This window comes from Centroberyx gerrardi, chromosome 14 (genome assembly GCF_048128805.1).
Source record: "Centroberyx gerrardi isolate f3 chromosome 14, fCenGer3.hap1.cur.20231027, whole genome shotgun sequence".
Taxonomy (NCBI): domain Eukaryota; kingdom Metazoa; phylum Chordata; class Actinopteri; order Beryciformes; family Berycidae; genus Centroberyx; species Centroberyx gerrardi.
In genome coordinates this window covers 7,702,093-7,773,401 of record NC_136010.1, presented here as the reverse complement: position 1 = coordinate 7,773,401, position 71,309 = coordinate 7,702,093, and the positions used below count along the sequence as shown (strand labels likewise).

At 40.0% G+C, this 71,309-nt stretch overlaps 4 protein-coding genes and 2 long non-coding RNA genes across 7 annotated transcripts in view; 5 read left to right on the top strand and 1 right to left on the bottom strand.

Moving 5' to 3' along the window:
- Positions 1 to 1,627, top strand: part of LOC144542336 (uncharacterized) — a 2,051-nt gene extending 424 nt beyond the window's left edge. Inside the window, exons 2-3 of the long non-coding RNA XR_013507191.1 lie at positions 680 to 795; positions 994 to 1,627. This is a non-coding gene — a long non-coding RNA (uncharacterized LOC144542336). The remainder of the gene's footprint in view (positions 1 to 679; positions 796 to 993) is intronic.
- Positions 1,628 to 5,398: 3,771 nt separating this feature from the next.
- LOC139930452 (complement C1q tumor necrosis factor-related protein 3-like) lies at positions 5,399 to 7,462 on the top strand. The gene is made up of 5 exons (XM_071923654.2): positions 5,399 to 5,638; positions 5,875 to 5,937; positions 6,039 to 6,122; positions 6,634 to 6,765; positions 6,882 to 7,462. The coding sequence occupies exons 1-5, from the start codon at positions 5,470 to 5,472 to the stop codon at positions 7,163 to 7,165; spliced, it is 732 nt and encodes a 243-aa protein (XP_071779755.2). The 5' UTR covers positions 5,399 to 5,469; the 3' UTR covers positions 7,166 to 7,462.
- A 2,388-nt stretch (positions 7,463 to 9,850) lies between these two features.
- Positions 9,851 to 13,350, top strand: LOC144542335 (uncharacterized). The gene is made up of 2 exons (XR_013507190.1): positions 9,851 to 10,316; positions 13,115 to 13,350. It is a non-coding gene; the product is annotated as an uncharacterized LOC144542335 (long non-coding RNA).
- A 17,838-nt stretch (positions 13,351 to 31,188) lies between these two features.
- LOC139930451 (complement C1q-like protein 2) lies at positions 31,189 to 33,073 on the top strand. Its single transcript, XM_071923652.2, has 5 exons — positions 31,189 to 31,433; positions 31,670 to 31,732; positions 31,834 to 31,917; positions 32,452 to 32,583; positions 32,700 to 33,073. Exons 1-5 carry the CDS (start codon positions 31,265 to 31,267, stop codon positions 32,981 to 32,983), a joined length of 732 nt encoding a protein of 243 aa, XP_071779753.2. The 5' UTR covers positions 31,189 to 31,264; the 3' UTR covers positions 32,984 to 33,073.
- A 1,565-nt stretch (positions 33,074 to 34,638) lies between these two features.
- tprg1l (tumor protein p63 regulated 1-like) lies at positions 34,639 to 41,259 on the top strand. Its single transcript, XM_071923644.2, has 6 exons — positions 34,639 to 34,968; positions 35,274 to 35,365; positions 36,160 to 36,210; positions 36,305 to 36,430; positions 37,291 to 37,444; positions 38,559 to 41,259. The coding sequence occupies exons 1-6, from the start codon at positions 34,741 to 34,743 to the stop codon at positions 38,751 to 38,753; spliced, it is 846 nt and encodes a 281-aa protein (XP_071779745.1). The 5' UTR covers positions 34,639 to 34,740; the 3' UTR covers positions 38,754 to 41,259.
- Positions 41,260 to 43,171: 1,912 nt separating this feature from the next.
- Positions 43,172 to 61,990, bottom strand: wrap73 (WD repeat containing, antisense to TP73). 2 transcript variants are annotated; one of them, XM_071923605.2, is made up of 13 exons: positions 61,870 to 61,990; positions 60,781 to 60,876; positions 60,428 to 60,580; positions 57,794 to 57,910; positions 49,321 to 49,393; positions 48,202 to 48,305; positions 47,230 to 47,316; positions 46,145 to 46,279; positions 45,792 to 45,869; positions 45,580 to 45,682; positions 45,258 to 45,383; positions 44,343 to 44,534; positions 43,172 to 43,813 (listed from the first exon to the last, which is right to left on the bottom strand). In XM_071923605.2, the coding sequence occupies exons 2-13, from the start codon at positions 60,847 to 60,849 to the stop codon at positions 43,701 to 43,703; spliced, it is 1,350 nt and encodes a 449-aa protein (XP_071779706.2). In that variant the 5' UTR covers positions 60,850 to 60,876; positions 61,870 to 61,990; the 3' UTR covers positions 43,172 to 43,700. The 2 variants fall into 2 exon arrangements, with proteins under 2 accessions (XP_071779706.2, XP_071779705.2); XM_071923604.2 differs by having other exon boundaries at positions 61,848 to 61,981.
- Between the last annotated feature and the right edge of the window lie 9,319 nt (positions 61,991 to 71,309).

The following is a 71,309-nucleotide window of genomic DNA, read 5'->3' as shown; positions in this document are numbered from 1 at the left end:
ACAGTTTGATGCGGGCCTGTGAATACGAGGAAGCCTGTTGGCCACAACGACAACAGTTAGCAATAGGGACAAAAACATGTGCAGCTAGAGTCGGTTGTAGGCTACCTCAGCCGGCCAAAACGAGCACCTCGTCTCGTTAACCCGGTGCCGTTGGGACACACGTACTCAAGGTTAGGGGCTAGTGCCACTTGCAGCAAGCTAATCTAGCGTTAGCCGCTAGCGCTAGCCGCTAGCTAAGGTTAGCTTCTCTGGCTCACTTTGCGGACTCATCTCCTTACACGAGACAACCGCAACTGTAACGTGGCAAAACTCGAAAAGTACTTTGTCGATCAGGGACTCTTGTCACCATGAATATTTCACTTCTAACGCCAAATGAATGGAAGGGAGTTACTGGCTGATGAGATGTAACATTTCACGTTCTGTCTTTGCACCTAGTCTGGGAAGTCTAGTCTTGTAATCAGCTGGGGTTGTGGCAACCTAGAAAACCTGAACAACGACACTACAAGAAATACCGGCCCTCTGGAGGTTATAATGTACTATTTTCCTTGACTGTGGTGGAGACATTTAGAATCAACTACATAGTAATTATTGGGGCTCTAGTTTGTGGTAATGTAGTTTTGGATTGCAGAGATTTCAGAGTTGGATCTTCAGCTGTCCCCTTTGTTCCTCCACAACCTAGCCTGACCTCCCCACTTATCAAGAGACCATCCAGGAGACCCGTCTTGACCTAATGGAGGAGGAAGAAGATGAGGAGGACCCTGGGTCTGCTTAGCCAACCCCCTGAGCCAACTTTCAGTAGGTTTACCAACACACATTTTTATTGCACACACAAAACTTTGTAAATATGAAAATTCAATAAATATACAAATGTCATAAAGTATAAACTATAGTATAAAGTAATCTATAAATGAAAATTGCAAATTTGCTACACACTAGTATGTGATGTACACTCTTGTAATGGAACTTATGATTTCTGTGTTTGTTACTCCACAGATTACGTCGATGAGTTGATGGACCTCATCTTTGATCACGTGTTCCAGGACCTGCACCTTATGTGAGCCAGGTTTTGAAGATCCCCGTCCCAGAACACCCGTGCGCCCAGTCTGACAGGCCAGCCAAGGAGGACGTCATTGCAGCCACTTGTCTCGGTTCAGTCAAGAGGCAGTCTGAACCCGACGTAGCTGGCAGCATCAGGGAGCTCACAGCATATGCACAGCACCACACACACTGGTATCACTACTCTGACCCTGCGACCTAGAAAGCCCCAGCACTAGCTGACAAAGGATCTGTTAGCTGAGAGGAAGGTACACATACTGTCAATATATTTCATTTGAATACTTAGTCTCTTCTTTTGTTGTTTTGGTTATCTGGCATAAGGTCAGGTTGTAGTTGGGTGTTTTCCACGAATACATAACAGATAACTAAAAACATCAAATTGTAAATCATTTTGGTGATTGATACTGCGCTACTTTACTACACTGCAGTAACTGCTACAGTGGAACACTCCCCTGTGTACACTCACAGATGTAGATTTTGTAACATAACAGCACCCCATTATGGTCCTGCACAAGCAGTATTATGTTTCTACATGTGCCTTTTTTATGCCTTTTCTATAATAAAATAATTGTATTCTGTGAACAGTCAGTGTTGTGGTTACTTATTGGGTTCACATTTAATTTACATGGGTGTGTAAAGGGAAAAATATATATAATCCCACACACACTGTCTACACTTGCATGGTGCTTTATTACATTTCAGTCATTGAAATAAAAAAAATAAAAAATAAAATAAAGCACCATGCAAGTGTAGACAGTGTGTGTGGGATTATATATATTTTTCTGTAACTTTTGTCCTATGCCTCTGTCACTAAAAGACTTTTAGGTGTGCTTTTCAGTTGGTTCTCTACATGGATGTGTAATAAAGTATAACAACACAGTTATTTTACTCAAATTTATTGTCATGTAAAGTATTATCCAAAGTCACATGTTGGCCATATTATTTGGGAAATCAATTCATGCACAGAATGCATAAAAGAAACTTACTGCTCTATACCTCTAAGCTGTAAGGGCCCATAATCTGCTTTCTAAATGTTCATTGCATTCTGTAGTGAGAACACATTCAAACATACAGGCTGCAGACCAGGATGATCAACATGCATGTAGGTGGATCCTGAAGCTGATTCATTCTTCTGGTAACCTAGGGAATGAGAAAGGGTAACTTATTGAATTTTGCTAGCTTTATAAGAACATTACACTGACAATGACGTTTATCTATATTATATGTTTATTATTTAGCACAGACAATTTAGAGTAGATGTGAGTACTGTACAAACTAATGTAACATACGACATAAACAATAAAGGTGTCAACTCTAAAAGGTAAGATGTTATGTACAGGGGGAATGACCAGCAGGCCTCCATGAGATGCAGTTTTTGAATATTTCAGCTACAGCTCTAAAACTGTTGAGCTGTAGCTGAATAACACTGGCATAAATTACGACAGTCATATGTCCAAATGGGACATAACCATATGTTTGCCGGTGTCGTGACAGTATTTGTATCCCCTGAAGAAGAGTTCTTCTTTTGCGTCTTCACATCAATTTGATGTAATTGAACGTAATAACTACATAATGTCTGGTGTGGATTTGTTAACGGGTTAACGAGACGAGGTGCTCGTTTTGGCCGGCTGAGGTAGCCTACAACCGACTCTAGCTGCACATGTTTTTGTCCCTATTGCTAACTGTTGTCGTTGTGGCCAACAGGCTTCCTCGTATTCACAGGCCCGCATCAAACTGTCTCATCAGAACTGGAGCTAAGTCGCTACCCGATGCTAATCGGACTAAAATACCATAAACTACCTATCCATTTCTCATTCTCAAGTTACGTTAGCGGACACATCTCTCCACATAAGGCAACTGATTTAGCAACAAAGCATCATAGAGTGTAAAATAAACAAGAACACAATGTCGCAAACAAGCAAATGGAACATAACTTTACACATTAGCAAACCTCGACATGTTCTCAACAGCTGACTGTACTTGGAATAAACTGTAAATATAATCACAAAGTGGCGACACTTACCGATTGCACGTTTGCTGTTGAGTCAGGTCCAGTTAGGATAGATCCATCTTTCAGGTGCAGTTGATTGTTTTCTGGACATTTTTCCGTGCTAGGCTAAGCTACAGACAACAGGGTTTTGCTCTTCCGCATTCAGTTGCCGGGCACCACCCCGTCTATTACGAGTTTGGAAGAAAACATGAATGCTCTTAGTCCTATTTAGAACATGGGGTAGTGGTGCACTCTTGTGGCCGAAATGAGTATTACAACACCAAACACTTAGAAAAATGAGCCTGACAAAAAAAATATTTTTTTTTCACCCGTTTTCCCAAGAAGGAAAGAAAAAAAAAAAGTTAACTTAGAAAAAAATGATCCTGGCCAAACTTTTTTTTTTTCACCTGCCAAAACTTTTTTTTTCCACAGATGAAAAAAAAAAAATTAACTTAGAAAAAAACCATCCTGGCCAAACTTTTTTTTTCTTCACCTGCCAAAACTTTTTTTTCCACCTGTTTTCACAGATGAAAAAAAAAAATAAAATTAACTTAGAAAAAAATGATCCTGGCCAAACTTTTTTTTTTTTCACCTGCCAAAACTTTTTTTTTCCACAGATGAAAAAAAAAAAAAATTAACTTAGAAAAAAACGATCCTGGCAAAACTTTTTTTTCTTCACCTGCCAAAACTTTTTTTTCCACCTGTTTTCACAGATGAAAAAAAAAAAAAAATGAACTTAGAAAAAAACGATCCTGGCAAAACCTTTTTTTTTTTTCACCTGGCAAAACTTTTTTTTCCCACCTATTTCACAGATGGAAAAAAAAAATTAAGGAACTTAGAAAGATTATCCTGGCAAAACCTTTTTTTTCACCTGTTCTTAAGTCATAAACACAGGAGAGAAAACAATTTAGATCAGACTTAGAAAATGGATCACCAGATTTTTTTTTTTTTCTCGCTTGCCTCTCAGGGCTTCCGTAAGGAGGCCATGCACAGAGCTGAAAAAAAGGTAAGCTTGCACCTTGAGGAGCCGTAATGCCGGTCGAACACAATTGTCAGGGAGAAGACTTTCAACATTTTAATGTCTTCAAAATTGTCAACGTGTGTTTACACCGAAGCACAAGTGAGTGACATCTAGGGTGGGTGAATTCTGTCCGCCGATGGCAGGCGGAGCCACCAGGCCATAAACAAGCGTCCAGTAATGAAGTTTGCTGGTGAGGTGAACGACAGCTGAGACAGTCTTCAGAGGCCGACAGTATCCATGACAACACACTGTCCCCTGGACCTTTGTTTCGAAGTAAACGCACAGATGTACCCCATAGTTATTTTAAGTAGGCCTACCCCAAAATTATAAAGGAGTAATGTAGTTTGCCTGTGTGTTGGTAATAAGGTCATTTTGAAATAAAATCACATCAGATTTATTAAGTGCTGCAGAAATCATCACTCCATCTTCCCTGAAAGGTCCAGATTTTTGCTCAGTTTTATGGTCATGCTGTACCCTGAAATAATAGAATAGGTACCCACTAGTTAAAAAATCACTACAGTATAAGTTATCTCTAAATTCCTCCCAAACTTCCAGATTATTGCTCAGTAGGTCATACATACCCTGTAATAATAGAATAGGTACCCGGTAGTTAAAAAATAACTACAGTATGAGTTCTTTGTAAGTTCCCGAATTGTTACGCCCTTATTCCATAACTTCACATCTTGTTCCCCTGTAGCCTACATACATATATGTATTGGTACGTACTGTACTGGTACACCGTTAGTACAAAAGATTACACCGTAACTCCGGAGTAATTACGCTGTACATTACGGGCTGTAATATAAAGCGTTACCAACGTTAGTTATGTTACCATAACTCCAGATTCTATGAGTATAGGCGTAGCCGTCTAAGACTTAGGCCCCCTGCTCCACCGACATTGGCCAAAGAAAATACTGGCTTTTGGGAGCAGAGCTCAGGTCCGGACGCTGTATATTCTATAGTTGAGGACCTGAGTGTAGCCACTGTAGCGTAAGTGGCGGGAAAGAAAATATTCAGACTGCGCATGCGCGAGAGGGATAAACCCAACAGCGACAGCTCTTAGAGGGCTACGCCTATACTCATAGAATCTGGAGTTATGGTAACATAACTAACGTTCTTATGACATTCATGCCAATAAAGCATGTTGAACAGTCGGTTCCCACAATGATCTAGCAGTCTGACATTTGCAGTGTCATACCCAAAGTAAGAATGGGGAAATACAATGAGTGAGACAAAGGTAGCATACAATGGCTTAATTATAAGAAGCTGCACATTTTCCAGGAACTTCCTGGTGTATTTTGGCTCTGAATCTGAACATGACAGGTGTGGGGACTGTATATAAAGACTAGAATAGAAATACACACTTTACTTGAAGAAGAGCAAAGAGGTAACCAGTCTATCCATGGGGACCACTGTGTTTGGGTTGCTGTTGCTGGGCTGCTGTCTGTGTGGAGGGCAGACAGGAAACTCAACTACATCTGTGATCTCCTCTGACTCCCAGCAATACGTCCATGTCGTCTCACTGGCTCAGCTGAGTGTAAAAGTGAATTACTTGCAGAGAGAAAATGAAGGTAGGATTAAGATTGATGTTGAAGCAGACGGCTTTAAAAATCTGTCCAGTTGGGGGAATGTGTATTCAAAATACCAGATGGCATTCAAATACTTCTTTGTGAAATTTCTTTGAACACTGAAAAAATGCCTTTTGCCAAAATGCAGATTATAAAAACATGTCTTCCTCCTGGGTTTGTTAGCATCCTTCTTATTAATGTTCTCCTCTGTTGATCAATATTGTGTGTGTGTGTTGTAGCACAGGCAGTGAAGCTGGAGCAGCAGAAGAGCCAGGTGGACATGCTGAATACACAGTTACAAGGTATTATGGAGAAATGATCGACTCGAGTAACACTCACAGATTTTGCATGATGAATTTATCCACATTCATATTCTGAATGTTTAAATCACCTTCATGTTCAGCTCAAGCAGCAGCCCTTGCCTCCTTGAAAGCCGAGTCTACAATCACTGAAAGCAAAGTGAAGGCTTTGCAGAAAGACGTGAAAGGTACAGTATGTCAAGTTTGAATGTGAGAAATCAGCATAAAGGTTTTGTTCTGATTGAGCATGAACATAGATTTCAAATTCGCAGTGCTTTAACCATTTTTTTTTATGCATCCTTTCAAGCATGTATATACACATACAAATTAGCATGAGATGGCACCTTTTTTTATGGCACTTTACAATCAAATGCGAGGACCAAAACTTACGCATAATGACATTTTTTTATTCTCTCTCAGTACAATGCAATCTCTATACAAATTTTATAAACAGTTTCATTAGCAGTTTTCATTAGTTAAAAGTTATTTGGATCTTCTATATTCACTTTTAAACATTTTCCATTTAATATTTTGATTTTGTTTGCATATTTAGAAAAAGATAGCATTTTGCAGTGTATTTTATAGACATTGACAAAGAAAGTCATGATAGTAAATAATGTGACTGACAACAGTAGCAACATGAAATATGCAACACTGATATTTGAAACTAGAAGAAAATATATATTTGTGACATTTCAGTCAAACAGGTGGTTTTCTCAGCCTCACTACTGGCATCTGGCAGTGCACACATTGGACCCTTCAATGCACACACCAATTTGGTCTTCAAACATGTCACCACAAACATCGGAAATGCCTACAACCCCCACACAGGTATGTTATATATTATATTGCACTACTGAGTTCAAACTTGACCAACCCAAACAGAACCCAGTCGTCCTTTAATACTCCAGAGTTTTGCTGTTTGACCAATGAGCCGTTTGTTCCAGGTGTCTTCAGTGCACCAGTGAGGGGGGTGTACCACTTCCAGTTCTATGTCGGTGCACATGGACATGCTTCAGTTGCCTCCAGCGCAGTCTTGGTCAAGAATGAACAGCAGATATTTATTGCCTATGAACACCAAAAGTCTGGTTATGGGACTTCCTCTAATGGTGTCTCACTGCTTCTGGAGGTCGGAGATGTCGTGTTTCTGCGTCTCTGGCACAACACAAGGATCTATGACAGTGAAAATCACCATAGCACCTTCAGTGGTCACTTGCTGTTCACCATGTGAAGAGGACAAGACAGCAGTTGTATTAAAGGAAAAATCCCCCCTGAATCACTTAAAACTGTTATAAACAGCTATGGTCAATGTACCTTACATTTCTAGGCTCATTTTGTTGTCTGTTGATTGATGTGTAACTGGCCAACATAGATGACATCACGTCAAGTCAAGATATATCCAGCGCAGGTACAACGGAGTTTGATAGCAGATTTTTTTTTGCTATTTAAAATATCAAAAGTAAACGTCAGAGCTTGGTGTCAGTCCCTCAGAATCAAAGGGCTCTTCTTTCTAAATGAGACCCTCAAGAGGCAGAGACACCAATTTCTCCACCAACAGTAGCCTCAATGGACCAGAATGCAATGCAACCACAAGACATGCTGCGTTTTGAGTAAGGGGGCGTGGCTGTGATAATAGAATTGCCCCAGTGTTCACAAACTAGTTGGCTATCTGTATTCATATATCCACATACCCACCTTTGATTGAAAGCAACTGAAGTAGAAGTAAATGAGGCAGGTTGAGGGAAAGTGTTGCTACAGCAAAAAAGTAAATTACAACACTTCATCACAAAACAACTCCTGGAATGCACTGAACATCACAGACTGATGATATCTAACAGTGTAAGAGTATCCAAGGGTGGATGTTTCGTTTAATGTTCAATAGTTTTGTGGTGATTATGGTGATGGGTGTATTTGTGGGGTTCTGGGTGTTTAAAATATTTTTTTCTGATACACTGAAAGCCTGTGGGAGTGAAGAATCAGAAGAAAAGGTTATGGAATTTCTCTTAACAGAAAAGATGCAGCATAACAGTTTGAAGGATTAACTTTTGTCAAGCAAGGATACAGGACCCAAATATAGCTACATATATACAGAATTCCCTCTTTTCACATGAACATGCTCTGCGCCTTTAATTCCTCAATCAAGCGCAGCCCACCCTGCTATAAATGGAGCACAGTTTGGGGCGAGTCTCTCTGTTGTGTGTGAGCAGGAGAGCATGCTCAGCTCAACGCTTCTATGTTTTCCTTTGTTGTTCGTCAACTTTCTTTAAATAGTGGCTTTGTTAATTATTTGAGTAAGGCCATATGAAGGCACATTCAGTTTGTGTAATGTATATTCCCTGAACCATGTTAACCTAATGGCCTGTAATGCTGTTTCTTTGTTAAGTGTCTCCAGATTGCTGATTTATTCATCTTTATTCTTCACATTAATGGGTGTTATGTCTTATGTTAATTCATCTATTGACTTGATAATCAGCAATAATACGTTCTAGTATAGTCATGGTTTATCATTGTATTCAATTAAAGTTTTTTTTTTCTTCTATATGATCTGTAACCCTCTGCAACTACATCACTAAAGCATTCAAAGGCATCTGCTCTGTGTCTGTCTCTGCTTCTTACACAAGCCCCACAGAGGACGAGCCTCTACCAGTTAATTCAGTTCATATATTTTATCTCAATATATATGTATGCACACAATTATTAATCTTTTACATCAATATGTGTGTACAATAGTTGCTGCTTGAGGGCTTTTGATACCTCTTTCTGAATGTGATTCTCAATACTGACTCTTAATAGTGATTGGGGTGCAGAATGAGGAACAGCCCCACCAACAAAGCTGTAAAAGTCAATTCAAAAAAAGTTTGTGAAATGGTTTTCAGTAGAGTATTAAAATAAACCCCAGCACCATGATAGTATAAAAGCCAGACTGAAGTAAGCAGTGAACAGTGCTGTGATTTTCTGAGGCCTTTTCTTGTGTCCTCAGTTGTCTTTGCTGCCTGTGTACTTGAGCAGTGTACTGTGTACTTCATACAAGAAGCAGGGAGGTTTTAACTTGCTTATGGGAGGGGAACATCACTGACAGCTTCCTATGCAGAACAACCATGGAAAAATGTGATTAAGTAAACAGAGAATGTAGTCAGACCAAACAGCATGTTCCAAACATGTTTTGACTCTGTAACTATGCCACCTAGTAACATTGCTTATTGTTCTAGGAGGTGATGTTCTGTTGAAGAGTAAAATCAGCTGTAACTATGAGGCTGAAGTACAACCAGCTTCAATGTGAGGCTAGTGAAATTTTATCTGTATGAACAATAAAAACAAATGCCACCACTTTTTCTAGGTTCCCAGGTCTCTGTTACAGGGTGCCAAACGTATTTAGACAGAATAACATTATAGAAGTATCACCAGACTCTTGATAACTTATTTCCTTCCAGCTGGACTAGCCGATAGCTGCTGTTTCAGCAAATACTACAAAATCATTGCATCTGCTTTTGTCTAAATGAATCCACTATGAAATGTAAAAATATGGAATACATGTTTGTCTAAATAACTGCAAGTAAACAAGCGTCTCAGGTAAAAAAAATAAATAAATAAATTAGGCTCAAGCATTTTCAGCTTTTATGTTTGCCAGAGTGTCCACAACGACCTCGGCCTGTCACGGCTCTTGCCGTGACTCTAGTTTTCCTTGTGTTTCTCGTTGTTCCCTGCCCCCTGTGTGTCTCCGCCTCCCTGGTTTGTCTTTCTGTGTTTGTCTGTGTCTGTCGTGTGTGGCGTGGGCGTGGCTCCCCCTCCTTCCCAGCTCCTGGGCTCCTGAGTTGCCGACACACCTGAACCTCATCACTCATCACCTCCTGTATATCAACCCCGGCGTACCTACCAGTGGTCGCGAGATTGTTCCACCAACTCCGTGGTAGACACACTCTCGGTCGCTCTGCACTTTTATGTCTGGACTTACCTTGTGTACCAAGTTCTGTTCATGTTGATCGTGTCTCTCCTGTGCCCAGGATTTCCTCCATGAGTCTCTCCACCTGCCCACGCCACATCTGCCAGCCACCCAGCTTTCCTGTCTGTCCGCCAGCTCGTTACACACCAACCCGAGCTCCAGCCAGCCGTCTCGCTCGCCGGCTAACCCGCCAGCTCGTCAGCTCGCCGGCCAGCCCAGCTCCGATCATCTTCTCTACTCCGGCTGCCTGCCTTCATCTCACCACTTCTAATTCCAACCTCCAATAAACCTCTTTTCCTTTTACACTTTGTCCGTGTCTGCATTTGGGTCCAAGAAGACAACCATTCCTAACACGGCCAACATCCAGGCTTGGGCTGTCCAATCAGAATTGGGGTCACGGCAGCCTACTGCACTTATCGTCGGACCAGAACCAGAGGCTAATGTAGGTGTGATAGATTGGTCATTGTTGCCACCTAGTAACATCGCTTATTCTTCTAGGAAGTGATGTTCTGTTGTACAGTAAAATCAGCTGTGCACGTCTGCAGTGTGTTTATACAATATTGTGGGAGTAAAGCTACCTAACCGTGTCCCACTCTCCTGCCTGTGTGTCTGTGTGAGTAAGAAACTGAAGGAATCGTGCACTTGTCTTGTGAAAAAGTTTCCGGACACATCGCCGGTGCATGCAGGAACCGTAAAGCTGCTGCTCAGACACAGTATGTGAGAACTGAAGAAAATGCAGAAAGTGATGATGTTTCAGAACTTTTTGGAATGTACACAGTGTGCTTTACCTCAAGCAGGGAAAAAGGCTACACTGTCGATGTTGCTTCTGATGGAAATCGTATAACCATGCTGCTGGACACTTAATCAACTGTGTCAGTGGTGTCTGAAAAGTACCATCGAGATTCTTTCTCATCTTCCATCATAGAGAGCTGCCAGATTAAAGTTGAAATCATATTCCAGCCAGAGGATTCCCTTGCTGGGACATGTGAGGATACCAGTACAGTATGAAACACAACAAGCTACACTGCCATTAGTCATTGTGAAAGCGAACATGGAAAGGAATAGAAATGTGTGGACTTCTATGTTGTCTTCTCAGTTTTCTGTTGTTACCTGAATGGTGTTATTTAGGTTAAATGTATTGTACTGTTGGGGCCAGTGCTGTAAATGAGGCGACTGTGTGGGTAAAGTTGGGACACAAACCTTAAGGCAGGAGTGTGATAGATTGGTCATTTTTGCCGCCTAGTGGTAACATCGCTTATTATTCTACAAAGTGATGTTCTGATGTAGAGTAAAATCAGTTGTGCACGTCTGCAGTGTGTTTATACATATAGTTCTGAGAGTAAAGCTAACTATGTCCCACTCTCCTGTCTGTTTATTTGAGTAGAATTCCCAGTATATTATAGTGGGCTTGTCCCAATACAGAGCCTGAGAGCCAAAAAGCTACCAATAGTCTATGTTGATGTTCATATGTTCATGATTCAACTATGCTCTCTTCTCTGCTAGATACACAGCTATTATTCAATCATATCCAATAATTGTCAAAGTTGGGACACAAGCTGGTTGGGCCGTGACATAGTTTAGTTTCTCCATAAAGAACTGAAACTGGCCAGTCAGCCAAGAAGAGGAGCTTGATTATATATATTTTTTTCCCAATCTTAAAAAAAACAAAACAAAAATAAATAAATAAACTGAACTGAACTCGTTTGTACTTAAGATTGGAAAAGTTTCCATCCAACAGTGTTCCATCCAACTGCTGCTCTGAGTAACCTTTATTCTGAGTACATTTGAAATGAGCAACTTTTTACTTTTACTTAAGTCGATTTTACACCATTAATCTTAGCTCTACTTGAGTAAAATTTCAGCAAAGTAACAGTACTTCAACTTGATCAAGATATTTTGGTACTTTTTCCACCCCTGACTAGTGACTCCTACTACAAGTGGCTCCCCTGGGTGTATTTACTTCTTAAGTCCATTAGGTGGAGCCAGAGAGTTGCCTTTACTTGGTGCTGAGCTGTTCAATAACATCTCCAGTCTCTCCCATTCTCTGTTCTGTGATTGCATGGGAGCAGTCATTGTAGAGTAGTGAAATTTCTTCTTCTTTGATGTTTAAAAGCAATGGTTATTATAACAAGATAGATAGAGTCCGCACTGTAGAAATGGCTCCAATGGTGCATATTACCACCACATGTCAGACATGGGTGCATGCAGAGGCACACCTCGCAGGTAGGCTACTATTAGAGGGGGAGGGGGAGCATATGCTCGAAACGTCACATGGTGGTAATAAACACCATTGGAGCCATTTCTAGTGTGCGGACACTATCTTGTTATAATTGACTGTCCATCACCTAGTATTGTTTGGATGTGCGTGCTATTGTGTATCTCCAGTTTAAAGCAATGCTAAGCCTACAGTAACTGTTTACCACCTTGCTGTGCTAAATTGTAATGGGATTTTTTAATTCTGAAGAAACAGCACATGATGTGGATGGAGTTGAAGCATTTTAGTAAACCTAAATAAAAGTATGCTGGTATTCACAGAAAGGGCTTCCATTTTACAGTATTCATCAAACTCTCAAAAGTACATTGGGGCAGTATGATGAGTTGAACTGGTTAAGAGAGCCTAAAACATATATGATAACAGTGATCACCATTTATCCGTTTAAAAACGGCATTGTTCAATACAAGATAGGCTATGTCAAAACACTACAGCACGTGTTTGAATTTGATCTATACATTCATACATAGGCAATATTCCACATTCTAGGCCTATTTAAATATAGGCTGACATCTATAGGTAGACATCAGACAGGTAAATTGGAGAGGTTTTACACACATGCAAAATACTCTACACAGGAGCTGGACAAAAACAGCAATCAAAAGACGAAAGTTGGAGTTTCTGCTCACTGTTGCAGCACTCCCAAAAAGTGAACTTTAGTAAAACTGTTACAGTAACATTTCAACCAAACATGGTCTTTGTCAGTCAGCCTCCACCCCCATTAAAGGAATAGTTTACCCAAAAATAAAAAATTGTTCATAGGTTTGCTGGGCATATCATGTGCACTCTAGTTAGTGCTATTATAAAATGGATGGAAATTAAGTTCCTTGTTCTATTTTCCCTAGATCTAGGTTACTTGGCCCGGGAATCCAGCCGGGATCCAGTGATTATTTTCTCTCTCTATGCATATTCATTAGTTCATGTTGTGTTTGCCTGTCTTGTTTTCTGCTCTGTGTGTCTGTGTCCAGTTCCCATACATCCAGCCCCCCCCCGCACTTCAGCTCCAATCATTTGGTTCAACCAGTTTCCCGCTCCTTACCTGTTCTGCCTTGTCTCCGCCTCCTCTGCACCATCTACCAACCAATCTTCTGCCAGCCCGTCAAAGCACACCTGTCTCCACTTCTCATTAGCTAGATAGTATAGATACCTGTATGTTGTTATTTGGACTTTGGTTTTTGGCTCAGTAAAGACCGTTTCGTTTTTACCCCTGCCTCTGCCTGGTGTCTTCCGCTTTTGGGTCCTAACTACAAACCTGACACCAGAGGGTCCATGGCGTTATGGCCAGATCTTTCAATTTTGAATTCATTCAGCCTTCTTGGGACCTTTCCCTTTTCTTTTTATCATTGGTAATACTAAAAATAATAAAACTTTTTATGGTGACCTAATCAAATCATAAAGTTAATTGTCTTTTTGAAATACTACATCAACATCCAAAATGGCTTCTACTTTATGAAGCAAAGCCTGTGAAGCTAGTTCAGGAAGAAAACTGGAGTGGTTCCTCCCTATAGAGGAAACTATAGAGGATATTCATAAGAAATGTATCTGGAATAACAAATGCTTAAGATTTTACCATGAAAATGTTCATAGACTTAAACCAGCTGTTGGCCTTGCATACCCCAATCACATAGGCTTCATGAATTACCCTTTGCTGGTGTCCCATCATCCATAAGGTCTGCTTCCTTATGGATGGGTCCTATTCTCAATCATTTTTTAGAAATATAAGTAGAGAAGCACTTGTGTATCCCTTATACATTACATAGAGCCTCTCCTTTATGGAATAATAATATTTTGTTAACAAATTCAATTCCCTTTGTCTTGCCTCTTTGGTAAAACACAAATGTGTACCAAATATGTAATATATAATATATATATTATATAATATATAGTATATATATAATATTTGTCCACTTTCAGTGCCTTATTTTTGCAACACCAGCAGCATTGTCAAGCAAGTGCCTGATAATGCACTTTTATCATGGGTCACCCAGAGGAAATTACACCCTCACAAAATTAGCATCATGGCTTAATAATTGAGATGGGCAACATCAGTGTCACTAAGTTCACCAAGATGGTAGTGGTGGTTTTTAAATTCATACCTACATAGAGCCTGGAGCCTTAAATCAGTGCCTTATGGCTTCTCCATCACACTAATAACTGCCACACCTTCGGCTCCGCCAGCTGACTGCTCACAAGGGGTGACTGTCAAGTGGTGACACCAGAATGAAGGAGCAGCTGTAGGAATTGTTAGCATGGTGGAGCTTTCATGTCAGGTAAAGTTTGTACTTTAGCAGAGGACGGTTTGGAGCCATCGATCTCTGGGTCATGAACCCCGCACACTTCCACTGCACCGCTCTGCTTTCAGTTAAGCGATGCCTTAAGACACAATTCCTGACTTAGTAACTCAGCGCCCTATACATTAACAAACATCACAAAGTTTTGGTGCCTAAATGTTGAAAAGTGGAATGATGATGTGATGCTAAAAGTACAAAATAAACTTTTTGCACAGTAGCCTTTGAATGTGTTTTTAATAATCTCATACAAACAGCAGCTGCCAAGTCCGGTTTCTCATTGCACATTTCACTTTAAATTGTAGTATACACCATATTTAAAAGTTCAAGTAACAACTAATACATCAAAAATGTTCAGGAGATGCTAAAAGTAAATAAAAATCAACTTTTTGCACTTCAAAAGCCTTCAAAAACTTCAAGTCCAGCGTCTCCCACAAGCTCTTCTATTGTTGGTTGTTCAGGGGAAATCTAGACCAAAACCATGACAGTGTTGGTGTCATGCCCTGCTCATTGAGATACATGAAGCATTAGCCAAGAATGGAAAAAGGAAGTATTATATTATTGGATAATTTTCATTAATGTCTAGAGTTTGTTGTTGTTGCTGCTCTGCTTTGTCCTGAACACCCAGGACAAACAAGGAAGACGGAAGGAAGCAAAAAGAAATAAGAGATGTTTATCAGGCTACAAGAATACTGATACACTGCCATGTCAAGATACTCAGATCCATTTAGTTAAAGAATCAAATGCCATTGAAAGAATTGTCACTCATACTACTATTCATTTATATATACTATTATCATAAATGTCAAAAACAGAAATCCAGTTAAAATCTCTTAATCTATATGCCTATGAAACAAAGATGCACAACTCTATCATATAGATTAAGAAATAGAGGGATTTATACATTGTGTCCCTCTCACATGGTGAACAGCAGATGACCGCTGAAGGTGCTGTGGTGATTTTCATCGTCAAACATTCTTGTGTTCTGCCAGAGACGCAAAAACACGACATCTCTGACCTCTAGAAGCAGTGAGGCGCCATTAGAGGAACTCCCATAATGAGATGGCTGATATTCATATGCAATAAATATATGCTGTCCATTCTTGACCAAGACAGCACCCGAAGCATGTGAAGCATGTCCACTTGCACCCACGTAGAACTGGAAGTGGTAGGCACCTCTCACTGGGGCAATGAAGAAACCTGAAGAACATTTCTTGTCCTTTTAGAATCAACTGATACAATATCTGTCACACAACTTCACATCAAATTGATTGCTGAAACTCATGAGTTTGTAGAATACCTGTGTTTGGGTTGTAGGCATTTCCAATGTTGGTGATGACGTGTCTGTAGACTAGATTGGTGTGTGTGTTAAAGGGTCCAAGAGTCCCAGAGCCTGAAGCCAACAGAGAGGCTGAGAAAGCCACCTGTTTGACTGAGAGAGCAATGTAATCTGTTTAATCTGGCCAAGGTTGCAGCAATGAGACTGTCACAATTAAATTTGTTTAAAATTTGAAAATGTAGAGGGTTCAGTCAAAGTGTTGACATTTTGTCTACCAAGGACTTGAGTATCCTTCTAAACATACCATAAATTAGTAGATTATTTGTGCTGCCCACCATTTTTAGGTAGAGTATTTTTTTTTTTTTCAAATGATGCACATGTCATTTTGGATTGTGAAGGTATTGTGTTGATAGATTTATTTTCATAGTTTTATTGTCAGTCTTACCTTCCCTGTCTCTCTTCAGAGCCTCCACCTGGTTTTCTGTGATGTTTGATCTGGCTTTCACGGTGGTGAGTTCTGCTGCTTGTGCTGAAACCAAGTTAAGGGAAAAAAAAGAAAACGGAGAAGTGGCATACCTCTAGCTCCAATGTAAAAAAAAACATTTATTGAAACATTTGACATCAGGGTATTTGTCATCTGGGTATGTGATTTTGCTTTCCAGGTTTGCTACAGTCAGTGAAAACTTGGAAATTGTGATAGAACTTGAAATTTGGAAATGTTACTTTAGTGTTTACTGTCAACCTTAGCTGCTGGTAGATGTACTGTCACTGGAGTAATAACCATAATGGAAGTTTTCCCATTGCACAAGTCCCAAGTTATTGTTAGGAAAAACAAGACCTAGGACATTCAAGTCAACTAAAGGTAACATTTGAACAAATAATGACAAATATTGGTCAGAGAAATCCACTATATTCCACAGAATTGTAGAACAGTCATGGATATCCATTAGAATATGTTTAGGAATACTGGCTATAATTCTTCTTATGATATATTATCAGTAATTGTTCACTAACATTATCAGAGCCATTATGATCTCCACACAATACCTTTAAGCTGTCTCTTCATCTCGTCCACCTCAGTCTTCTGCCCCTCCAGTTCTCTCAGTTTAGCTGCCTGTGCTGCAACAGAAACATCACAACTTTCCTAAACTGAGCAGAGGGTAGAAAAGGATTCACAGGAAAACAGATGGATCTTAACCGACTGTATGTTTATTTTATTTTACTGCACCTTCAGTCTCCTTGGAAATTGCTTCAGTGCATGTTGTGTGTAATCGGAAATATTCTTTGATTCAGCAAACAACACAACAACCAGAAATATAAAATCTTAGGTTATTTTTTGGTTTCTACCCTCTTTACAGGTATGAACTGCTGTGACATGAAAACATGAAAACATCATGCAACGTGCAACAAAACTGTGGTTTCTGGGAAATTAATGCTATTACTTTTCTCGTTACCTAACATACTACTGTACCTTCATTCTCATTCTTTACGTGCCTCATCTCCACCCTCTGTTCAGCCAGCAAGGCGTTCATTTCTCTCAGCACAGTGTGGATGTCAGGCGGACAGGTCTGTTGGAGGTGAGAGGAGTGTGCAGGTTCACCTCCCTGGGTTTTAGTCTGATTTCCATGTGAAATGATTTCATTCCCAGAGTCTGTGTGAACCTGAGCTCTGGTCAGACAGCAGACCAGCAGCAACAGCTGAAGAACCACAGTGATCTCCATTCTCAGACTTGTAATCTATGCTCTTCAACTGTGTTGTTTCTGTAGGCTGTTCATCTCGGCCTTATATAGTGTCTCGCCTTGTTCAGTCACAGACATTTTTTTATCAGAAACATGCACAGTTGATACTGTCAGTGTTTTGCAACCCAGTCCTCAAGTCTCACCTGTCCTGCAAGTTTTTTCTCCAGTCCTGCTCTTGCACACCTGATCCAATTAAGGACTACATATTTTCATGACACCTTAACTGGACCAGGTGTGCAAGACTAGGACTGGAGGACTTGCAGGACAGGTGAGCTGTGAGGGCTGGGTTGCGAAACACTGCTATAGATAACACTTTTGATTTTAGAAACACAATACAGAAACGGCACAGAGAAAACAAAGCACACTGCTTCATCTATTTACTAAAATGGAAGTATGGTTTAGGTGGTGTCGCGTCACTAGAGGTGTCTTCAACTCACGACACCTCTGGACTGGTCGTGAGATTTCAAGACTCCCTTTGTGAGTGCTGTAGCCTACGTAACGTACCATTCTGCAGACAGAGGCGGCTATCTAATCTACATGACTTACACAAGAGAAATATGAACGATATACTTCCCTAATATTGTTAAAAAAAATGAATGATTGAGCAGCCGAAGAGAATGTCTCCATCCTCTTAATGACAGGTATCAAATAGCCATTTGTATAAGCTGAAGTATGTATAAATACAGATGTAAATCAATATAGCCTATGAGTTTTGTCGATAGCTAGATTTGAACCCATGACCTTTCCCATCGAGGGACAAAACATGTAGGCCTACCATTATACTATCCAATCAGCAAATGCGAAATGAGAAATTAAAGTCTACATTCTCCTATACCAGCATCGCTACAATGTCTTGTCGCTGCCTCATAATAAGATGGATATATTCAAAGTACAATGTAGGCCTATAACTTTACTATTTTAATATGTTTACATTGAAAATATAAGTCAGCGACATACAATAAAATAAAGAGCACTATATTCTTGAAAACGTTATCAAATGGAAGATTCTGCTATTAATGTGATGCTTTCTGCTCTGCAAATTGTCAGTTCTTCAGTCGAGCAAGTTGCTCTTCAAATATGTCATGAAATTTCCTTTCTACGACGTCCTTTGGGAATTAAAGCCATGTGAAATTTTCAAGACCTGTTTTCATGTAGTGCTTGAAGTATGTTGTGAGTATTCAAGACACGTTGTTACTGGGGAAAGCCACCCCAGTTTACCAAAAGAACCTGTATTCTGTCAGTGTGTGTGTGTGTGTGTGTGTGTGTGTGTGTGTGTGTGTGAGTGTGTGTGTGTGTGTGTGTGTGTGTGTGTGTTACAGGATTACAATAAAAAAAAAATTCAATTTCCAAAATTTGAATGCAGACCATGGGGCATCTCCTTTATGGAATACTAATATTTTGTTGACAAACACAGCTGACTGCTCACAAGGGGTGACTGTCAAGTGGTGACACCAGAATGAAGGAGCAGCTGTAGGAATTGTTGGCATGGTGAAGCTTTCATGTCAGGTAAAGTTTGTACTTTAGCAGAGGACGGTTTGGAGCCATCGATCTCTGGGTCATGAACCCCGCACACTTCCACTGCACCGCTCTGCTTTCAGTTAAGCGATGCCTAAAGACACAATTCCTGACTTAGTAACTCAGCGCCCTACACATTAACAAACATCACAAAGTTTTGGTGCATAAATATCGAAAAGTAGAATGATGATGTGATGCTAAAAGTACAAAATAAACTTTTTGCACAGTAGCCTTTGAATGTGTTTTTAATAATCTCATACAAACAGCAGCTGCCAAGTCCGGTTTCTCATTGCACATTTCACTTTAAATTGTAGTATACACCATATTTAAAAGTTCAAGTAACAACTAATACATCAAAAATGTTCAGGAGATGCTAAAAGTAAATAAAAATCAACTTTTTGCACTTCAAAAGCCTTCAAAAACTTCAAGTCCAGCGTCTCCCACAAGCTCTTCTATTGTTGGTTGTTCAGGGGAAATCTAGACCAAAACCATGACAGTGTTGGTGTCATGCCCTGCTCATTGAGATACATGAAGCATTAGCCAAGAATGGAAAAAGGAAGTATTATATTATTGGATAATTTTCATTAATGTCTAGAGTTTGTTGTTGTTGCTGCTCTGCTTTGTCCTGAACACCCAGGACAAACAAGGAAGACGGAAGGAAGCAAAAAGAAATAAGAGATGTTTATCAGGCTACAAGAATACTGATACACTGCCATGTCAAGATACTCAGATCCATTTAGTTAAAGAATCAAATGCCATTGAAAGAATTGTCACTCATACTACTATTCATTTATATATACTATTATCATAAATGTCAAAAACAGAAATCCAGTTAAAATCTCTTAATCTATATGCCTATGAAACAAAGATGCACAACTCTATCATATAGATTAAGAAATAGAGGGATTTATACATTGTGTCCCTCTCACATGGTGAACAGCAGATGACCGCTGAAGGTGCTGTGGTGATTTTCATCGTCAAACATTCTTGTGTTCTGCCAGAGACGCAAAAACACGACATCTCTGACCTCTAGAAGCAGTGAGGCGCCATTAGAGGAACTCCCATAATGAGATGGCTGATATTCATATGCAATAAATATATGCTGTCCATTCTTGACCAAGACAGCACCCGAAGCATGTGAAGCATGTCCACTTGCACCCACGTAGAACTGGAAGTGGTAGGCACCTCTCACTGGGGCAATGAAGAAACCTGAAGAACATTTCTTGTCCTTTTAGAATCAACTGATACAATATCTGTCACACAACTTCACATCAAATTGATTGCTGAAACTCATGAGTTTGTAGAATACCTGTGTTTGGGTTGTAGGCATTTCCAATGTTGGTGATGACGTGTCTGTAGACTAGATTGGTGTGTGTGTTAAAGGGTCCAAGAGTCCCAGAGCCTGAAGCCAACAGAGAGGCTGAGAAAGCCACCTGTTTGACTGAGAGAGCAATGTAATCTGTTTAATCTGGCCAAGGTTGCAGCAATGAGACTGTCACAATTAAATTTGTTTAAAATTTGAAAATGTAGAGGGTTCAGTCAAAGTGTTGACATTTTGTCTACCAAGGACTTGAGTATCCTTCTAAACATACCATAAATTAGTAGATTATTTGTGCTGCCCACCATTTTTAGGTAGAGTATTTTTTTTTTTTTCAAATGATGCACATGTCATTTTGGATTGTGAAGGTATTGTGTTGATAGATTTATTTTCATAGTTTTATTGTCAGTCTTACCTTCCCTGTCTCTCTTCAGAGCCTCCACCTGGTTTTCTGTGATGTTTGATCTGGCTTTCACGGTGGTGAGTTCTGCTGCTTGTGCTGAAACCAAGTTAAGGGAAAAAAAAGAAAACGGAGAAGTGGCATACCTCTAGCTCCAATGTAAAAAAAAACATTTATTGAAACATTTGACATCAGGGTATTTGTCATCTGGGTATGTGATTTTGCTTTCCAGGTTTGCTACAGTCAGTGAAAACTTGGAAATTGTGATAGAACTTGAAATTTGGAAATGTTACTTTAGTGTTTACTGTCAACCTTAGCTGCTGGTAGATGTACTGTCACTGGAGTAATAACCATAATGGAAGTTTTCCCATTGCACAAGTCCCAAGTTATTGTTAGGAAAAACAAGACCTAGGACATTCAAGTCAACTAAAGGTAACATTTGAACAAATAATGACAAATATTGGTCAGAGAAATTCACTATATTCCACAGAATTGTAGAACAGTCATGGATATCCATTAGAAATATGTTTAGGAATACTGGCTAGCATTGTTCTTATGATATATTATCAGTAATTGTTCACTAACATTATCAGAGCCATTATGATCGCCACACAATACCTTTAAGCTGTCTCTTCAGCTGGTTTATCTGAGTCTTCTGTCCCTCCAGTTCTCTCAGTTTAGCTGCCTGTGCTGCAACAGAAACATCACAACTTTCCTAAACTGAGCAGAGGGTAGAAAAGGATTCACAGGAAAACAGATGGATCTTAACCGACTGTATGTTTATTTTATTTTACTGCACCTTCAGTCTCCTTGGAAATTGCTTCAGTGCATGTTGTGTGTAATCGGAAATATTCTTTGATTCAGCAAACAACACAACAACCAGAAATATAAAATCTTAGGTTATTTTTTGGTTTCTACCCTCTTTACAGGTATGAACTGCTGTGACATGAAAACATGAAAACATCATGCAACGTGCAACAAAACAGTGGTTTCTGGGAAATTAATGCTATTACTTTTCTCGTTACCTGACATACTACTGTACCTTCATTCTCATTCTTTACGTGCCTCATCTCCACCCTCTGTTCAGCCAGCAAGGCGTTCATTTCTCTCAGCACAGTGTGGATGTCAGGCGGACAGGTCTGTTGGAGGTGAGAGGAGTGTGCAGGTTCACCTCCCTGGGTTTTAGTCTGATTTCCATGTGGGATGATTTCATTCCCAGAGTCTGTGTGAACCTGAGCTCTGGACAGACAGCAGACCAGCAGCAACAGCTGAAGAACCACAGTGATCTCCATTCTCAGACTGGCAATCTATGCTCTTCAACTGTGTTGTTTCGGTAGGCTGTTCATCTCGGCCTTATATAGTGTCTCGCCTTGTTCAGTCACAGACATTTTTTTATCAGAAACATGCACAGGTGATACTGTCAGTGTTTTGCAACCCAGTCCTCTAGTCTCACCTGTCCTGCAAGTTTTTTCTCCAGTCCTGCTCTTGCACACCTGATCCAATTAAGGACTACATATTTTCATGACACCTTAACTGGACCAGGTGTGCAAGACTAGGACTGGAGGACTTGCAGGACAGGTGAGCTGTGAGGGCTGGGTTGCGAAACACTGCTATAGATAACACTTTTGATTTTAGAAACACAATACAGAAACGGCACAGAGAAAACAAAGCACACTGCTTCATCTATTTACTAAAATGGAAGTATGATTTAGGTGGTGTCGCGTCACTAGAGGTGTCTTCAACTCACGACACCTCTGGACTGGTCGTGAGATTTCAAGACTCCCTTTGTGAGTGCTGTAGCCTACGTAACGTACCATTCTGCAGACAGAGGCGGCTATCTAATCTACATGACTTACACAAGAGAAATATGAACGATATACTTCCCTAATATTGTTAAAAAAAATTAATGATTGAGCAGCCGAAGAGAATGTCTCCATCCTCTTAATGACAGGTATCAAATAGCCATTTGTATAAGCTGAAGTATGTATAAATACAGATGTAAATCAATATAGCCTATGAGTTTTGTCTATAGCTAGATTTGAACCCATGACCTTTCCCATCGAGGGACAAAACATGTAGGCCTACCATTATACTATCCAATCAGCAAATGCGAAATGAGAAATTAAAGTCTACATTCTCCTATACCAGCATCGCTACAATGTCTTGTCGCTGCCTCATAATAAGATGGATATATTCAAAGTACAATGTAGGCCTATAACTTTACTATTTTAATATGTTTACATTGAAAATATAAGCCAGCGACATACAATAAAATAAAGAGCACTATATTCTTGAAAACGTTATCAAATGGATGATTCTGCTATTAATGTGATGCTTTCTGCTCTGCAAATTGTCAGTTCTTGTGTCGAGCAAGTTGCTCTTCAAGTATGTCATGAAATTTCCTTTCTACGACGTCCTTTGGGAATTAAAGCCATGTGAAATTTTCAAGACCTGTTTTCATGTAGTGCTTGAAGTATGTTGTGAGTATTCAAGACACATTGTTACTGGGGAAAGCCACCCCAGTTTACCAAAAGAACCTGTATTCTGTCAGTGTGTGTGTGTGTGTGTGTGTGTGTGTGTGTGTGTGTGTGTGAGTGTGTGTGTGTGTGTGTGTGTGTGTTACAGGATTACAATAAAAAATAAATTCAATTTCCAAAATTTGAATGCAGACCATTAATAGTTACCTACATGGGGCATCTCCTTTATGGAATACTAATATTTTGTTGACAAACACAGCTGACTGCTCACAAGGGGTGACTGTCAAGTGGTGACACCAGAATGAAGGAGCAGCTGTAGGAAATGTTAGCATGGTGGAGCTTTCATGTCAGGTAAAGTTTGTACTTTAGCAGAGGACGGTTTGGAGCCATCGATCTCTGGGTCATGAACCCCGCACACTTCCACTGCACCGCTCTGCTTTCAGTTAAGCGATGCCTAAAGACACAATTCCTGACTTAGTAACTCAGCGCCCTACACATTAACAAACATCACAAAGTTTTGGTGCATAAATATCGAAAAGTGGAATGATGATGTGATGCTAAAAGTACAAAATAAACTTTTTGCACAGTAGCCTTTGAATGTGTTTTTAATAATCTCATACAAACAGCAGCTGCCAAGTCCGGTTTCTCATTGCACATTTCACTTTAAATTGTAGTATACACCATATTTAAAAGTTCAAGTAACAACTAATACATCAAAAATGTTCAGGAGATGCTAAAAGTAAATAAAAATCAACTTTTTGCACTTCAAAAGCCTTCAAAAATTTCAAGTCCAGCGTCTCCCACAAGCTCTTCTATTGTTGGTTGTTCAGGGGAAATCTAGACCAAAACCATGACAGTGTTGGTGTCATGCCCTGCTCATTGAGATACATGAAGCATTAGCCAAGAATGGAAAAAGGAAGTATTATATTATTGGATAATTTTCATTAATGTCTAGAGTTTGTTGTTGTTGCTGCTCTGCTTTGTCCTGAACACCCAGGACAAACAAGGAAGACGGAAGGAAGCAAAAAGGAATAAGAGATGTTTATCAGGCTACAAGAATACTGATACACTGCCATGTCAAGATACTCAGATCCATTTAGTTAAAGAATCAAATGCCATTGAAAGAATTGTCACTCATACTACTATTCATTTATATATACTATTATCATAAATGTCAAAAACAGAAATCCAGTTAAAATCTCTTAATCTATATGCCTATGAAACAAAGATGCACAACTCTATCATATAGATTAAGAAATAGAGGGATTTATACATTGTGTCCCTCTCACATGGTGAACAGCAGATGACCGCTGAAGGTGCTGTGGTGATTTTCATTGTCAAACATTCTTGTGTTCAGCCAGAGACGCAAAAACACGACATCTCCGACCTCTAGAAGCAGTGAGGCGCCATTAGAGGAACTCCCATAATGAGATGGCTGATATTCATATGCAATAAATATATGCTGTCCATTCTTGACCAAGACAGCACCCGAAGCATGTGAAGCATGTCCACTTGCACCCACGTAGAACTGGAAGTGGTAGGCTCCTCTCACTGGGGCAATGAAGAAACCTGAAGAACATTTCTTGTCCTTTTAGAATCAACTGATACAATATCTGTCACACAACTTCACATCAAATTGATTGCTGAAACTCATGAGTTTGTAGAATACCTGTGTTTGGGTTGTAGGCATTTCCAATGTTAGTGATGACGTGTCTGTAGACTAGATTGGTTTCTGTGTTAAAGGGTCCAAGAGTCCCAGAGCCTGAAGCCAACAGAGAGGCTGAGAAAGCCACCTGTTTGACTGAGAGAGCAATGTAATCTGTTTAATCTGGCCAAGGTTGCAGCAATGAGACTGTCACAATAAAATGTTTGAGTTTGTGTCAAAATTGCTATCTAAAATTTAGAGGATTCAGTCAAATTGGTGACATTTAGTCTACCTTGGACTTAAGTATATTTTAAAACATACCATAATTTTGTATGATTTTTTGTGCAATCCACCATTTTTAGGTAGGGTTAAATTATGCACATGACATTTTGGATTGAAACTTCAAGTATTATGTTGATAGTTTTATTTTCATAGTTTTATTGTCAGTCTTACCTTCCCTGTCTCTCTTCAGAGCCTCCACCTGGTTTTCTGTGATGTTTGATCTGGCTTTCACGGTGGTGAGTTCTGCTGCTTGTGCTGAAACCAAGTTAAGGGAAAAGAAAACAGAAAAGTGGCATACCTCTAGCTCCAATGTAAAAAAAACAACAACATTTATTTAAACATTTGACAATAAAAACATTTAATTGTCACTGTCTTCATTTGGGTATCTGCTTTTGCTTTCCAGGTTTGCTACAGTCAGTGAAAACTTGGAAATTGTGATATAACTTGAAACTTGGAAATGTTACTGTAGTGTTTACTGTCAACCTTAGCTGCTGGTAGATCTAGCTACTGTCACTGGAATAATGACAATAATGGCATTTTTCCCATTGCACAACATTTGAATATACTGACAAATATTGGCCAGTGTTTAGGAATACTGGCTATCATTGTTCTTATGATATATTATCAGTAATTGTTCACTAACATTATCAGAGCCATTATGATCTCCACACAATACCTTTAAGCTGTCTCTTCATCTCGTCCACCTCAGTCTTCTGCCCCTCCAGTTCTCTCAGTTTAGCTGCCTGTGCTGCAACAGAAACATCACAACTTTCCTAAACTGAGCAGAGGGTAGAAAAGGATTCACAGGAAAACAGATGGATCTTAACCGACTGTATGTTTATTTTATTTTACTGCACCTTCAGTCTCCTTGGAAATTGTTCCAGTGCATGTTGTGCGTCATAAGAAATAATGTTTGATTCAGCAAACAATACAACAACCAGACATATACAATCTTAGTTTATTTTGTTGGTTTCTACCGTCTTTACAGGTATGAACTATGACATGACAAAAACATCATGCAACAAAACAGTGGTTTTCTATGGAAGGGTTCTTAATGCTATCATGCTATTATGAATAACAACATTAACAATGATTAGGTAATGTTAAATGCATACAAACAACTGCATTAATTCATATTGTTATACATGTTTGTTACATGTGTTTACTAACATGAATTAAGCATGAACGGTGGCATTAACAAAGATGAGTTCATATTAAATGCACAATAATAAACTGCATTAAGTAATGTTGCTATACATGTTTATTCCAATGTATTTTCTAAATTGAACCCCCAGCTCTTCATGTATTACTTAAACATATCCTGGCATTAACTAAAGTGATTAAGTCACAACAAGCATTACCTAATGTGAATAGTGTGTTATTCATGTGATTTGGTATAACTGAACCTGAATAACTAAGTAATACATGAAGAGTAAAAGGCCGCGGCCACACTGATCTCTGATCTCTGATTTCCGTCCGTTTTGACGGAGAGAAAGTTCAACCCAGTTGAACTTTTTCTGGACGGAGGGATTCGTCACGGTCCGTTTAGCAAATCAGAGGCGTTCCTACTTTTTTTTTTTTCTGTCTGTTTTCTGATGGATCAGTGTGGCCTCTAGCCTGGTGTCTGGCCTCTATGAATCACAGTCTTCAGCACTCTTCGAAATTGCTCTTCGAATTTGCATGGCGATTATGTGGCCGCGGCCTTCGGGTTTCAATTTAGACAACACATTAGCATTAACAAACATGTATAACAACACTACTTAATGCAATTTATTGTGCATTTAATATGAAGTCATCTTTAATATCACTGTTCATGCTTAATTCATGTTAGTAAACACATTAGGTAACATTAACAAACATGTATAACAATATTAGTTAATGCAGTTGTTCATGTACATTTAACATGAACTAATCTTTGTTGATGCTATTCATGTTTTATTCATGTTAGTAAACGCAGTTAATAAACACTTACTGCAAAGTGTTACCCTTTTCTCATTACCTGACATACTACTGTACCTTCATTCTGATTCTTCAAGTGTCTCATCTCCACCCTCTGTTCAGCCAGCAAGGCGCTCATTTCTCTCAGCACAGCGTGGATGTCAGGCGGACAGGTCTGTTGGACGCAAGAGGCATTTGCAGGTTCACCTGCCTGGGTTTCAGTCTGCTTTCCATGTGGGATGATTTCATTCCCAGTCTCTGTGTGAACCTGAGCTCTGGACAGACAGCAGACCAGCAGCAACAGCTGAAGAACCACAGTGATCTCCATTCTCAGACTTGTAATCTATGCTCTTTAACTGTGTTGTTTCTGTTAATCTCGGCCTTATATAGTGTCTCGCCTTGTTCAATCATTACCAGACATAGAGACACGTGCAGGTGATACTGTAGATAACACTTTTGATTTTATAAACACAATCTAGAAACATCACAAAGGAAAGAAAGCACATTGTATCATCTATTTACCAGAATATAAATCTGATTTATGAGTAGCTAAGCATTGGATTGTAGCTCCTAATATATTCCTTGGATGTTTGTGTCCTTCATTAATCAGTTTACCAAAATCTGTATTCTACCCTTAATACTTTTAATGTGTGTAATTTCAAGGGTGTGTGTGTGGGTGTGTGGGTGTGTGTGTGTGTGGGTGTGTGTGAGTGTATGTGTAATCTCAGTGTATAATTACATTTTTGGTCACTTTCCAAAAATGTTTTAATGCAGATCAATAGTTAAAATCATCACTTAAAAAAAAATGATGTAATTGCATTCATATGTGGTCACATTTCATAATTGCATAGAAAAGTAGAATTTTCATCCAATTTTTGTCACTCGTTTGATTTGAATACAGAATTTCTAATTTAACAAAACTAATTCATTATCTGTTTAGTGAAGATTTCAGCATTATTTTATATTGTACCTTTACCTGTTACCTGTACCGTATTGCTTTATCATTGACACGTGCAAATGATATGTTGACCTTTTCTCAGCTGGTTACTTGGCTGACTTAGCCAAGACTTACCAGAAACTGCAATCAGAGCCGGGTTAAGAGTATTTTTCTCTCTTTGCTTCCTCAATAAATCAAGCAGGGTCATAAAGTCAGGCTTTGGAACAGCAACAACACCGATGTTAAAGAAAACAAAACATCCACTGTGAAACAGCATTCACGTGTTATTTATATTGGACAACTCAGTTTTTCTTTAACATGAACAAGTACCCAAAACTAAAACAAGTTTGTTTTCCACACAAATGAGCTTTATATAATTTCATATTTCATCGTGGTGCGATCATGTATGAGCTAGAAAATGGACAGCATCCTGATTCATTCATCTCAGTGTTGTTTTCACGCATCTCCCATTTATTGTCAGTGGAGCTGCTCCTGAATCAGCCACCATCAAGACACTTTTGGCACTTTTGTCTGTAGCTCTTGAAGAGACTTGTTCATGTTAAGATAAAACTGAACTCTCTGAGATCACATGAATAACATTTGTGTTTGTGTCATACAGTGAATTGTCCCTTTAATGTCATTTTCATGGCAGCACATGCCATTAATGCATATTTTTCCAGTGTTGGCTCCAGTGTTGTTGTTGTGAAGTTTGCCCCTACCACCACCCTTGTTTTATTGAGGAAGCATAAGGAAACATTAGTGGTAGTTTATTAACCAGAAATGTATCACTAACCTCAGATTAAGGAAGTGAGTATGTGCAATAAATAAAGCTAAGGAGTAAATGCTTTAAAACAAAAGGAGCCTACATTGTTTGTAAGTTTGCTACATAAGATCTGACATGACCTGTGATGGGTTGCTTGCAGGTTTGTGAAATGTAGGCTGCTAAATCACACTAATTTAAGCCGCTGATTTCACTGTATGCTTCAATATTGTAAATTTCAGTATCCTTATCGTAAATTAATTGACATTATCCTTCAGTTACAGATCTACTAGTAAATTCATTTGAAGATTTTACTAAAACTAATTTTACAAATCTTTCTTTACTTAAGAAAAAAATAAATTACTTGTGAACTATCAAGTTATTTACTATAATATCTGTTTCCTTGACTTTATTTCTTGCACATTACTGTGTCTTTGATGTGAGGTTAGTGATACATTTCAAGTACATGATCTGTAACAACAGTAAATTAGCAGCCTGTGAATTGATTCAAAACCAAAACATGCTACTGCCCTTATGGATGCCATGGTTGATACAAATAACTGATGGTCAGTAGTAACGTTTAAATGTGACTCCGAACTGCTTCAGATGAAGGTGTACAGTATATTCCAACACACATTACATCTATTTTGTTTTCCCTTTATTCATCCAGGGAAGGTTGACTGAGCATGTATGTCCTGCTTCACACTCACACTCATTCAACCCTGTGAGCTGAGCTGAGTCGTCTTTCTCTGACCTTTCCCTGATTTATGTGGAAAACAACAATTCACTGTGAATATACTCTCAATCAAGAGGCTCTAAAGTCTCATCTAACAAGTTAGGTGAAAATATTTGTAGCTTATGTTCCATAATTGAAGCTCATTTTCAATTACCACCTGTCAAGATGTCAAGAGAGGGACAAATAATGCCAATCTGTCAGGCAAAGTGATTTCAAAAACCATCAAACAGAAACATATTCATTATTCTTATCAGTAAAGTCATTTGTATTATTTTTACATTCTCAAATAAAATAATTTGAATAGTTGTATTTACACCTGCAATATATTTCTTAAAAACAATTCCAAAGGGGGAAGGAGTAATTTTTAAAACACTGATGGAGAACTGGTCTGATTTAATATTGTTAAAGCATTGTGTTGTTGACTTTGTACTGTGTGCATAATCTGTGCAAAATTGACTTTTGCATGAACTACTAAAATTGAAGGGTGAAGCTCAACAAGCTCCATTTAAAACGAGGACACACAGTATCATAGATGCGCAGCAGCCACACAGTTCAGCAGTATAGAGCTCAACAGTGACCGCCCACTTTTGAACGGCTCCGGTTCCAGGAAGTGAATTTCCCATTCATTCTTCCATTGACTTTTCAAAAAATCATCAATCAAACATTTGATTCGGAGCAAAAAAAATTGGAAAACAGAAAAAAAGGCAAAGTTGTTTTTGTTTTGTTTTTTTCCCGTTTTCCAATTTCATTTTTTTTTGCTCCGAATCAAATGTTTTATGGTCACGATTCATCTCGTAGTTGGTTGGCTTGGTTACAGGCTTAAAACTCTTTATATAAGGATTTTCTGAAACGTCAATGGAGAAATGAATGGGAAATTCACTTCCTGGAACCGGAGCCGTTCAAAAGTGGGCGGTCACTGTTGTCCTCTAGAAGAGGGAGTGAATGATCCTGTTCAGTGTCTGTAGACAGTGCCATGCCTCCTAACGGCCACTAGGGGTCAGAAAGGCTAACCATGAGGATGTGAGTGAGTGAGTTACTTTCAAGGTCCATGAGTTGCTTCGCATCTAAAGGAAAAAAAACAAAACAAACAAAAAAAAAGTTGCAACCACATACTGTATTTCTCACACTAAACTCAAGAAAATCAGTTCTTTTGAAGTGTTTTTGAGCTTAGTGATTTATACTCGGAATATAAAAACTATAATGGAATTAAAGTATGTTGAAGCAGGGCGGCCTAATGGTTAGAGAAAGTGTCTTGTAACCAGAGGGTCCCAGTTGTAATCCTCCATGACCCCAAACATCTTCCCTGCTGAGGTGTCCTTGTGCAAGACACGATCCCTGCCAACTGTAGGGGCTCTTCTGCAGCCGACCCTGACCTCTGACCTCTGACCTCAATGAGTGCTTAGAGGCAGGGAAAAAGACAGTGTCCACCCTGTGATCAAGAGTATCACACAAAAACAATCACTGTCAATTGATTGTTAAGTTGGAAAGAAGGGAACATCAACAGAACAACAAATCTAGCAGTCTTAACATTGTCAGTATCATACCCAGAGTAAGTATGGGGAAATACAATGAGTGAGATAAAGCTAGCATGCGGTAAATGAGATGTTCCTGCGTAAAACTGGTTACATTTGGACTGAAATCAAGAATTCAGTCAAAATAATAGGCCTGTTGTAAGAAGTTGCACATTTTCCTGGTGTATTTTGGCTCTGAATCTGAACATGACAGGTGTGGGGACTGTATATAAAGACTAGAATAGACACACACACTTTACTTGAAGAAGAGCAAAGAGGTAACCAGTCTATCCATGGGGACCACTGTGTTTGGGTTGCTGTTGCTGGGCTGCTGTCTGGGTGGAGGGCAGACAGGAAACTCAACTACATCTGTGATCTCCTCTGACTCCCAGCAATACGTCCATGTCGTCTCACTGGCTCAGCTGAGTGTAAAAGTGAATTACTTGCAGAGAGAAAATGAAGGTAGGATTAAGATTGATGCTCAAGCAGACGGCTTTAAAAATCTGTCCAGTTCGGGGAATGTGTATTCAAAATACCAGATGGCATTCAAATACTTCTTTGTGAAATTTCTTTGAACACTGAAAAAATGCCTTTTGCCAAAATGCAGATTATAAAAACATGTCTTCCTCCCGGGTTTGATAGCATCCTTCTTATTAATGTTCTCCTCTGTTGATCAATATTGTGTATGTGTGTTGTAGCGCAGGCAGTGAAGCTGGAGCAGCAGAAGAGCCAGGTGGACATGCTGAATACACAGTTACAAGGTATTATGGAGAAATGACCGACTCGAGTAACACTCACAGATTTTGCATGATGAATTTATCCATATTCATATTCTGAATGTTTAAATCACCTTCATGTTCAGCTCAAGCAGCAGCCCTTGCCTCCTTGAAAGCCGAGTCTACAATCACTGAAAGCAAAGTGGAGGCTTTGCAGAAAGACGTGAAAGGTACAGTATGTCAAGTTTGAATATGAGAAATCAGCATAAAGATTTTATTTGGATTGAGCATGAACATAGATTTCAAATTCGCAGTGCTTTTATATATATATTTTATGTATCCTGTTCAAGCATGTATATACACATACATGCCTTTTGATTGCACTTTACATCCAGATGCATGATAAATTTTTATTTTCTCTCAGTACAATGCAATCTATAAACAAGGTGTATTTCATAAAAAGTTTCATTAGTTTCACCACAAATGATTAAAAATTAAAACTGAAAACATTTATTTGGATCTTATATATTCACTTTTTACCATATTTAGATTGTTGTTTGTATATTTAGAAAAAGCTCACATTTTGCATTTTTCTTTCTTTTTGTATTTTATAGACATTGACAAAGAAAGTAATGATATTAAATAATGTGCCTGACAACAGTAGCAAAGTTATAAACACTGATATTTGAAACTAGAAAACACTACACAACATATATACAGTACATATATATACAGAATATATAGGCCTATTTGTGGCTTTTCAGTCAAACAGGTGGCTTTCTCAGCCTCACTACTGGCATCTGGCAGTGGATACATTGGACCCTACAATGCACACACCAATTTGGTCTTCAAACATGTCACCACAAACATCGGAAATGCCTACAACCCCCACACAGGTATGTTATATATTATATTGCACTACTGAGTTCAAACTTGACCAACCCAAACAGAACCCAGTCGTCCTTTAATACTCCAGAGTTTTGCTGTTTGACCAATGAGCCGTTTGTTCCAGGTGTCTTCAGTGCACCAGTGAGGGGGGTGTACCACTTCCAGTTCTATGTCGGTGCACATGGACATGCTTCAGTTGCCTCCAGCGCAGTCTTGGTCAAGAATGAACAGCATATATTTAGTGCCTATGAACACCAAACGTCTGGTTATGGGAAATCATCTAATGGTGTCTCACTGCTTATGGAGGTCGGAGATGTCGTGTTTCTGCGTCTCTGGCACAACACAAGGATCCATGACAATGAAAATCACCATAGCACCTTCAGTGGTCACTTGCTGTTCACCATGTGAAGACGACAAGACAGCAGTTGTGTTAAAGGAAAAATCCCCCCTGAATCACTTAAAACTGTTATAAACAGCTATTGTCCATGTACCTTGCATTTCTAGGCTCATTTTGTTGTCTGTTGATTGATGTGTAACTCGCCAACATAGATGACATCACTGGAAAGTAGTCAAGACCCCCTGTGCACAGCCGCTTATAATCAGGTGCTGGTTGGTCGCAGGAATACAAGATAGTCCAAGGAATTATCCAATGTTCGCTCCTTAAGCCTATTTTTGCAAATGTTATAAGAAAAATAAAGATGTGAGTAAATTGGCAAGAAAGTCTAACAGTGTGCGGTTGGATAATTCCTTTATATAGATGGCATCACGTCATGTCAAGATCTATCCAGCGCAACTACAATGGAGTTTGATAGCAGATTTCTTTTTTTTGCTATTTAAAATATCAAAGGTAAATGTCAGATCTTGGTGTCAGATTTTCTGAGGCCTTTTCACGTGTCCTCAGTTGTCTTTGCTGCCTGTGTACTTGAGCAGTGTACTGTGTACTTCATACAAGAAGCAGGGAGGTTTTAACTTGCTCATGGGAGGGGAACATCACTGACAGCTTCCTATGCAGAACAACCATGGGAAAATGTGATTACGTAAACAGAGAATGTAGTCAGACCAAACAGCATGTTCCAAACATGTTTTGACTCTGTAACTATGAGGCTGAAGTACAACCAGCTTCAATGTGAGGCTAGTGACATTTTATCTGTATGAACAATAAAAACAAATGCCACCACTTTTTCTAGGTTCCCAGGTCTCTGTTACAGGGTGCCAAACGTATTTAGACAGAATAACATTATAGAAGTATCACCAGACTCTTGATAACTTATTTCCTTCCAGCTGGACTAGCCGATAGCTGCTGTTTCAGCAAATACTACAAAATCATTGCATCTGCTTTTGTCTAAATGAATCCGCTATGAAATATAAAAATATGGAATACATGTCTGTCTAAATAACAGCAAGTAAAAACAGATCTGAGGTTAAAAAAATAAAATAAAATCATGAATCAATTATCATTTCCATAATTTGTTCCTGTTTGATTCTCTGGAAAAATAGGGCAGAGTAGGCCACAATTGGATTACCAACTTAATTTGAAAAGTGGTTGAAAAATGTTTGTTAATGCATAATAATACTAATACTGATAATAATTACTACTACTAATAATAATACCTTTATGTATATAGCACCTTTAAAAACAGAGTTTACAAAGTGCTTTGACAGTCAAAATAAAAGCAGAATACTCGAAATGAATTTAAAAAAGCAATACATCCATACATCAAACATCGTACAACAGATTAGGTGTGAATAGGGGATTAGACCACATCAGGCATAATAAGGGTTCATTTGGATGTGCATGCTCATAGTCACAGAACCTATAAGTAGCATTAGCAGGCTAATAACCTCAGACTTGAGGTTTGGGAATGTCAGATAGCCTACACTGCAGTGATCTATAACCTCATTCTACTGTGCAAAGTATGAGTTTATTTGTCCCATCAATAGTCCAGATCATCTTCACTATTAAACGCCTATTTAGGTTAGGTGTCCCTTTAAGAGGGAGGAAATGAAAGGGGGAAGTGAAGCAAGAGGGCACTACTTCCTTGTAGTCCGCACAATCAAAACATTATTCGTGCGCAATGGGTGAATCTGCATCCTCGAAAGGAAAATTTGTAATCTAACATTCGGCGCACCTTCTCGGGAAGATCCTCGAACAGCATTTCTGCACTATGCTTCAGCTGAACGACACGGTGGAGCCGGAGAGTCCGGGGGCTGCGGTTCTCCACCCTGCAGAAACCGAGGAGGGGGTCGAGGTTGCCTTCACGCCGCCGGAGGCCGGAGGAAGCCTCGGATACGGAGCCTCCGTGGCCTGCTGCTCCCCGTTACAGACCCTGACGCCTTTCCACGTTCATAACCCCACAATGCAAGCGAAAGTGAAGGACTATTTCGTCTTCAGGGTAAGTTTGCACCAGAGTATTGATCGATAACAGCTTCCATGTAAGGCTGGAATGGGCCGATATCTTAATTAGACTATCTCCACCTCTTCAGATTAAACAGCCTATCTAATCCCTCGAGTATTCTGTTGCATTCAGGGTGCTGGTGGTAAATAAACACCGTACATAATTTACCAGGCGGAAGAAAGCAACTAGTGTATTATAAAAGCTACTCCAACAGCAGCGCATCACAGGGAGGAATGAGATGCTGTCCTCTGAGATGATGCTGATGCTGATGATTGACAGCTGTGTGATGATGCTGATCTTAGCCAGGTACCATTGAGCAGGCTGTGAGCGACATCAGGACAGTGGCACTACCTTCAGAGGATGGAGAGGTGCTCAGCGTCTGGCTGCTAGCTGAGTAAGTATCTGACCGTTTTATTATCAGGCTGAAACATTTGGGAATTGTTTGGGTATAACAGTTGTTTATACTACAGAGTAGATAAACCATAAAAATGCATACACATGGGCACCTCAACCGGAGATTTCTCAAGGCTACAGATTAAACAGTTGAATATACGGTATAATAGTGAGCTGTTTTGTTAATTGCAGCTGGTTTTGACATGAATTGTTCATCCTATAACCCATGCAATGGCTATGTATCACACAATAATAACAGATGGTTACGCCAAATAGGGCTGGGCGATATGGTTAAACAACAATTTTTCAATATCGATACATATAACTATATGGCTCACATATTCCAAATCACGTTAAATAATCAAATGAATGTTCATCCCATTGAACTGAATGGCAATGTTAGGTGTCAAACAAAACTGAAATTTTCAAATAATATCCCTTAAAATGTTTCATACCTAATTTTGTCAAATTGTAAATAAAATTTGCTTGTTATCATCACTTTAGACAGCAGAATTGTGCGTCATGATATCCCCAAATGACCACATCATCACAATATGATTCCACTGAAAGATGATAAACGATAATGTTGAATTATCGTCCAGCCCTAACGCCAAAGACAGTCATAGACTTTATATAACAATGTTGAGAGTTCCAGTGCTTAACAGTCATGTTATGCAATGTTACACTTGTTACTTTTCCTCTTCAATCTTACAGTTGCTCGTTTTCAAATTGTGCTTCACACGGGTTTCAAAAAGTAACTAGCCTATTTCTCATTTTTGTGTGGGATTTTTATAGAGTTGATCACTGGAACAATGAGAAGGAGAGACTTGTGCTCATAACTGATAGGTAAGTCAAAATTTCATAAGTTTCTGGAAAAATATAGTTTCTTCCATTGCCTGTTGGTGGATTTGACTTGTGAACCTCTCGGTTGTGTGTGCAGGTCCCTGCTGGTGTGCAAGTATGACTTCATCAACCTGTTGTGTCAGCAGGTCGTCAGGATCTCTCTCAACGCCGTAGACACCATCTCAGTGGGCGAGTTTGAGTTCCCACCCAAATCCCTGAACAAGTAAGCCACTAAATTCCCAGTTGATTTAAGTCAACAGAAGTACCAATGTCAAGAATAGGCCTCCTGCCATGTAAGATGCTTGAGTAGGTAATTACTGAAATACTGTAGCTATTACTTTGTTGTTATAAACTGAAAATGTGACTTTAAACAGAATTCAAATTTTGGTCTTGAGTGGTGAAAATGAACAAAAAGTCAAGAACCAAGAATCTCATGCTTCCTGATATTATCAGAAGATAAATACTGAAGCAGCTCTATAATAATAATACTGATGATAAACTTTATTTATGTAACTCTTATCTAAAAGCATTTAGTGACAGTGCTTTACAGGAAGGCATAAAGACAAGAATTGTAAAATACAGAATAAGGAGACAAAAAAAAGCCTATATAAGTGTCTTTTAAGAAGTGATTTAAAAGATGATACTTTGTAAGCCTGAGTTTAACAGTAAATAGGAGATCTACAGTGATAACACCCAGAAAGATTTTACAGGGATAAAGACTCATCTTCTGGTAAATACCTGGCAGCCTTACAGTGAAATACATCTTATATGAATGTAAATACATAAACGGTCCCTTACTCTACAAAATACAAATCTTTGTTAGTGGAACAGCTCTGCTTCTTTCTCTCGATGACATCACAGGTCAGAGCCTTGATTTTCTGGTTCCTAATTTTGGCAGTGAGTTGTTTGTGTTCACAAGTATCCACTGAAACAACTAAGACCATGGGAATACCATGTGATACCATCTGTTTTTAAAAATGGGTTTGCTGTTTAAACATAGCTCAGCACAGTGTGCTTTGGTACACTGCTGGCCTGAATACTGCTCCTTGAGAACGGCATGGTTCTTGCACTGTTTTCTTACAGGAGGGAAGGCTATGGGATTCGAGTCCAGTGGGACAAACGTCCACGGGCCTCTTTCCTCAACCGCTGGAACCCCTGGTCCACAGATATGCCCTATGCCACCTTCACAGAGCACCCAATGGCCCGCGCTGACGAGAAGGTGGCCTCTCTCTGCCAGGTGGGATCCCTTTCATCAAATGAGGCTAGATGGGCGTTTTGAATATAGTTCAGCTCACGGATCTTTAAAGTTTTGAGAACTTTTTCATTCCAAACTGACGATTTAAAAGCTCAGAACTGTGAAATATAAAAAGGTTTTATTGGCCTTCCGCTTATTTCACAAGAGCAAACAATGGTGACCACTGGTGCAGCCGGTCATTCACACAGACAAGGCATTCAACAAAACCCAGGCCTAGCGGTCATAGTCCAACTGAAAACAATAGACTGATTGCTGGCTCAAGGAAAAAATTCTGCCTAAAAGATAATGTAAGTTATTCCTATAATCTATAATAACAGTTTAGTCACGATTTGTATACAGCCAGTTTTTTTTAATCAAAGTTAAAAACAAGAAAGAGAAAACTTGAATCTGTGATTTCATCCTGCCATAGCTTTTGTGTGTGTGTGATTTATTGACGATGTAACAGTGCCTGGGGTGATTTGCTGGGGATATGGGTGCATTTTCTCATCAAGAGCCGTTGGCAGCGCTATGAAATGAAGCTCATTTGGGGGTAAAACCGCAATCAGTTGTTCTCCCACACATTGGAGCAGCTATGTCATTGATTGATAACATCAGTATTGGCTTTCTGTGCCCTAGCTTTATATAGACATATTTTTTCTTTTCTTTGAGTAAATTGGCTTTTTTACGTTTAAAATCCAGGTGTAAATGTACTCCAGACACAGTGAAGATCCGGTCATCCAAACCACCTCTGGAGGTGGTCAGAGATGACGACGACGATTTGACCACATTACCAAAGTAGTGTAAATGAAATGCATCTTCAATCCACATATAGGAGTTATGTTAACGGGAATTACGTTTCCACACGGATCCAACCAGGAAGCACAAGCAAAACAAACAGGCAGCTCAGACAGTAACATACTACCAAAAAACAAATTGTCAGGACACTCATGGGTGGGGAACAAGCGAGACAAGAATTTAAAGAATGTCAATATTAAAAGAGGAAGTGACGTATGACAATCTGGTCAGGGAAGGAAAAATCTGATCTCAATGTGGATGTTAACGCCAGGTGTAAAAGGGGGCCTTCTGGCTGTTCTTGTCCTTTTTTTTCTCTGTCAAGTTGGACAACTTCCGGACCCAGCTGGTGCAGGCAGTGAAGAAGGCCCATAAGGAGCACCCCATCCCTGGGCGGGCGAACGGCGTCCTGATCCTGGAGAGACCTCTGCTCATCGAGACCTACCTGGGCATCATGTCCTTCATCAACAACGAGGCCAAGTTGGGCTACTCCATGACCCGCGGCAAGATCGGCTTCTAAAATCCACAACTCCTGCAAATTACGCCAGAGTTTACCCCAGTGTGTCTGTGTGTGTGTTACACTGCGCTCTCTGAGGGAAGCTGTCACTCCATTACACTCATGCGCAGTCAATCTGTGTGTCAAGCTCGTCGGATGTCCACACCTCCCTAAATTGGTGTCACAGTCAGTTGGCCCGGCTAGGTACATGTTGCGCAGCACTGCATGGACTGTCCGCTCATATTTGTTGTTACCCTCCCCCTCTGCAAAGAGCTGTTCACAAATCTGCCATAGTTGCGCAGGCTTTCAGGAGTGTATGCCAACGTAAATTAAGTCAGAGAGGAAGGACAGTGTGTGTGTGTGTGTGTGTGTGTGTGTGGTGGGGAATACAGCTAAATTTCATGTGCACAGCGCATGCATCGATTCATCCCTTCCCCGTACTTAATCTAGACTGAGCTTCTTGTCGTCTCATGCTGCTGGGTTGACCACTGAGCGAGTGACCGACCGTCTGAACTAATGTGACCTTTAGATTTTCTTAGAGGAATGCTAACATCAGGGTCGTTATTTCAGGTTTTAGAGTGCGCTTTATTTGGGCTTCTTTCCACAGCAGAAATGTAAAAAAAGACACCCAGAGGCAGAGGAAGTGCAGCCACAGAGTAGCATAGGACCTTCAGTATGTTCGACGTGTAGATTACTGCAGCGTAATCATATGGTATATTAATGTGGTTTGAAATGAAAACGATTCCATTATCCAGAGCCCAGGGGCCATAGTGTAGCTTCTTGGAATGAAATAGCAGCTGATGATCTAAGTTCAATGGTCAGGTTGCACAATTATCATAGTAAACTTCAATAATGAACTTCACTAAAAGGAAAACTGGGATCTGCACTGCTATTCTGAGAAGCTGTATCGCTCTGGGCTCAGATGTTGCTTGTAGCCAATAAGCCAATAACAGATGGGATACCTTTAGTGTCAATGAAACTTTTTCTGTGGAAATGAGCCCCGCTATGTGTAACTATAAGATACATTATAAGTTGTGACCTTCTTCTCCTGTTGGCCAACTTTTTCCAAAAGTCTCTCCATGCTTGCTTTTTGTTCCATTTGCCTAAATCATGTCATTGCTAAGAGACTAGGGAGCTACTACCACTTTAAGAGCTGAATTAGCTACAATAGCTAAAAAGTTCTTGACCACAGATGTGAGTTACAGTGATGTGTTATGCAACTTGGCCTTGTATACTATGCTCCCATGTTTGTTTTTAAGTTGCCTTAATGATCCTGCAACTTGTATTCATTGTAGGCATACATATGTAAAAATAATGATAAGAGATCGCATTTCTTCTGGACAAAATTGACATACTATTTACTGGTCAGCTGCATTGAAACACTGCATTGGGAATAACTTTGTATTCAACCTTAAACCAATGGATGGGTTTCAAATGAAATACATGCAGGCTAGGCTCATTAACCACATTTGTATCCAGTGTACAAGATTTAGGTCATTTCTCCTTAGACTGCAACCCTCTCCTACACCATTGTGCTACCAAAGGTAACAGGCCATATTTTCATGCTGAACAATGCCAATGAATAATTGTGTCCCCAAATGCCTTTCTGGTCTTAACTTGTTGTGCATGTGTCCTGCACGTTGAGTTTGCATGACGGTTATTTTTGAAAGGAATACTCCGTTTTGGATTTGTAAATATTAAATAGTTTTTATTTTATCTGCTGTTATTGTGACTCAGTTAACTTCTGAATGTTTCTAGAATATGAATTTTCCATTGCCATATTTTCTGTATGGATTCTCAAAGAGCTAAATCCACTGTTATATGTCAAGGCTTTCCTTTTTGTTCTAAATATTTGTAGCACAGTAACCACAGTGGGGATTAACAAATGCCTACATGGTGTTGTCCAGAGCATCAGCTCTGGTCTTTGTCAAGAAGTGTGTTTACATTGTGTTTGTACTGTCAAGGATTGCAACAAAGTGAATCTGTTACAGGTCAGCTGGCTGTATGAACAATCCAACTTCTAGAAATGGGACAGTGCAAAGCCAGATGATGCCTTAAGCCAACAAAGATGGTCCCAAGACATTGGTTACTATTGGCTGTTAAAAATGTGTTGTTTGGATTCACACTGGCTTTTACAGTAAATACTGTAGTAATAGCTGTTCATGGCTATTAAATCCTACCTGTAACAAAACAGCCTATCCAAATCACAGATAATCTCAATAATGTGGCTCATTGAACTTACGAATTGTACACTGCTTTAAAAATACATATTGAAAAATCTGTCTGATGTCATTGTTTCCACTGAGCAGAGCCAACACCAAAAAGATTAAAGCTTTGTGAAGAGGGTTGAAAGGGCCAGGAGTAGGGCTGGGCGATATGGTTGAAATCAATATCATGATAATCATAAGGATTTTTCTCGATATCAATATATATCACGATATGGTTCATGTATGCAAAATCATGTTAAATAATCAAATTAATGTTCATCTCATTGAACCGGATGGTAATGTTAGGTGTGATGTCAAACAAAACAGAAATATTCAAATAATATTTTTACCATACCTCATTTTATGAGTTTTTAAGTAAAATTTGCTTGTCATCATCAATTTAGACAGCAGAAATGTGTGTCACGATATCAAAATATCTTCATATCATCACGATATGATTCCACTGAAAGACAATAAATGATAACATCGAATTATCGTCCAGCCCTAGCCAGGAGTGCCACTCTGTCACCTTTATGTCCATCACCCACACACACACACACACACACACACACACACACACACACAGGTAGGTGTTGGAAACCTGTTGTGACATTGAACAGGACAATGAGCTGCACATTTACTCTCTTAAACCAATATTTTACATTGGTAGAACATTTTATATTCCAGCACATTCGGTGAATGTCTATTGAATGTATAATTATTATTGACATTCAGAGTTATTTTGAGACGTTTCTGATCATTGTGAAAAGGCAAAACCACCCATAGCAAAAAGAAAACTGTGTGCAATTGCAATTAAACACCTACATCTTGCAAAAATCAACACTCTGGAAATTGGAAAATATAGTAATTTAACATAACATAATTTACTAAGAAAATATAAACTTTACCCATCATATAACTGCAGCTATTCAGTCAGTGTCTGCAACTTGCATGGAGTGGAGCGTACAAATGGTTTTGATAAATTATTCATATTGAAAGACAATGTAAAAGATTGACTCTATTTTCTGCTTTTCTTGGCGAGAGGTTGGAGGTTACAGACTTATTAGACTTACTTGCTTTTTGCTTTATTCAGGATGAAGATAGTGAACATTTTAAGATTAAAGTTTCAGAAGTTATAAGTGTGAAGTGTGTGAGAGAGAGACAGAGAGATAACTAACATTAGAATTATACGGTCTTGTAAATTGCCTCAGAAGGGACAGGTTTCTGGATGTCTCATCCCAGATCTTCACCCCACACAGTAACTGCCTTGACCACTTGAGGAAATGTTGGAAGTGTACACCATGAGCTGTTAAGAGGATGGGCAGGAAGTGCCAGGATCAATTCCTAGACTGCCATGTTCTACTTCTACTACTACTATTTCTGTTTGTATGTTTGTTTTATTTACACATGAATAAGATCTCCAACAAACTAGAGATGCCAACGTGTGGAAAAACCTCCAAAAAATTATATTGGAGACCACCGAGTCTTGCTGAAATACAGGGGGAATCCTAGAATTTGAACAAAGATGGCAGTGAAGTGGGAGATTGAGATCTCCGAGTTGCCTGCTATGGTTATGCGCTGTTGAAATTTGAATGTAGTGTAGAGACCATCGCAGCGCCCTCCTGGCCATTCTGACATGTAAGCTAAAAACCAAAAACCCAAAGGTGACCAGGAGGAGCTTCTGGCTAGCAAAGTCGATGTCATATTTTAAATCACTCCTTCAAACTAATTTACAGATAATTAAAAACAAATAAGAATCCTACTTCATGCTCCTTATATTTGCCTGTTTTTCACAGTTGTAACCTTGCTTTAATTCATGTCTGGCATTTGTATTTTGTATCTTACAATTGTTTATGCAGTTGTAAAGCACTTTGTAATACTGTTTTGAAAAATGCTAGATAAATAAAGCTCATTATTAAGATGATAAAAGCAAGAGAGTGACTTCACTGCAGGCAAAGCAAGAGAATCAATATTGGTGGCTGACTGTTCATGGACTCACATAGGGATGATGCATCCCAAAAATATGCAAATTTTTGTCATACCAAAGTGAAATATAGCTTTACAGCCAATGACTTTCTAGTTGTTCAGCGTAACTTTAAAATTTCATAAAGTTGTAGAGTTCCCAATCTGGATCCATTCAATCCAAGTATTGTCCTGCTGTTTAAAATACTTCAACAGTAACTGACCTTAAGCCGCATTATTTATAACAAAGTTTATTTAAAATAATTTCATGGTAACACACATACAAAATAAGGTGAAATCTATAAAACTTTGTAAACTTCTATCTTCACACAGTTTTTGGAATTAGTGCTTCAGTATGCATTCATTGAAAACTACTATGTGAGTGCTGGAGTCTGATGGAGGAATGTCAAGTCAAGCCCGGAGGACAAAGTCTCCACATTTTTTGAACTCGACAAGGAAAGGAAAATCCCGGTAACGTACTCTGAAGACGTAAAAGGTCGTCATGGTGAGTTGCCCCATGTCTACATGTGGAAATGGAGACTTTACATGATGATAGTGTGTCTTAGGCCCTCAGGAAGAAAGTATTTATCTTGGCTTTGTGAATGAACTTAAGTAGCTGCTGGATGATCATAGGAAACAAAACTCATTAAGTGCAACTTTTCTAACAGTGAAGGAGCTGACTCATCCAAGGAGTCTTTCCATGAGTCTTTTGGTCATCAGCTTAACACAAACCTGGTCAAGTGGCTCAGTAGTCAGAGCTGTAATCCAGTTATTCCTGACCTAGTGTGTGTGTGTGTGTGTGTCACTTGTCCTCCTGGTCAGTGTCCATGTAGCACAAACACAGCTGCTCCTTTCCAAGCAGGATCAGGGAGTCTCCACTGCAGTGCCAGCTCAGAGACTGGACCTGGAAACCACCTGGTGGCAGAGAGAGGGAGGTAACTACGATGACAACACACATACACATTAGCGTGCACAAAAAAACATGGAGGTGATTTAGTTTCTCTTATTGTAAACACCCTCACTTGTCACTGTGTAGCTTGATAATCTGCATTCAACTTTGCTCATATAGATACTAACTGATACTAATGGAATGCAATGACATTTTCAATTCTTCAAGTCTTATTATTTCACTTCCCCAGATAGTCTTTATATTTTTTTGGGGGGGGGGAGTATTTATACTGACACTTATGTTAACTAATAAGTGGCTTGGCATTCTTAAAGCTGCATAAGGCAAAAGTTTTATGTAAAATACATCCGTCTTATCAGCCTAAATCATGAAGTGGGGCTGCAGTGGTATTGGGTATGATCACTGGTAGGAAATCTTCTCTGTGGCGGTTTGAAACTGAAGAGCGGAATACAAAACTTGCTCCTAGACAGCAGCGGACGAGTGCTCCACGGAGCTTTCTATTAACATTTCAAACTCTTTAACGACAAAGCCCGTTACCTTCAGTGGGGACTTGGACAGAGACGCAGCCTGCGGGGGACCAGAGGTACAGCTTGGTGTTGCCTGTGCACAGCGCCAGCCGGGGCCGTCGGGGGTCCCACTGGAAGCAGCGCACGGCCGACGTCTGCTCCAGCACAGCCCCCAGGCTCATCTTCTGCATGTCCCACACCCATACCACACTGGCCATGCTGTCTGTGGTGGGGGAGACGCAGATAAACAGTCATAGCCACTCTCCGCCTAAAGCTCCATGAAATGCTAGCACTGCAGCTAACATTATAGAATCATTTGTGACTTGATTCCGCTTTAAATCCCTAGGATCAAAATTGGCAAAGTGGCACTTCTCAAGGATGCCAAGAGACATTTAGCATTAGCACTTTCAATTAACATCAATCAAACTACATCTCCTTTTACTTTAAATTATCCTCCCACCATTTATAAAGGGATTTGTCCCACCTAGGTGCCATCATAAATGGGACACAAGACTAGGAAACCTAGGAGGTACTCCTGTGAGCTGCATTGACTCCCATATTATTACATTTACTCTAGAATATTAATTCATTTATCAAAATTATAAAAATTAGAACTGGAAATATTTTTTTTAAACTATAATACTGACCCTTAAAATGTATTTGTTGTATTTGTGTTAACTTTATTAGTCAATAAAGAGATATGAAAACTATGTGGTGAAAAGCAACTGGAATCAGTAAATTACAAGTTTATAATCATGTTATTTCAGTTCTTGAAATGGTATTTGATATGGTATTCAAAATTATAACCTCGCTGTTAACAAGTGCCTCGACTTCCTACGACTCCATTCCATGAATCAGCCAAAATGGCGGAGGGTGATAATACAGTAAATGGCCACTTTTTCTTGGGTTCACCATGTAGATAGAGTGAACAGAGGGGAAGACATACCGTTCTTGGTGGCTAGATAGCGACTGTCTGAGCTGAAGGCCAAAGTGGAGACACCAATCTTGGGGTTGGCTCGGTCTGGGTCTGGTTTGACCACGGGAATCTGGACTGGCGGTGGACAGATCTCGTCTGAAACAGGCCACAACAGCAGAGGATAGACGCTGATGAAACAAAGCTGTTTTTCTCAGAAGTTTTAGTAAAACATTGCTTTTACAACACATTATTTTTACAATGTTAACTACATTAACAACAGCCAAAATGGATGAATTGTACTGGATGTAAGATCTAATTCATGCTGTATCTCTGCTCCTGAAAGTCGGCATACATTTGCTCTGGGTGTTGAAGAGAGTGCTGCCCATGGTGATGTTGTGGAGGGACAGGTCGTCATTGGCAACAACTGGCCTTCTCTCCACTTCCTTATACACAACCTAACAACACAACCAACAGTAAATCAAATGTTTTCCAACCCTTTTTAAGAAATGAGAAGGCACTTAGTAAATAAAAACATAAAATTGTACATAGCTGGCAAATACTCACAGCTTTTGGGTTGTTGACGGTGGCTGGGTGCTCAAACTCTGTGATCTTCTTCCATGTGATGTGATTTAGGATGCGCACCTGACGGGGGGCATTACAGTGTTGTGTTATTGACAGTGACATGAATTATACACATGAGAATTCATAAGCCACATCCAAAAACCATGTCAGGCACTTTCAATTTATACTTTCCTTTAATTGTAGAAATGTGAATCCATTTCTTAAGACAGCTGTCTTTACAAACATTACTTGTAATTTGTATTTACCAAAATAATGATTGTGCTGCAGTCAATCTGAAATTCGGTATGTTGTATGTCAATGTCATCAGCCATGATTTTTCATGTGTTTGTCCTTACTTTTTCATCATAGCTGCCAATGGCCAGGAACTGGCTGCTGGGGCTCCAGGTCAGAGACTTGACACCCAGTGACCACTCATAGGCACTGTAGGTGGACAACAGTCGGCCATCCAAAGAGTACAGCAACACCTTGTACTGTGGAGAAGGTGCATACACATGAACCAATAGTAGGAATGGAGTGTAGAACAACGCCTACTACAGTGTGAGGCCTGCTGGACCTTTCATCTACAGAGTCTTACTATGGGTTTAGATTTAACCTTCTTTGTGCTGTGTTCTTTTAAATTCTGTTGCTTCTTTTTATTTTTTTATTCCATTTTTATTGTTTTATTTATTTGATTATCTTATCTATGCTGCGTTTTCTTTTAAATCTCTCCGATTTACAATAGCCTCTAAGATTTTATATCCTTTCCTTCGTAAACCTTCTTGGTGCTGTGTTGTTGGTGTTGTTGTTTTTTCTTTTAGTTCTGTTGTTATAACATGATTTTGAGGATTTCTAGTTTTATCTAAAATATTTTGATCATAGTCTATCATTTCATACATGTCTGTATCCCAAAATCAGTGTTTTGACTCCCGCCATGAATAGCCTGGCGAATGTCATAAGCTCTGATGTTTCTATAGAAATGTTCAAGAACATTGTTGCTATATATCCGTGTCTTAATGTACACTAATCCATCCTGGCCATTGTATTTCTATGTCAAATGAATCATCACACCGGTGTATATCCATCACTCAGTATATAAGTATGCTTTGTGGTTATATTTAGTTTTGACACTGATGATGGCACAAGCCGAAACATCTGTCCCCATTTCTTTTTTTGCACTTTTTTGCACTAAGATACTGTTTTGTATTTTTATTGGTTTATTTGTTTATAGGTTTATAAGGATCCCCATTAGCAGCAGCATTTTTCTATTAGGGATGTAATAATTCTCCATCAGCATTTAAATCCCTCTCTTTTTTTCATGCTGTGTGCTGGAACATTTTGGTATTGGTTTATGACTTTATCCAACAAACCAGCAACTTTCTATATTTATAACCTAGGCATGGATCTTCTACTTGCTTTTTCAAATAATAATGATGTCACTCACCTCCAGACAGCTGTCCCATACTGCCAATACGCAGCCATTGGGAGACCACTCCAACCCTGCCAAGTCCTGTGTCTCCGTCTCAAAATGCTGTGACGAAGTGAAGAGGAGCACACGTAAAGTCTTCGAACACATACATGAAAATTCATTCATCATGTGCGTTTACATACTTTACATTTAAACACATAACACACATATACCTTTATTTGCATGAATTATTCCTACAGCCCGGGATAATCCAGTTTTTGAACATCAAAGAGAGACCACAATACCGATAATCTGTGATGTGATCGAGATTGAAAAAAATAAATGAATTCAGATTATAGTAGGGCTTGCAGTTCTGAACCAGAAAATGTGCCTTTCTCCCAAGAAAATCACCTTGGGTAGTGTCAGAGTTACAACAGTTATATAGATAAGTCTTATTTTCTATTATCCATGGATCTATACATCTGCAAGGCATCTCGGGTGCTGACAGTTTACTCACTGTCTTGTTCGAGGACACTTTCAAAGGACAAACATTTGGGGTCAATGCAGAGCTGAACCTGTTACCAATTACAATTTCTCTCTTCTCTTCACTGAAAAATCCTGGTTTACTAAACTGTGTTTCTTCTGTTGTAGGCTGAAAACCTTCTCCGCATTGAATCAAATCTCCTCTCCTCTACTCACTGTATTCACAAAATCCTTTCCATCTCTCTCGTTATCTCTTACTTTATTTCTTTTCCTGGCACTTCTCTCTTACACAATCATTTTACAGTCACAGGAATATTGTCAGGGCACTTTGGCCCTTATCCTTGCACTCCTTACTATTGGTTGCTTGTAATTTTGGTGATCTAGGAATATAAGATGATTCTCCGGTTGCCTTTATTGTAAGTCACTCTGAATAAAAGCGTCAGCTAACTTCTTAAAATATAAATGTAAAAATTTCCCCTTGATAGTGGTTTTGAAATCCAAGGAAAATCCTTATCTCCTACTCACCCTGAGTAAATGCCAGTCGTCGCACACAAATACACTGACATAGTCTTTGCAGTCACGGCGTTCAGCCAAGGCCATGTAGCAGCCATCTTTGCTGAAATCTATACCTGTGGGTGAGAGATGGCGGGAGAGAGAGTATATTTTATAGGCAACAACCAGCTATGGTCAGTAACAAGTGTGATACAGACATTTTATCAGAATGGCAGTGAAATTGTGACAGTCAAGTTTTCGAACCAGCCAATGAAAGGAAAAAGTTAAAACGAAAAATAAAGCATATTAAAAAAAAGACACGTCGACACACTTGTCAACGTAGATGCTTCTAGGATTATGAATGACTAATAACTCACAGCAAGAGTTCCAGTAATTGTTTGGTTATCAGAGTGCCCAGAGTTAGGTCCAACACTTATATTGTACAACATATTATGGCTCAGTCCTTTAAAACCAGGGCACTTATCAATTAATTATCACTATTTAAATGTTCAGTTTGTAGTTCCTTTAAGTCAAAACTCATTAAATTAACTCTATTGATCCCTGGGGGGAAATTGGGTCACTGCAGCAGCAAGTAAGACTTGAACAGCAAAACAATAAACAAAAAATATTGAAGATTTAAGATACAACACCCTTGTCATGCTACCAAGTTCCCATTGCCTAGAAAGAAGGAAATGGCCCATTATGAATAACTGAATACACAACCTCATTGCTTCCTGTGCATCTCATCCAATGTAATTATCCGAAACTTTGGCACCATCAACTCAGCGATATGTGACTAGCATGGCCATATTATTTATATGACGGATCTCAGGATAATGTGGGTCACATAGGGGCACTGTAGTGCATGTGAAAAAGTGGGGGAGAGCCAGAGACAATAATTTCCCCAAGTCGCTGACAGGTCTGTTATGAAGAGCATGCCCCATTTACTGAAGAGAGGCACAGCTGTCAGCGGAGAGGACCATAGTTTGGCCAGAGACCCAGGGTCGCTCCATAAGGTAAAGGACAGTATGTGAGTCACGGGGAATGCTGCGGCGCTCAGACCAGTGGCCCTGTCCTCAGGTAGTCCTGGTAATACATATACAGTCATAAGCCACATGCAAATAAATAAAAAGATATAATCCTCATACTCACCCTTCTGACATGCCTTGGGATACTTGATGTAAGACACAGCTTTGGTGCACAGGGACCAGACGGTGACTCTCAGCTGTCAAGGGACCAAATGAAAAAAAAGCTGTAGCTCATCTTCCAGTGAAAGTATGACAAGCAAACAGTATTGCCAGGCAGTGGAGGGGGCATAAATACATCAAAGAACCATATGTAACAGAAACATCTTGGATCTGGGGTCGGCTTTTGATCCCCTCAGTGGTTTTACACGCCACCGAGACAGCCTTGGAACAACTGTGAGGCCATTTGGACCAGACGCCCTCTCTACTGCCATGAGAGACATGAGTCTCTAGGAGAGCTATTCGACCACTAGTCTTCTGTAAGAGGAGCTTGATTGAGGCTGTGATATGATGAGTGTAGAGTATGGAGACTGGGCGTCAAGAGTGGCCTGTTAATAAGAGCTCAATCAGCCAGGCCACTAGCCTAACGAGGCCTCTGAGTGCTCCTCGAGGCCCGAAGATTTGTCCATCAGCTGGGGAGATGCAGCCTACAGTGCAGGTCGGTATGGTCCAATTCTGAACGACGCCCCTGGAACGACTGAGGAGAGAGTGCCTAACACCTTTGAAAAGGTCTATGATGAGCTCTGTGAGGGATATGAGACACTGGCATAGACCCTGGCATCATTAGGATCAATCATTAGTAGGAGGGCTAGTGTGTGGAGTGGCAAGTGTGTGGAGTGCTGTTTGTATCAGTGTACTTCCCAAGGGAATTAACCCTCAATGAAGGGTTAATAAATGTTTAGGGGTTATTCATAAACACAGGGTCCCTCAGTGCAGGCTAAACCGCATTCATTCCTGCCTGTGTCCATCAGGTCTCTCAATGCCAACAGGTAGGACAGGTTGTTGGTCATAGGGGTTGTGTAACATGGGGATGTGCAATATGAGGTATGCAATTTAGGGTCATTGGAGTTGTGCAATATGTCGCCGTTGCCAGCACTACAGTTGGGCTATTGAGTAAAGTGTATGCGTTAGTGGGTTGTTGCATGCAAAACGTATGTGTTAGGGCCATGTTTGCTGTTGTTTGGAGTGTGTACGAGTGAGTGTGTCTGGGTGCGCACACTGTTTACTGTTTATGTTGTTATGTTGCAGTCATGTTTTTGATGATGTTGCTGTGATTGATGATGCTGCTGTCGCTATGTTGATGTTGTGTTTTCTATGATGCTGCTGCGTTGCATTTGTACTGTGAAACTAGTCCAAGACAAATTTCCCTAAGGGGCCAATTAAAGTATATCTTATATCTCATCTCATAAAATTCATAGACAGCGGTTGTGTGACATTAGACTGTACTAAATAAGGACTGTATTGAGTAAGGGCTGCAACAAATGATTATTTTCATTATTGATTAATCTATCGATTTTTTTTTGATTAATCATTTAGTCTATAAAATATTAAATGACAAATGGCCATCACAAGTTATCAGAGCCCAAAGTGATATCTTAAAATTGCTTACTTAGTCTGACCAGCAGCCACAAAGACCCAAAGTATTAATTTTATGATGATATGAAACAGAGAAAAGCAAGCAAATCTTAGCATTTGTGAAGCTGTAACCAGCAAATGTTTGGTATTTTACTTGATAAATGATTAAACGATTAAACAATCAAAATTATAATCAATTCATTTTCTGTCGATCAACTAATCGATTATTCAACTAATCATTTCAGCATTAGCCTGAGTACTTATTAAATTAATAGATCTTATCCCACACCTTGACACAGAGGAGGAACTAGGACTGGCCCTCACACTTAGCAGCCAAGAGGAAATGTTAGAGTGTAAGTGTGACAAATTAACAGCAAGTTGTGTAGCCAAACACAAATGAGAGGCAGCGCCAAAGAATAACTATCTGCCCACAAAACGGCATAACAAAGAGACCACAAGTGTTAACGCTCAGTTTTGACAGCAGTCACTCATGCGCCCACTGGTCTCACTTGAACAAGATTGATGCCAACAACAGTGCGTGGCACCAAGCCAGCAGTCTGGCATATTCCCATCCAGGGTCCAGAATAAAACGCGGCATCTTGCCCTTCAAGAAACAAGGAGCACATGCCAGTCCTTGGGACACTGTTACAGCATTTGTGGTGTGTACCATTGGCCGGGTGGTTGGATGTAAATGGAGAAACCAGTTGCTATCCCACTGCTTAGAGACACTGGCCAAGAGTGGCATGACACAAAATTAGATTTTTTTTTGTTTACGTAGGACAAGTATGAGTGCTAATAGTAATTATGTGTACTTGTCTGTATTGAGTACCTTTCCCAATACTACTATAATTCTGGCTGAAAATGGTGAAAAAAGTTATCTTATAGATAGACCAGAATAGGCCATCACATTTTAAAAAGGTAATGAATGTTACTCATGATCAAATTACATCTACCCTTCCGTTTCTGTGGAGGAAATTGCACTCAAATTGCATTCTGCTACTTCTCAGTTTTTGGTGTGTGCGGGCTTCAAGTATGACTGATTTATCCTGATTTGGTCCGATACTGGTATCACAGCACCAACAATAAGTATTGTAAACTACCAATTATTGTGATCATTTGCAATAAAGGTGTGTCTCCAAAGTTAAGACAGAGATGATATAGGCAGAGTATGGCAAGTTTGATCATTCTATCCTTTTATCATAGCAACTGTTGTTCAACCTAGCAACAGTCACATCATTAGTCTGTTTTCCTCCAACATGAAATTTGTTTGAATTGTCCTAGTGGCAGAGACAAATTTGTACAGTATCTTAATGCCATCCAGGTGAAGCTTCTTGAAGCCAGGAACACATTGAACAGGTCACAGTGTTGTGCAGCATTAAGAAGAACAGCCCTAAACTAGTTCATGCTAAATGCCAGCGCCTTTTACAATACAGATTTCTGCAGTGTTTTGTCTGGTTCACCCCCCTCTTAAACACAACCCAAGACAGTAGTCATTACAAGCAATCCAAATAGCATGGACATATAAGCCCACCAGTGCAATGTTAAGGGTGTTAAATGCATGGCCCTCATATCTTCTTTTACAGCTTAGTAAGCCAATATAATGTGCGTGTATGCAGTCCTTTCCGCAACCCTGTCTTATCATGCTGTGAATGTTAAAGCTGTGAAAATACTGAACTAAACCGGTTCTGTATGCTAGCCAAGAGCGCTACATGGCTTCCATTTCACATAAGAAACACATGTTGGGTCTCCTAGACAGAACACTACACAAATTGAAAAAAAAAAAAAAAAACTTTTCAAAAAATATATTTGGTCATGAAAGTTTGAGACTACCCTAATTCCACAATTTGAGATTTTGGAATGTGCAGAGCCAAGATTGTTCACAAAGCTTTCATCATAGTGTCCAGACAGACATTTGAACTAGTCCGCTGTCTGTCACCTAGCTGGGCTGAAGTGTCTACCCTCCTGTTGGGTCAAGACATCCAGCTGTGTAGGCCCTGTAATAACACCTCACTGCACGCTTCCTGGACATCCCCCCGGACATGGTGCCATGGCAACCACCGTCAACATAGCTCAAACACAAATACACATACTCTTCTTAGATGCCTTGAACCCACCACATGGGGGATGGGGGGAGATCAAGACCCAAAAGGCAGTGTAACTTTAAACTGGGTGGAGGGAGGGCAGCATGAGGAAAATAGGTGGGAAATGCTTCTCCATGTGGTGTGGTATGCAATGGGATCTGAAGTTGGTAAAGCTACACTTTGGATGAAGTATCCTCACCAAAGGTGAGCAGCAGCTCTGGGGATGGGGGCTTGGGACTGGAGGGTGGTGTGAAAAGGCAGCACTCCACTATAACAGCTGCTGTTTATCCATCAGAAAAGGAAAACTTTATGTCTATGCTGGGGATAGCATAACTGCCAACTGGTGTTCACTGCTGGCTGTACATTTACTAACAAATAATTCTCTCTTTTAGTATTGTTTTTGATCACCAGAGGCACATGGATCCCTTTCTGTGAGGAACTTCCTTAATGAAGTTGTGGGGATTTTTTTCTTGTTCTCATGGATGGTCTAAGGTTGGGGTTGTCAGTCTCTATTTATTGTTTCATAATGTGGGTGTTGTGAAGCCCTTTGAGACTGTAACTGTGATTAAGGGCTATACAAATAAACTTGACTTGACTTGACATGTCAAGAAGGCCTTAAGACATCACCAAATGGGACAGTTGGGGCTACCTTCTGGCAACACATCCATTAGGTATCTGTGGGCTAGCAGTCACGTCAAGAAAACCACAGAATTAGGGAACATTCCCCTAAGGAGAGGCTGTGGGCAACACATGATAAATAAGTCCACGTGTAGCACCAGGGCCACTGAAAGCAACCTGCAAGAAAACCTATCTATCAGCAATTCTTGTTGCGCTCCTAGGCGAGAGTGTATGGAGTGTATGTGATGCCATATAGGCCTATCTGTCAGCAGAGGATTAGACTCTAGGCATACCACATAGGAAGCCATCTCAAACCAATATAGCCCATTTCTCCTGTTACAGCCTCATGATTCTACCAAGGATCTGTAGCCTCTCGCAGCCCAGACATAGGTATGGTTGAGCTATTGTCCCACGTTGCGACACGGCAGCTGCCTACGTTCACAGTTTAGTCTGATAGTGCTGTTGCCAACAATGCTACGTGTTATCGGGGCTCCAGCCGCACTGGCCAAGTATGCTATTGCTAACCTGATCCCAACAATGTAAAAACCATTAGAGAGGTAAAGCTCAATGCTGTCCTTGGCTGGAGTTTTTCCACCCTTAGTTTATCACCACTCAGCTGGTAAAGGTGGATTAGTGTGGATGCTTGGGTGGCATTTTGTGGGGTCGTAAGATAAACGATGGGAATTCAAATAGGAGATGACTTGGGTGGAGTCTCACAATACATAGGCTAGGTTTCAGCAATGTGCCTTTCTATTAAATCTGTGACACGGCACCACTCTAAATTTGAAAACAGCTGTCTTTTTTCATGCGTCCTCGCACAGAGTTCTTCCATGTTGTCAATAATAAAGCCTTTTTGAGGAACAGCTCAGGAGCATTTCTAGCTGGTGGGAACAGTGACTAGGCTATATGTATGCCTACCTGTTGTCTGCCAATAGTTGCCACTGTAACTCCTGTTAGCACTAGCACTGATGTAAATCCTTCCCCTAATGTAGCAATGTCAGCTGTGAGCTGACAAATTACTGTATACCTCTGTATCGAAATGGTCTGCAGGTATTTTGTTCTTGGTTAAGAAAAAAAACACTTTAATAGCCACACATATACACACACACACGGCCAGCCACACAGATACATTCACACATAGACAGACACACACACAAACATACATTGCACAGTCCACACCACAGGCAGCTGTCCCTAAACAAGTTAATATAGCAGGCTGTTTATGAGTGGGGCTGAAATTCAAGCCTGACACGAACACCCGTCTGGCACAGCCTTAATGAAATCTTGGGCTGGGGTGAAGGTAAGGTCAGTGGGCCCCTTGGCAAGGTGGTAGCCATTGCCTACGATGCTTCTGTTAAATTTGTTGTGCAATCTTAATCAGGAAAAAATGCTCATTAACAGGAAGCATTGAATAGTATCCAAACTTCTATGGTCAGTTTTTGATGGCATCGTGCCACAGGCAGAGCTGTGGTGGCAGAGCAAACCACACACATGCTCTTTTCCAGCAATGCCCTGCTACGCATTCACACTGTTACAGTACCATCATACACACTTGAGAGCTGCCCAATATGATCAGATGTATTAAAACTGCCTACTGATCAACTACATTGGAGCAGTTGGAGGTTAAGTACCTTGACCATGGGCACACTCAAATTTTTCACACAGAGATATGTATGATATGATATGAGATATGAACTTTCAACCTTATTATCATGATTTTCAAGCTGCCGTTCCCAGAGTCGGAAAGGACGAAAAAGCACTCCATCATGTTAAATCTGAAGTACACAGAGGCTACCTTTGGCCTTTTAGGCTATTGTTTTAGACAAATTTGAGTGATACCAACAATGGCAAAATAATCAAAAAAGCACCCTGGTTCAACCACCAAGTTATCAGTTTTCAATTTTCTGTTTTCGAAACTCATATATTCCAGTAGTTAGCACCTTGCTGGGTGTGCGCTCTTTTTTCTTATTGACTAAAGTTATCAGTTTTCGGAATGAGAAACAGTGGCATGTAGCATTGAAACAAATTTATGTTGCTTGCTGGCACCATTTCAAATATAATGCTGGACTCAGATTGGGTGTTGTAAAAACACGGACTTGGATGTTAGTGGAGAAATAAACCTTTCATTTGCTTCCAGTTGGGAGTCCATTTGAGTCGACTACCCCAGAAGAAATCAAAAGAGTCACTGGAAAGATACACATCCAAAATAGTGGTGAAGGGGATTGACAAAGCAGTTCCCGAGTGTTAAACAAGTTGGTCTGATGATTATCACAAGTCAGTTGACACCAACTTATTTAGAGAAAATCCTACTTTTGATCTTACTTGCCTTAAATGTACTATTCATTCACTCAATCATAAGATAACAGAGCATGAAGTCGAGTCACACTCTTTTCGAAGTCCTTGTCATCATAAGCTATACTGTACTATGCAGACAGATTCCTCCCTGGGGAAGGAGCCTCCATTCTATTCCTGTTTTTTTTGGAAGATGCAGACAGACACAAAGCAGACATGCCACAGACGCTTGCACTCCCTGCACCCTGCTCCAGACCAGACACAGTTGTGTGCTGGGCCGCAACACCTGTCAAATGATTCCTGGAGTCAGGTTCAGCATGACAGACGCAGCCCACCGTGGCATGGTGCCCTAGTCATATTCCACATGGCCCGGTGGGTACTAGCCATATCCCCTCGCCCGCTCTGACATGTGCTTACAACAGGGTGAATATACAACAACAAATTCAGGAATCATGGAATGAAATTCATTGTACTTTATTAGTCTACGTTTCATTCTGCAGACCTTTCAAGACAACAATCAACTGCATTTATGCTATGAATTCTACATTTACAGCCATCTTACTACAAGGTGGACTGCCTTTTACATGACATAGACTACAGGTATTCAAAGCAAAGGAATGTAATCTTCTTTGTAAATATGATCATACTTGTAGGCTGCATATTGGGGCGAAAAAAAAAAATCAAAATTCAACTTGTAGCACTGCCAAACACGACATCCTGTCTGGTGTTCCCCATGGTTCGATTCTAGGTTCCTTACTGTTCTCTATCTATATGCTTCCTTTAGGTCACATCATTCGCAAACACAATATATTCTTTTATGGCGGCGGGGCCAGGACCCCAGCCAGGAAGGGGTGCCAGGTTGGTCTTTGTGCCAACCACACAAACAAATCAAGTCCAAGTAAAGTCGCCTTTACGTCTTTACAAGAAATGACTTGTTCGTTCACAAGGAAATAATGCCTCTTTAATGGTCTAAATAACAAATGCCTCCTCATTTTTTTAACCAAGAAATGCCTTTTCCTTATAAAACTCTACAAAATGTCTGGTGGCCAGTATGTTTGGGGGGTGGTTGTATAGTCCTGTTTCTTCCCATTGAAAACATCTCCAAAATAAGGTATTTTCTATTCTTCGCTGACCTCGAAAAAGTGAACCATTCTTTTACATCATCTCGTTTCAACTACCACATCTCTTTCCTGTCTCAGTCAGAATACTCTCTTGTCTGCAGTTAGTACAAAATGCAGCAACAAGGCTTTTAACTAAATCTAAGAGACGTGAACATGTTAGCCCTATTATAAGCCTCTCTACACTGGTTGACAGGTAATTATAAAATTGATTTTAAGATTTTACTGATGAACTCCAAGGCTTGCATTGGATTAGCACCTAGCTAGATCTCTGACCTTTTAATCCCCTATGAGCCAAATCGCAGCCTGAGATCCTGAGGCAGTCATTCCAAAATCCAGGCTGAAAACAGGAGCTCAGGCTGTCTAGCTTCTTTGATGTCTTCTTTTAAATCACTCTTTTATAAACTTTAACACACTTTTATGAACTTGCTTTTACTTTGTGTTTGTGTTTAGAATGATTGTTATCATCTTATCATTTATTGTTTTTTGTTTTTATTGTTTTCCTTCTCCATTGTTCTGTGACGCACTTTGTAACTTTGTTTTGAAAAGTGCTCTATAAATAAAGTTTATGATAATTATTACTATCAACAGGACATCGCTAGTAGGTATCACTGGCAAAGGAAATACCAGAGCTACGTCGGAAGGGCACATACACATTGCACCCGTGTTCCGGAGGTACTTGAGACCCATGTATGACAGGATGCTAACGGGGGGGGGGGGGCTATGAAATCAGGCTGAATACATGTGGCAGGTGGGGGGTGTGGAGGGGTGTGGGGCAGTTCAAGGAAGGCTCTGGTGTCTGGCTATTTTCAGGTCTCCCTTCCTTGCGGGCCAGCAACAGTTGACACCAGACAGGCATACACATAAACACACACACGCATGCACGCACGCACACACACTGTGACTTCACACTTACATGGAACTCGGTGGTGTTGAGAATGTGACGTCCGTCTGGGCTCCAGCGCGAGGAGACTAGTCCTATTGAGCCCTCATCAATCTTACAGTGCCAGTCGGGCTGTTCGAGAGACCACACCTGAAGAGAAAGACAGACACAAAAAGAGATAGGAACAGAAGGACAACCACCAGCCATCACTGACACCCCCGCCACCTTGTGTCTTCCTCAACTTGTACTCAGTAACCTGTAAGCAACACCTGAGCAACATCAGAAATCATGAAAGACTGGCGCTGGTTACCCTTTCAAAGGTAAGCTGCTGTGTGCACTGAGCTGTACTGCATGTGAAACGTCTTGATAGTACACAAGTGTGCCACTGTTGTTTCCACGACTGCAACACTCCGATAAACCAATAATTATGACGACACTTTTGTCAATCAATTTGGATGCACGGTAAAGAAAATGTATGGACGTAATTTCAAAATGAATATCCCTATTTTCTGTGGATGAACAGATCATTAACAGAGACTCTGGACATTTTTGAGCAATCCAAAATTATTGGCGGACTTGGTGAAGATTAACCAAAAATTAGTAGAAAAATAAATAATAGTAATAAGCAAGATTCTTTGGTCAAATCAATTGAATAACGTCCTTTTATTCAGAGGCCATTGTTCAGAAAAAAAAAGTTTGGTTTGAATCATAACTGTTCTCTTAAAAAGATGGTTGTCACTAGGGATGCTAATTTTTATCAATTTCCTTAACCAATTAGACCAAATACAAAATACAAAATGCGCGTTTTTACACCTGTCTTTAGGCCTACTCATCGAGTTAATAAACCAAGCAAAATTCAAAAGATCCTCCTGCATTCCCTGTCATTGTGCTTGTAGACGTGCTGTATTTCAACATTGTATTACAATGTTTACAATGAATACTGTTGTCTTTTTGGGTGTAATTCTCCTACACTGGACTTTTCGCCCGCTTGCTTGGCTTTCTTCTTCCTCTGTATAAGCGGTGAAAGTGAAATTGCGCCCTTGCGGTGGTAAATCATTTCAGCAAAAAATGAGAAATAGCACATAGCCTACATTGTCGATTAATCTGTTAATATATGCTTGATCGATCAAATTCTTAATGCCGATTAATCGATTGTCGATTAATCATTAACATCCCTAGTTGTCATATTGACCGTCACACTGACCAACACCCTTGATTCCAAAGCTTATTTATGCTCTTCTTGGTTTGTTAAATGGTGAATTTCTTTTGATATGGATCTCAGTTAGTTTTCTGGTGTGGATCACATTATTCCTTCTGGTATAGTGTGGGTCAATCAATAAAATGTTGAGGCACTGTCTAAAATCATAACTGTACTAGCACCATGCATCAAACTAGAGATAGTTGGTTTAAGGTCAGATTTCTGTCCTTTTTTCTACATTGACCTGTAGGGGAGAAATTCCACGTGAGAAACTCAACATCAAGTATCCATCTGTATCTTTTTGATACGAAACAACAAAGGAGTAGAAGCAGTCACTCCCTCAGAGCCCGAAATCGTACATATTTGTCAACAACGTAGTAGAGTAAAAAATAAGAAATTCTAGCCAAGTGAGATTCATTCAAATACAAGATACAAATTTATCTATAACGTGCTTTTAAAAAAACAGGTTACTTGCAAAGCCCTTTACAGAACAACGAGGGATATAAATACAGTTAAAACCAAGTGACATTTAGGAAGAAAAAAACGTATCCCTTTCAAAATACTATCTATTGAGACAAACATCTTTTGAAAAGGAAAAAAATATTTTTCTGTACTAGTGCCTCCAATTAAATGATTTCAGAAGACAGAATATGGTTCATTATTGGTGTTATGAACAACAGCCGTTTTGGCTCATGTTTACCAACAGTGCAAATAAATTCTGTAAAGCACTTTTCCTCATATTTTCATCAACTTTAATCACTTATCCAGAAGTAGGCTTTGTGAATATCAGACACAACTCCGGCTAAAGAATTATTGATTGATTTCCAAGCTATAGAAACGCAGTCACGCTCAGTTGTAGGTTCCTGTCACATCTCTATATTTAATGTCTATATTTAATAACATCTATCAGTGATGTAACATTTAAAGACTTCCCTCTTCATCCTCTCAAAAACATTACATAATTGCTTGATGCTAATAATTATACCACGTCATGTCCACCTCCCAGCCCAGCACCTTTTGAGACACGATGTGCATGTCTTCACTAGGGGTTGGAATTTCAGCTAAATACATTGCCAGTTAATCTAAAAGTTGAAAGATTTCATCAATTAAACAGCATTTCTAAAAATAGAATGATGTTACAAACAGATGCAATTCATGGCTCTTTTATTGTGTACTCTGTATACCAAATTATGCAAACCATGTACTGAATGACTTCGATTTCTCCCAAAGTATGTTTAATAAATATGAAACATTAATTCAGTTGTGCAATTCTATTCATATCAGTGAGCAATGAAAATCTTTTTTTTTTGCTCTCACAACACTGTTTGTAGGTCAAATTCAGTTTTCCTCTAGCCCAGTGAGATTCACTGTCACCACAACTATTATGTGACTAGCACATTGCCAGCACTTGACGACTCATGTACTCACTCCCATCCCTAGTTTTTACGGTTCCGTTCTCAGTATCCTACCTGTACCAGTCCTCTCTTGTACATAGCACAGAGAATGAAGAGGGAGTCGGAGGACCAGTCCATGTGGACTATCTGGTCCAGGCAGGTGTAGAGGTGCAGGATCTGCAGGGTGCTCACATCTCGCACTACCAGCCTGTACTGCACACAGGTAGCCTGATGGGTGAAGACAGAGAGAACACGTCAGAAAGAGCAAGACTCCAAGCCAACTTTAACACGGGTCATAACTATTATCCACCTGAAATTAGCAACCTAACCGAGGCAATTAAATCACTGTTAAATGTATTCATTCTAGTACATAAAAAGCATGTAAGTAGTGGCATGTATTATACAAAAAGACAAACTTTAACACTTACCAAATATTTCCCATCAGGGGAAACTTTGCAAAGTTGGTTGGACTGCTTGAAGACCTCAGAGAAATTCATCTTATGATGTGCACAACTGTTCCTACACTGTGAGAGACAGGGAAATTTTGAACCAAGAGTTAGCATGGCAATTTAAAAAAACATGTAGTGATTGGAGATAACGACCCCTTTCCATAGCGGGAATAGTTTCAACTGACAGCCCACTCATCTCACTGGTGCAATTAGCAAATATGAACACATGATGGCGCCATAAGTCCAAGAAATATATACTGTACACGGTGAACATACGCACACACACACACTTTATTTCCCTTATGCCAGAGCTCGTGTCTAGAAAAAGTACTCAAGTAGGGTAACAGCTACTTTATTCAGTTTCAAACAAATATCATTAACAGGTCGCGCATACTGCAAATTGTCCCAACAAAAATGACCCGCTGACCCACTTTGCCCTAGTCTTTAAATGGCATGGGTCATTGTTTGAACCTTTTTTGGATCACACCAATAAAGCTATATATGTATGTAAATGGCATATCTCACTGCACAGACTACTTTTAAGCATGAAATTAGAAATGACTGAAGATGAGAGTAAACGCACACCCGAAGTAAAGGTGCAGGCAAAATATACATAAATAACTACAGTAACGTTGTATGTAGCTAATTAGTTACATTACACCTCCGGCAGTCAGCTCAACCTACACACAGTAAAGTGTAGTACGGGAAAGAAGTATTTGTTTACTCTGCGAAAGTCTGGATAGCACATAAATCGGCACTGTAAAGATCAACCTGCACACAAGTACACAGAGACAATGCTAGAGGTAATAATACTAAGTTAGCTTAGTAGTAGTAACTCTGCTTGCTATTTGTGCAGTTTAGGTAAAGAAGGTAAGCCAGCAACTACAGAGGCCAACACTACGAGCTAACATTAACGGTAGCTGTCAGTTGTCATGCAATTGATTCAAGCTAGCCAACGCTAGCTGCAGGTAATGGAACTTTAGCTAGTTAGCTAGCAGGTGGCTAACGCTGACAAACTTCATCACACAACTAACGTTAAAACTTACACCAAAGCAGTGCTGTCTTCACCTGTTAGAGGAGAGACGCAAGGAGCCCAGCAGTTCAGAAAATTTTCTGTATTCACATGTTTCTGTTCTGTTAACAGTCTGTTAACAGGCTGTTGCTGGTTGTTTGTATGAACAGATGGCGACAGAATGGCGCTGTCCAATCAGCGTGTGCCTACAGCGACTTTGCTTCTGGGAAATGTAGTTCAATGTGAGCGTTAATGTTCTGTCGGTGCGAGCGTGTGTGTGTGTGTCACAACATTAATGAATAGGCAACAATTCATTATATTTTCTTTTATAGGCTTTAAAAAGTACTCTCAATGCAGAATGAGGTAGTTTTCGATAGGTCTACATCGAAATATCTAGTTTATTTTTGTATTATGCCTGTTCTCATGAAGTTTTCTATAAAGGGTTTTCCTTTAAATATTCTTTTATAGTTGCCCAGCCTACTGTTATCTTTGGTCAACATAATCCTGTAGGCATAGATCCGTTTAATTGCCTTTATATTCACCTCCATCAGCCCTCTGGTTTCCCGCTTGTGTGCGCCCAAACCGCGGCTACACCGCCTCCCTGCTTCGCAGCGCACCGTGTCATCTCCAGTTTCCTTCAGCAAAGCTCCCACTTCCCTGAATAGCAAGCAAATCCTTTTTTCTCCTCTTACTTCGCATTTTAATATTTTTCTCCGAAAAGTCAATCATTTCCAAACGTTGTTTATCAAATTCTGAACTCGATCGATTTTTTTTTTTTTTTTTTTTTTTTTTTTTTTTTTATGGAGGGTCATTCTCTTGGCATGTTAGATAATAAACAGGCAAGTGCTCTGCGCCATTTAATTCCTAGGCATTTCGATTGGGATCACAACAATCTTCTGGTAAGTTGATTTATTTTTTTAATATGCTCTCTGGTCTAATAGGGGTAGTGATTTATTTCGCTTGTCATAGGTTTTATTTTTTATCAATTAGGCCAAGCAGTTTCTCCTTGGACGAGATTGATATGGTCCTAGTTATGTCGAGATTTCGTTATTTTCAAAAGTGTGACTTATGATGTCAAAAGCAATTGTTTAACAACTGAGAAGATCAATTGAAAGTTGTATTAAAATTTGCCTATTGACAAGACAGGCCCACTGTATTGAGACTTGGCTTACACAGCATGCAACGCTGCAAGCATTTAGAAAAATGCTTATTTTATAATGTTTCTGATAAATATTTTGTTGATAGATAAACATTAAACATTGTTGATCTGGTTTGGGTATAATTACTTTTTTGAAGGTCTGCGTTTTGTGGGCTATTCTCCAGGTAGGCTAAAAGAAAATAATCAAAATAAAGGGCTATTGCTTATATAAATAAATAGGCCTTATAAAACAATACGCCTTTACAGTAGGTAGGCCTTTATAAATCTATTTTTATCCCTTGCATTATTTTGTGGGCACATTTTTTGCAAAAAAATAAATGTTACCATTGAAGAACTATTGATTTTTTTCAACATGCAGGCTAATCATCCTTTCATTCAATAGCAACACAAAGGCTTGATTGACTTGATTGACTTGATTATTAAAACAATGATGTTGTTACAGGCTAGTAATGGACTGATTTAAATTGTAACTTTCACAATATAGCCCTAAAGAATTTATATTATAACCAGCATTTATAGACCCATTCTGTGAATTTTGGGCTCCAGTAAACCTCTTCCTTTGCATCCCTCATTTGTAGGCATATGAACATTTTCACTTGGCAGGATCTGAGATACAATTTTGAAATTAATTTATCTATTGTTCTCAACTGGGACTGTGTGTTCTTGGAGGAAATGGCCCGTGGGAAGGCAGTGTGTGTGGACGTTGTCATGGGCGCTGTAACCTGGGAGTGGAGACCCATATAGAGACAGGTGAATAGAAATCAGAGAGGCACAATATCAAACTTAGAGGACGGTGAGAATAAGCCACCAGAGGCCGTGCTTCACAGACACTTAGAGCAGTCAGAGTCAGGCTTGTTGCTTGTGTAAAACGGAGGTAGCACATCATTGAATAGGGCTACTCTTATATTTTAATCAATAATAGGGCCTAATTAAATAATAATAATTAAATGTAATACCAGTGTGTCAGAAGATCAATATTAAATGAACTGCGGAACTGTGCATTTATTTTACAATGCTTCCAACTTGACTCAGCCAATCAAAACGATTGTTTTCCACTGTCTTTTATATCAGACTCTATTTAACGTTATTTGATGGACTGTGTTTTCCATAACTAGCCACATACAAACTGGATGGCCTGGCCTGCTATGTTGGTTCCACCCTTACGTAAAAAAAATAAAAAAAATAAAAAAATAGAGCAATCATAGAATATATAGAAGGATAGGCCTACTATACAAATATCAAAGGAAAAAAGTCCCTATAGGTATAGTATAGTGATATCATAGGAGATTTTAAAATAATAATAATAATAATAATAATTAAGTACTATAAGGTCCCAATCAACTCACTGGTAGCCTACTATAGACACGCTCCAAGTCTGTCTACAGGAATATTATAAGAATATATTTATTTTTGTTAAGGCAAGACAGGATCGTGGCCCTTCCCCGTGGTGCAGCCTAAGTGAAAATGCTGGCTGCGTCCAGGTGGAATCTCAATTAAGCTGCTCCGAGTGCAGCCGGAGCTCTGAGGCGGCAGCCACCACGGGAATAGCGGGAACCTGATTTACGCATGCAGCTGCTCCAGAATGATGTGCGTGTCTGCGTGCGTGCGTGCGTGCGTGCGTGCGTGCGTGCGTGTGTCTGTGGGCCTATGTCTCTCTCTCTGTGTGTGTGTGTGTGTGTGTGTGTGTGTGTGTGTGTGTGTGTGTGTGTGTGTGTGTGTGTGTGTGTCTAATCCGACTTACTTTATTTTATTTTTTTTGTTGTCATATCCAATGGATTGTGTGGCCTCTGCATGGATACGGAACCCGTTTGGCCAACCGAAATTTTAGGTCAATACAGCCTAAGGTCTGCTTAAGGAACAAACAACAACTCTCCCTCAACACGCATGACATCACTTCAAATATTTACTGTGCTTCTCTAGATTAAGTCTATCTTCAATCGATTCAGAGCAGACCAAAATGAGACGACCCACTAAGTGTTAGATAAAGCTACAGTAGAGATAGAAGTATTTAAATTGACAGGACCCATATTTACATGGATAAACAATTCACAAAAAGTCTACATACTTTAATTATTTAACTTTTAATTGTCGCAGGCATTGCAGGCATGGATTCCAGTGGGGGGTTTAAATTTATTATGATTTGTTGCGGGCAACATGCACCTTTGCCACAGTTTTCCTTGTGCAGTCATACAATGGGGTTACTAAGGAGATATGACGCTGGTGTGGTGCGCAACTGTGAATATAGTAAGCTTTGGTACGACACAAGGTCCAATATGCCGGACAGGATGTTGTGTAGGCTATGCTATCCATTAGCCTATATAACCTAACGACCTGAGAAATCCCTTTATCAGCTTTACGCGGTAGGCCTGCAGTCTATTTGATTTCCTATATGATTTGGGCATGCATGAATGATTTGCACAACTTGAAATATTCTGACAAAAATGTTCACAACAAGGCCTAATAGTCTGTCATTTCAATATAACCATATAGCCTACAGTAGGCCCATATTTCTGCCAGCACATTCATATAGAGGGGGGATTCGCTGAATAAATAGGTAAAACAAGTAAAAATCGCGAACCCTAACAGGACTAATTCACATGATGGCAGGCGGCAGGAGTTTGTTTCCAAATAGTCAGGTGTTCATCTTTCCTTCATTATCTGCTCTCGCTGACAGTTAAGCAAGGTAAAATAAAATAAAGAAGAGACACTCAACCTTATTTCACATTTTTGGACAAAAGCTCATTTGCTCATGAATGCAGATCAATTTTCTGTCAAAACGCCACTGGAGGGAGTTGCAATCAATCTGGGGGAAAAACGCAGAGACCTCTTGGTTTAGAAGAGCAGAGTAAACAAATAAGATATGTAATCCACTTCTGGCTTATGCGATCCATCATGCCTACTGCATGTTGCTTTACGAGACCTAAGTCGTTACAATGCATTTTAGTGTAGATATGCAGACTGTTATTCTGGGAGAGAGGCTGAGGAGTTGGTACTCAGTCTTTGTGAGAGGCAGAGGGGAAGGAAGTGGCACACACACTTCCCTCTCGGGGTGAGAGGGTGATGAGGTAGGCAGGTCTGGGCACGCCCAGGCCCCCTGACACCCTGCCACCTCGCTGGCTCCACACTGCTGTGATCACACCTGGATGGAAGTGTTCATGTGTGTGTGCATGTGGGCATGTGTGTGTGTTCTCAACTGCCTCTTCTCCGTTGAATATTGGTAAAATGATGTTGAATGAAGTATTCCAATTTACAACAGCCTCAACCTGCCAAGTGTGTTTGTACCTTCAGTAATATGTGGTCATTTGCTCATCATTATCCGTTTTGAGTTTTTTCATTAATCACACTAATTCTAGTTTGTTTGTTTGTGTGTGTGTGCGTGTGCGTGTGTGTGTGTGTGCGTGTGTGTGTGTGTGTGTGTGTGCTCTGCAGAGTGATCTACCCGTCACCGGACTACCCATCCTCTAAGATGTCCCAGTCCACTGCTGCTGAAGAAGGAGGCACCTTCGAGCACCTGTGGAGTTCCTTGTGAGTGTCAACAGCACCTATTCATGATTATGTTATACTTTCCATTTGACTTGCAGTGCATTTTACAAATGTATTGTGTAGCTGTGATCTGATATCTGATATTGTCCAGGATTGGATGCAAATTTGTGGGTATATGTTTTAAATAATGCTGTTTATCTGCAAATTGTTTTGGGAAGTTGATGCATATGCAAATCATTTAGGCTTCCATTTTCTGCAGGTTTAACAACACCTCAGGAATGACCGTTTGTCTCTTTGTAATAGTATAGGAATGGTCCCAGAATCTTCTCTGGAAATTATTACATCTAGAATTTACTTTCCCAAAACATTTCATATTTTTCCAGACTCCAGTCAAACTATTCTCATATCTCTAACTAAAAAATGTCTGTTTTTAGGAAAGGTTCTCTCCATCTTTTGCAATTTGTAATGTCAATAAAAAAAGCATCTGTAAGAACAACTCGGGCCATGAACAGTTTTTTGAAAGCTCCATCCCTGCTCTTGAGCAAGCCGAGCCAGCCTGTATCTGTGGTGTCGTGTGTCCACAGGGAGCCAGACAGCACCTACTTTGAGCTTCCCCCGGGCAGCCAGCCAGGAGAGCGCCCGGTGCCTTCCACCAGCACCCCGGGGAGCCACCGCGGCGCTACCGAGGTCTGCATGGACGTCTACCACATGAGGGACATGAACGACAACGTGATGGTAGGAGCATAATCCAGTTCACTTGAGTTACGTTTTTTTCTTTTGAGGATTTTGAGCTTATTTCCGATCTGATGGTGACTGTGCGAGAACATCACATCCACATCCAAGGATCTTCCCCATTCCAGTTTTGTCTGCATGTAGTAGCCCGTTATCTTTTCCCTCCAGTGCAGAGGAGATTCCTCCTCTGTAGTTTCCCTCTCCTCAGCAGCCTTTTCCCTCCCTCTCTCTCCCTGGCTGCCGAGTGGCCTGTAGGGACTGAGGGGGAAGGGGGGGAACCAGAAACCCTAATTAAACACCAAGCCAGGACCCCTTGCTGCTCCACTGTAGAGCCATCTGTAGGCCGGGGTGTGTCTGTGTATACGTGTGTATGTGTGTGTTTTCAAACATACACCTATATGGATGCGTGTGTGTGTCATCTTGTACGCTCTATCCATCTCCGTCTTCTAAATATTACATTCGGAAAAAAGTAATTCACCTTTAGGCTGCCTCCCCCTTCTGATCTGGAATACTGGTAGGATCTAATCTATCAGTGGGCAAGCCTGGGCCTGCCTGGCCGGTTAATGAATAGTCATGAAAGGGAGAAAGGGGGCGTGGCCAAGATTTGTTGTTGGATGCAGGGCAAGTTGAGAAGGCCCAGTCAGTCAGGCAAGGGGAACAGGTGGAGGAGAAGAGGCAGGGCTTTTCCCATACTGCTCCATCATGTCCGGCTCCTCGGAGCGGTCAGCGGGCGGCGGAGGGCTCCACTCTCGCAGTCTAAGTTTAGAGTGATGACCAGAGCCTGACCGCAGCAGAGCGTTCCCCCACCGATCCAGCTGTCTTAAGTCCTATGAGAGCCGGGTCGAGGAGACATCGTAGAAACCCCCCGTCCTGTCTTTGAGGAGCCCTAAGATGTTGTGTATCAGTGAGCCTACGCCGCGCTGTGGCACGGTAAGCAGACTGCATTAAGTTGTGTTACTTCTTCACTTTTCTGCACAGTTTAGTGTTTCGTTCACATTCAGGCCTTTATTTCTTATGTGAAGAATTGTGTCTTACTGTCTTTGGTAGGGTTAGATGGTTTGTGTTATGGAGTATACCTGTCCTAGTATTACTTGGTTATAATGTTGATGAACTTGGCTTTGGGTTATTGTTCCCAGTTTGGCTGCAGAATTACAGAGAGAATGAATCTGTATGATTATAACTTCTTATGAGTTGCTGGTACCATCTGAAAATCGCATCTTGAAGCAGAAACCTTGCATTCTCTAATATTTTGCATGCTAAAGTGGCAATCATATGATCACAATGATATTTTTTTTTTCAATGTATGATTATTTGTATTTTAACAAATAATGCTATTAAATAGGCAAGGAGTCAAAATGATTGCATATGCATCCTGGTATAATATGGTATAATCATAATTTCATGGGGTAAAGGGAAGAGTAAGCAGTTGGATTGTGATTAGGAAAGGTGGATGGTGGTGTATGTTACTGAAACACTGACCTTACAATCTAATGGTTAGCTGTTTTAACTTTCGTCTTCCATTGACATTAATCTATTTAGGAATTCACCATGAAGATGTTGTGATAAGCAATTAATCTGCATCTGACATCTATAAAAAAAAAATGCACCCTGCAGCTCGGCATGAATCTGGACATTTGCATCATTAGAATGAATGGCATATCACCTGGCTGCACTTTGCCAAATATTCCCAACAGGGGGCAACCTTCTTACACATCACTCCACATCTTGCCTCAACTCATCCTCACCTCTATGAAGCATATTTGCCGCAGCCTAGACATGCACCAATTTGCATACGATGCCATGTCATTCATTTTTGGAGCCTGACTTTTCGTATTTCTCTGATGTTGTCTCTTATTTCAACAGAGTCATTTTGACAAGAAGTTAGTGGGTTCTGTTAAACGTGTTAAAAGTGACCATGCTGTTAAATAGGACTATATAGTTCAGTGTAATAAGTAGCAGTGAACACAGGTCAGTAGAAGGGTAATGTTGTCTTAAGTCTATTGTGTTTCACTCATCTTGACAAGTGAGGGTTGTTGTGGCTGGCTTATCTAGGTTGGTAAATGTTTTGAGCCCTTAAAGCTGGGCTTTGAGTGGCAGCTACCAGGATGGCTGCCCATAGGGGACATTAGATGCTGTTGGGACGGGAAGCTTAAACACTTACACACAGGACACCCACACACACCCACACACACATTTACTCACACAGTGGCAGCGGAGGTTTTCGCTCTGTTTCGACTTGTTGCGGAGCGAGTTGAGGTATTAAGACCTAGCACACCTGTGAGCGTGTGTGTCTGTATGAGTGTGTGCGTGTGTTTGTATGCGTGTGTGTGAAATGTTTTCTGCAGTTGACACCAGCACCTGGGTTTACCTTGTCCCTGTAAACCCCCTTTGACAATACATGTTAGAGGAGGATTTCAAAGGCAGTAAGCACTCGGATATAAGAGTGAGGGCAGAAAGGCTCTTTTGTGCACTGATCACAAGGACAAGAACTTCAAAGCATATCATCCCACATATTGATTTTCATATTTTGTATCCGGTTAAACACACTTTTATCTCAACAAATACTGTAGCTGTCCCACTTTTCACACATGCCAAACATGGGCAATACTTCAAACACTGGAAAAAGACATTTGAGGCACTTGATTTACATTATCTAGCTGGGATTGTTTCTACTTTTTTGAGAACATAAATAATTCAGCAGGTAGTTAAACTATTTGACAATAGTTGTATTGTTACCCAGGTCACTTGTGACCCAAGTGATTTGTAGAACTGCATGTCTCTAAGTCAGGGTCAAATGCTGGTATGGATCCACACACACACGCATGCGTGCAGCCCTCACATAACCTACAGAGTGTACATTAAGTCTAGGACATCGACCTGTCCCTTTGCTTTCATCCTCAGCTGAACCACGGAGAGAGAGCTGAGGTTTACTTGTACCTTTACTTGTCCTTATGTGGCTTTATCTCTATTTCTGTGTCCTCACTAATTTTCTGCGTCTGAGGTTAAATGCACAAACCAGAGCTGCACGAGTCTGATAGTCGCATGAAGTGGAGTCACGATATAAGCTTTAAATGTGGGGCAGGACCAAATTTTAGATGTCAATAATTCACCACTGTGAATTATTTTCAAAAACAAATAGGGAAAAAAAAACCTCAGTGGTGGGATTAGAGGGTCTTAGGGAGTCTTAACGTAATTAAGAGTGAAGCATGAATTCATGCCGAGACCCTCTGATGGGTCACTGTGTTAGAGGCCCAGTCCAGTCACATTATCACCCCATTCAAATACAGTACCTAAAGCTACTCTAAAACCAGTCCATCTCCAACAGGGATGTACTGTATGATTAGCTCCAGCAGTCACAGTCCAAATCAAAGAGGGAATGCACTGCTTGCATGCTTTCAGTTGGCAGACCTTTGTTATTTGTTGCACGTTCCCTCATGTAGGCCGATGATAAATGGTAATCAGTAACACCGTCCCTGGAATACACAAACTCAGTCATGTAATGAGATTATTTTCAGTCACATTTGGATTACTTTGCCTGCAAAATAAGTATACAGTTAAACGGACCATTTATTCCAGTGTACAGCCTGTAATTTGAATAATTTGAATAATGTTATTATCATCTCCATCCAGTATCAACTGTTTCATTTCAAACAGGTTTTGAAGTAATCCATCAAGCTATAGCCTGTTTTTCCCCAAACTATATGTAAAGTAACTACTGTGTCATAATAGCGACTAATGGATTAAAGTTACCCTTTTTTTTTTTGTTTGTTCTGTTTTGCTTCTCTCACTGTCTGTAAAGCACTTTGTAAACTTTATTATTCTTACTTTTCTTAATCAGATTATAGTAATCTGTTTCTTCCCAAGTGAAAAGAGTGACTGAACAGCAGCTAGTCCCGGCCAGGCCTTGTGATTTAAGGCTGTATTGATACACGCCCATATATGGAAGGCCCATAATCTCTTCCTTCTTTGACCCTTGAACTCTACCTCTTGTTCTTTTATGTGTTTTCCTTCTGGCTTTCTCTCTCTCTCTCTCTCTCTCTCTCTCTCTCTCTCTCTCTCTCTCTGTGTCAGACCAGACCAGACAGTGTTTACCTAGTGCGGGCCTTCACAAGGTGTTTTGGA

Excerpts from the sequence above, each read along its gene's own strand:
- LOC139930452 (XM_071923654.2), top strand. The coding sequence starts at position 5,470 with ATGGGGACCACTGTGTTTGGGTTGCTGTTGCTGGGCTGCTGTCTGTGT. Across the intron at positions 5,639-5,874 it reads CTTGCAGAGAGAAAATGAAG|CACAGGCAGTGAAGCTGGAG; the intron begins GTAGGATTAAGA and ends TGTGTGTTGTAG. Across the intron at positions 6,766-6,881 it reads TGCCTACAACCCCCACACAG|GTGTCTTCAGTGCACCAGTG; the intron begins GTATGTTATATA and ends CGTTTGTTCCAG.
- LOC139930451 (XM_071923652.2), top strand. The coding sequence starts at position 31,265 with ATGGGGACCACTGTGTTTGGGTTGCTGTTGCTGGGCTGCTGTCTGGGT. Across the intron at positions 31,434-31,669 it reads CTTGCAGAGAGAAAATGAAG|CGCAGGCAGTGAAGCTGGAG; the intron begins GTAGGATTAAGA and ends TGTGTGTTGTAG. Across the intron at positions 31,918-32,451 it reads TTTGCAGAAAGACGTGAAAG|TCAAACAGGTGGCTTTCTCA; the intron begins GTACAGTATGTC and ends GTGGCTTTTCAG.
- tprg1l (XM_071923644.2), top strand. The coding sequence starts at position 34,741 with ATGCTTCAGCTGAACGACACGGTGGAGCCGGAGAGTCCGGGGGCTGCG. Across the intron at positions 36,211-36,304 it reads CTTGTGCTCATAACTGATAG|GTCCCTGCTGGTGTGCAAGT; the intron begins GTAAGTCAAAAT and ends TTGTGTGTGCAG. Across the intron at positions 37,445-38,558 it reads AGGTGGCCTCTCTCTGCCAG|TTGGACAACTTCCGGACCCA; the intron begins GTGGGATCCCTT and ends TTCTCTGTCAAG.
- wrap73 (XM_071923605.2), bottom strand. The coding sequence starts at position 60,849 with ATGAATTTCTCTGAGGTCTTCAAGCAGTCCAACCAACTTTGCAAAGTT. Across the intron at positions 57,911-60,427 it reads ACAAGAGAGGACTGGTACAG|GTGTGGTCTCTCGAACAGCC; the intron begins GTAGGATACTGA and ends CTTTCTCTTCAG. Across the intron at positions 48,306-49,320 it reads TCCCAAGGCATGTCAGAAGG|GTATAGATTTCAGCAAAGAT; the intron begins GTGAGTATGAGG and ends TCTCACCCACAG.